General features: G+C 34.7%; 3 protein-coding genes and 2 long non-coding RNA genes across 5 annotated transcripts; 1 reads left to right on the top strand and 4 right to left on the bottom strand.

Annotated features, from left to right (window-relative positions):
* Positions 1 to 5,609: 5,609 nt before the first annotated feature.
* LOC127100890 (V-type proton ATPase subunit D) lies at positions 5,610 to 7,140 on the bottom strand. Its single transcript, XM_051038197.1, has 2 exons — positions 6,981 to 7,140; positions 5,610 to 6,700 (listed from the first exon to the last, which is right to left on the bottom strand). The coding sequence occupies exon 2, from the start codon at positions 6,656 to 6,658 to the stop codon at positions 5,870 to 5,872; it is 789 nt and encodes a 262-aa protein (XP_050894154.1). The 5' UTR covers positions 6,659 to 6,700; positions 6,981 to 7,140; the 3' UTR covers positions 5,610 to 5,869.
* A 6,764-nt stretch (positions 7,141 to 13,904) lies between these two features.
* LOC127100889 (uncharacterized) lies at positions 13,905 to 14,487 on the bottom strand. The gene is made up of 3 exons (XR_007794527.1): positions 14,359 to 14,487; positions 14,194 to 14,267; positions 13,905 to 14,086 (listed from the first exon to the last, which is right to left on the bottom strand). It is a non-coding gene; the product is annotated as an uncharacterized LOC127100889 (long non-coding RNA).
* Positions 14,488 to 35,105: 20,618 nt separating this feature from the next.
* On the bottom strand, positions 35,106 to 37,111 carry LOC127100888 (uncharacterized). The gene is made up of 2 exons (XR_007794526.1): positions 36,002 to 37,111; positions 35,106 to 35,413 (listed from the first exon to the last, which is right to left on the bottom strand). It is a non-coding gene; the product is annotated as an uncharacterized LOC127100888 (long non-coding RNA).
* A 3,739-nt stretch (positions 37,112 to 40,850) lies between these two features.
* LOC127100887 (probable WRKY transcription factor 40) lies at positions 40,851 to 43,086 on the top strand. The gene is made up of 5 exons (XM_051038196.1): positions 40,851 to 41,072; positions 41,162 to 41,224; positions 41,734 to 42,072; positions 42,275 to 42,391; positions 42,549 to 43,086. Exons 1-5 carry the CDS (start codon positions 40,998 to 41,000, stop codon positions 42,894 to 42,896), a joined length of 942 nt encoding a protein of 313 aa, XP_050894153.1. The 5' UTR covers positions 40,851 to 40,997; the 3' UTR covers positions 42,897 to 43,086.
* A 387-nt stretch (positions 43,087 to 43,473) lies between these two features.
* Positions 43,474 to 49,957, bottom strand: LOC127100886 (uncharacterized). The gene is made up of 5 exons (XM_051038195.1): positions 48,936 to 49,957; positions 45,102 to 45,159; positions 44,922 to 45,005; positions 44,586 to 44,727; positions 43,474 to 44,288 (listed from the first exon to the last, which is right to left on the bottom strand). The coding sequence occupies exons 1-5, from the start codon at positions 49,390 to 49,392 to the stop codon at positions 43,914 to 43,916; spliced, it is 1,116 nt and encodes a 371-aa protein (XP_050894152.1). The 5' UTR covers positions 49,393 to 49,957; the 3' UTR covers positions 43,474 to 43,913.
* Positions 49,958 to 72,089: the final 22,132 nt, after the last annotated feature.

Raw genomic sequence — 72,089 nt, 5'->3', positions numbered from 1 at the left:
AAGCCGCTTAGGGAATTGGTAGGTAAAAACCAGTGATTAGGTTAATAATAATTCAAGTATCCTTGCGATACGATACTCGAGTTGTCGCTTATGCTAAACTACAGTTTTCTAATTACTTGTTTTGACCCGTGCGCGACAGCGGATCAAATTGGTGTCGTTGTTGATGACTCTTTGATAATATTAACTAATTTTAGAATCCTAGATTAGAGTCTTGTTAGAATTTTGTTTTGTTTTATTTGTTTGTTGATTTCCAGGGTTGCAGTATAACGATGTAACTATCCCAGCAGCCTATCAGGTGACTCTGTAAGCTACTGTTCTGAATTGCTCCAAAATTTTCTAGAAAATCAGAAGAAAAAAAATCAAGAAATAGTACTCCCTTTGAAGAGATTTCTAAGGGATTTTGACCCTCAAATCACAAATTCCTTATTTTTCTATTTTATTTGATTTATTTTCCGTTTTTATATTCTCAAAAAAATTCAAAAAATGAAGATTCGTTATTTTATTTTATTTTATTTTTAGTCAAATTTCATAATTTTTATATTTTATTTTAATTGTTTTTTCAATTAGATTTTATTAGTGTGATTTGATACTTATTTGATTATATGTTGATTTTGAGGTTATTATTGATTTTATGTTATATTTGATAGTGATTTTATTTGAAGACATATTGATTTGATTCTGATTTTGAATTTAATAATCATATAATGACTGATCAAAATAGAATCTTAAGAGAACTTGCTGCAGCTGATTCACTTTTTGTTGATTTCTCTTCTTTGTCTGATTTTGATGACACTTATACTTGTAATGTTTGTACTGATACTCACTTATGTTCAGTTTGAGTTGAAATTGAAGTTGCTTTACAGGTTGATATTTCTTATGAGATTTCTACTGACAAAGTTGATGTTGCAGATGTAAATGTAGTTCCTGCTTCTAAAATTTTACCAGCCATTGAGCAACCATTTACTTTAGAGTTAAAGTCACTCCCTGCATTTTTAGAATTTAATGAAAATTTTCCTGTAATAATTTCTAATAAATTTGAATCTGAACAGGAACAAAAGTTGTTACAAGTGTTGAGGGAACATAAGAATGCAATTTGATGGACCTTGGCTGGCATTCTTGGTATTAGCTCATCAATGTGTATAAATTAGGTCTTACTTGAAGATGGAGCCAAAGTAGTGAGGCAGCCCCAAAGGCGGTTTAACCCATTGATCTTGGATGTTATGTAAAATGAGATATATATTGTACTAGAGCACAAAAAGAATACCACTTTCATTTGTCCATTCAATACTTTCACATATAGAAGAATGTTTTATGACTCAGGAATAAAATGTGAAGGCACTGATAAAAATTTCAAAATCAATGGACACGCTTTAAGCTACTCCATGAGAGACTCACTTTGGAATAAGAGATTGTAGAAGAGCTATATTTGGAAAAGACTGTTTATGCAATCGCCTATCTACCTTGACTCCTCTGGTGTGTTCTTTCCTCTCTCTCCTCTCTCTTATTTTATATATATATATATATATATATATATATATATATATATATATATATATATATATATATATATATATATATATATATATATATATATATATATATATATATATATATATATATATATATATATATATATATTCTTTTATTGAGGACAATGTGTGTTTTAAGTGTGTGGAGGGAACCGTTTATTGTATTTTATTTCATTGAGTTTCTTTGTTATACATATTTTTTCGTATGGTTTTTGAGTTATAATTGTGAGTATTTTCTTTGTTCTCTTGATTAAAGAATTGTGGTATGATGTGATTGATTCTTTTTGTGCATTCTTAGTATGCTATGTAGGACTAAACTCTAAATTGTATAACATTTATGGTAGATCAATTAACCTTGTGAGATTTTGAGTCTTTTAATGGATAATATTCAAAAATTCATATATTTCTTTCTTGTGTGATTTCACTCATGTTTGTTATTCTCTAGAACTTGAATTGACTTTTGTTGAAACTTTTTGTTTACTTATGCACATTTATATGATAAAAACAACTTGTTTTTGTTTTGTTTGTTTTTTTAGCCATTAGCCAAAAAGTCAACCCTGAATAATATCATTCCTTATTTGAAAATCCCCTTGAGCCTATTATCTCATTCTTTGTTTAAACTCATTATAAATATGAAAGTGAAAAACAATGTTATCACTCATTCATAGGGTTGAAAGAGTCTTGTTTGGAGTTGTGTTGGGTTGAATAACTATAGTTGTGATATTTCATTCAAAAGTTGACACAAAAAGAAAAAATATATATGTATAAAAAGAAGAAGAAAAATATTTAAAAAAGTGGAAAAAGCAAAGAAGGATGTCATTACATTTTCCTTCTGGAAAAAAAAGAATAAAAAGGTAAAAGAGAATAAAAATAGCAGAAAAATTGTTGTTTGAAAGTAGATGAATGTAGTTCAACTCCCGCAAGTTCTTTCATGTCTCTTTTATTCCTTTGAATCTTAGCCTAATACCCCTTAGGATTTATCTTACTCATACCTTGACCAAGTTACAACCGAATAAAAGTATTTTTGATCTTTGTGTGCATGTAATTCAATTGTGGATGTTAGAGTCTTTTCAAGCTTATGATAGTACTTTCTTTCATGATGTGTTTTAGTGTAAACAGTCTACCTAAACACTTGAGAGTTGGGTGAATTTTATCTTGTGAGGATTTGATGCTGTTGAAGTACTCTTTGGTAATCTGTTTTTCATATTTGCTTTGAATGTCACAAAAGAGTTACTTACTAATGTCATTTTCTTAAAACTTAGACTTAGAATTTTGCTTACATCTTGTATCTTGATAACTTTTGGAATTGCATGTTTTTTTTCTTATTTCTTCTGTTTTGAGTTTTGAAATTGTAATTTTGCTCAGAGTACAAAAGTTCAAGTGTGGGGGAATTTAATAAGTGTATTTTGATGCACATTTTTATATAATTGTACTTAGGAATTTCTCTGGTTTATTTTTCTTATTTTACTATTTTATTATGTTTTTAGATTCAAGTTCATGTTTTCCTTTAATCTATTTTTGTTTGTTGTTTTCAGTTTTAGCGGTTATTTGATACATGTTCACTGTTCGAATCATAATTGGAGTTATAGAGTTCTGTTTTGCGCGTTCTGATATGCATTGAAAAGATAAAAGAAAGAGCTACAACTTTTGTGTTAAATCCAAAAGCTTATTCAGAGTGTAGGAGTCTCACATAATTCGTTGAAGTTTCGTACTTTATGAAATAATTTCTTTTGGGTCATTTTTGGGCCGAATTTATGTTTTCCTACCCATTTTGAATTATAAGTGTGATCCTTACTTCGTTAAAAGGGGTCGGTTGCGATACTATAGACACACACATTATTGAAGATAAACTTTTTGCTTTGTACGATCATGAAGAGGAACTGATCTTCCTGAGTTGATTTACTGTAACCAAGTTTCCAATGCTTTGAGGTTTTTATTCTATCAATTAAATTTTGTTTCTTTTTCAATTATATTCTATAAAAGTTCATTTGCTTAATATGTATTTTGTGGAATGGTTTTGATTAAATTCGTGTGATTGTATTCCTAACTGTTAATCGTCGTTACGTCGCTTTGTCGTTAAATCGCATTTGTAAATCGTGTTTTCTTAATTCACGGTTCTATTGATCTGTTTGATTAATTCAGAATATAGGAATAACAATTTGTCTTATATCTTTTACGCTTGTCAATCGATATTGAATCGAATAGAGAGAAAAGTCGCTTAGGGAATTGGTAGGTAAAAATCAGTGATTAACCGGAAACCAAAAACAGTAAATTGATTTATTTTATAATCGCTTATTTTTAATCACTTATTTACTTTGTTTTCTTAATCGATCCCTAAACCATAAAATCCTCCCCAATCGATTTCAGTAGGTTAATAATAATTCAAGAATCTTTGCGATACGATACTCGAGTTATCGCTTCCGCTAAACTACAAATTTCTAATTACTCATTTTGACCCGTGCGCGACAGCGGATCAGTTTCGAAGATACATTTTCAGACACAACGCTCATTTTTTCAGACAAAATGCATGATTAATGTGGCAATGCAGTGTGAAATAAAGAATTTTTACCTAAAATTCTATCTTATTTTGCTCCCTTCGATGTGATGAACCACGAGATTAGAGATTCTGAGTGAAAAACTGGACTGAAGATGAGGAGATTTTTACGAGGATTTGTGTTGGAAAACAACAATGGCAACAATGATTGTGTGATCATGGAGTTGTTTCTTTTATTAGATAATTCCGAAGATACATCTCCGGAAATATCTTACTTGCAAATGTGACAAAATATTTCAAAATCCCGTCCAAATTTCTAAAGATATGGCTCCGGAATTTCTACTAAAATAATCAACTATCAATATGTTTTTAAAATGTTCCAATAAAAATAATACAACTTATAGTACGCCACTCAGAATGATTTGTGTTGAATGTGTGTTGGGGTGTGTCTGGAGATGTATCTCCAAAAATCGAGAACATTTTTAGATTTTCGCATAGTACGTAACATATAGGGTGCTATAAGAAATCTTTTAAGAAAAATGGTGTATGTTTAATATGGGCGTAAAAACGGTGTCACTTTTAGCCCATTTAGGTTTAAGAAAAAATTACTTTTTACATTTGTAACTTTATTAAAGACCATTTAAGAGAAATAAGATTGGTGAGTAAGCTAGATCTCGTTTTTTATTTGTTTTTTGCTTGAATTGAAACTCTAATTGATCATTACCAATGACTTCTTTGTCATTGTAATGTGAATCTTCATTTGTTTCCTGATCTTCTAGGTTGTGACGTCTTTTTCGCACGCCCAAGGTGCTCGAGGTCAGAATAGGAGGTAGCATCTCAGCTTGATCAAACCGGTCATAATAAGAGAAAACAACTTCGCAGTCAAAAACCAAAGGCACAATGGAGGATCATTCTTAACTTGTGTTTTTGTCTTGAGCTCCTATGAATTGAAGCAAATACTTATTTATACTTTAAATTTTTGGTTTGATGTTCATATGTATATGGATATGATTCACTTGTAAGCTTAATAAAGGTTCGATTTTCAGAAAACCTGCCCATGTTCATCCCCGGTTTTGGGTGCTTATTTGTCAAAAAGATGAATCGCTGCCTTATCATCAAAGATTGTTGAGCTAAAAAAACAGCACTTGAAAATCATATGCAAAATCATCTCAGACAGTTTTTAGCCACCAAAATCGAACAATTCTCCTTGAAAAAAAAACATCTTTTGAAGATGTATCACTAAAACCAGTAAAGATAAAGCAACAAATGTAATGTAACGAATAAGACTGTCAAGAACCGCGAAAACGAAACCCCAGCATTCATATACTGAAAGTACCATACCCGTAAATCCTATTCGTCATCCCACGCCAATAAATAAAGAATCTGCAGTCACCGATGTACGCATATATGTGAATAAAATGAAAATTGCATGCTTAAGAATACAATGCAATTTTGATACAGAAGAGAGGTAACTTTAGAATCAAGGCAGCCAGAATCATAGGGATAGAGCCCTACATTTAAATTTCTTATTCAACATGTTGGAAATCTATATATGTTCTATAGAGATTTATAACACATTTTGAAAATAAACTAAAGCTAATCACAACAACTTAATTTCAAATGATGAATATCTCAAATCTCAAAGCCTCTGAACATGATAAAAATTTATGTCCTTAAAATAACAAAGAAATAAATAAACACATATTAAGCACCTTTATTCATGATACAGAACAATGTCTCTCACCTAAACAAATTGTGCAGAAGAACCAGCATCGACACCGAGACATATCCAGCCACACCCTCGAAGAAGGGGCGAGAACACATATATCTCTATAAATATTTATATTTAGAAAATGATATCCTCGTCTTTATCACCTGTACCAGACAACAAATTTTGAGAGGAATCATAAGAAACCCAAGTCCCTCCTTTCTGCAATTGCAACTTTTCAACAGCTTGTTGCTCCCTAGCAAGCACCATCTTCCTTTCGATTTCCCTTCTCTTATAACCCTGAATCTTCTTCAACCTAAAGAAATCCTCTCTCTCAAGCTCATCCAACTCACCCTTAATGTAACTAATAGTATTCTCCAATCGCGGCTTCACGACATTCTCGAGAGCATTAACCCTACGGTTGGTAGTCTTGATAGCATCATCAAGGGTGAGGAAAGATGTCTGAAGCGACGCAAGCTCAACAAGAACCTCAATTGCCTTAATATAAGCGACACGACACTGCTGCACCTGCTGACCACCTCTAGCCAATCCAGTAAGGTCATTCTTCGAGGCCTCACCGTCAGCGGTATAATCGAACTTCGGAAGCTTCACTCCAGCAACGTTCTCGGTACGAGAACGCACCCTGAGTGAAGCTTCTTTAACATTCTCAAGCACGACGTGCTTGATGTTGTCGCCAGCTACATACTTAGCCTCAGTTAATGCAAAGGATGAGGTTTTCATTATGTCACCCATTGATTCCTTTGTTGAAACAATCTTTTTCAGGATCTGACGAAACTGAACAGTTAAAGCATCACTTTTCTTCTTCAGAAGAGCATGGCCTCTTGTTGCTCCAACCAAACGTGCTTTCACCACTCCAAGCATTGTCACTGTGGGGACCACATTCAAACGCTGTGATTGCCCCGACATCTCTTCTTTTTTCCTTTTCTCTCTTCTACTAAAAAATAATACCTAAAAATCGAATCGCAAAATGCACAAATACACAAAATCAAAAACCTATGATCAGTTAACAAGATTCAATTTTGAATTTGAAATTGAAAACCCAATTTGCTATACAATAATGGGTACCTACTACGTCAACGTAATTAATCGAATTTCAAAAAAAATAAAATTTAATTAACATGTAACTTGATGAACGGAATGATTGAAATTGAAATCGAAATAATGATTATGAAATTGGTGAAAGACGAATGATGAATTGAAATCGAGGAAGATGGAAGTGAGGACTAACCTGAAGTTGCTGATCGGAGATCGAGAACAGAGAATGATCAAGAGAGAGAAGTGAAAGTGCAAAGGAAATTGTTGGATCAGATTGTTGTTGTTTTTTTGAGGGTTTTTTTTAAAAAACATTTTTTAAGGTTGTGGATGGACTTTCAATTATGGGCTTTGAATATTTGTTGGGCTTTGAATATTTGTTGAGCTTTTCATTATATTTTAAGAGAAATTCTTTGGAGCATTCAACTTGCCAACCCATCACTACTCGGATCTTCTACCCATTTAAAACACTTTTACCATTATACCCTTTTATATAAATTGAATTTTTATAAAATTTATTTGTTTTTATGGAAAATCTGCAGTATGCACCAATTTTTTTTTAATTTTTATTTTTTTTATTGGAAATTCTAAAATTTTCAATAAAAAATAAATATTTTCGAAAAAAAAAATGAAGAATATCGAAATTTCAAAAAAAGAAATTTACACTAGCGAAATTTTAAAATTTCAGGTACACTACCGAAAATTTTGAAATCTCCGATAATGTTAAAAAAAGAAAATTTAGTTGAATATGAACTACCGGAAATTTCATTTTAGTTAAAATTTCCAGAATAAAATGGAATATTTAAAATTTTCGATAATATTTTTAAGTTCACAAAAATTACACAAATTTCAGTATATCAAAAATTATAAATACACTATCGGAAATTTAGTGTGTATCAGAAATTTCGTACGAAAATTTATTTCAGGGTCAGTTTTGGAATTATGAAACTATGGGGTCGGCAAGTTAAATGCTCAATTCTTTGGGAATTGTTCGAGACACCCTTACCATTACTCACCCACACTGGTGAAAATTCAAAATATCCTTTTGCACCGTTTGGAGTTTGAAATTCGGATGCATAACAATTACAAACCCAATCTCAAAACCATGCCAAGTGCAAGTAAAATATACGTGTGAATTATAAAATTCAGATTCACTATATAAGGTATCACATATATACATAATACACCTACAATACAATCTTGGAGGTTTGTCTTAATATTGAAATCTACTCATTTGTTATTACAGATACACATAATTCACCCTTTATTATCTTGTATATGTGTTCGGATATTGAAATTCATATTCACCTATGTATATACACACATAACACACAATCAATATTTCCTTAGGGGTTTGTTCGGATATTAAATTTTGAATTCACCCGATTGTTATCACATGCACATAATTCATAACACAACTTTAACATAGATATTTGTTAGGACATACTCAGAATACTTAACATAACTTAACATAGATCTAAAATAACATTAATATAACTTAGATGTAACATAACATTAAATTAACATTTCATGACTAATAGATCGTTCAGGACGTTTCATCATTTTAGAATATCATTAATTGATCACACAAGTGTTGCATCCATCTCGATTTGACCATTAATTGTGTAACAATGAAATGTACTCCACATAACATTTACATATAGATATGTCCTCACCTTAAACATATTTAACTTAATTTTCCTTCATTATCAATCGTGGGTGAATGATACTCGATCATAATCACTCTTTGATGGATGGTGTAGCGTAAGACAGTGTTCATTTTCAATTTAAGATCTACAAGAGAGGTGTCATATGTGACTTTAAATTCAAAATGAGATCTCTTGTTGTTAAAGTAAACAAATGCGATATACCAATATTGATTTATTTTGAAGTTTTTTTTATTAATAACATATGATACATATTTATATAAATTTTAGACCATTATGGGTCATACAAACACAATTTTGTCTAAGGGTTAAGTTAGGAGATTAAAGTTTAAATTCATCCCCCTTTTACAATGTACAAAGCAAACCTTTCTCAAGAGTTTCTTCAGATATTGAAATTCGGATTCACCTCTCTTTTTTATTATGTACCGAGCAGACACAAGCAAACTTGTCCAAAGAGTTTCTTCGGATATTGAAATCCAAATGCACATTGATTCCAACCAAACTAATGGACAGTTCTTGTTTTATGAGATAGAAATACATAAAAACCTTAATTTCAATGTTTATACAATTATTGTTAAATGTACATTAAAACACATTAAAATGTATCATAATTACATCCATGAAAATACAAGAATCATACCTCCTGATAACAATGTCAAACCCTAATTTCACAAGCTTCGTGTGGATCCATTAAAGCATATGTTCACATAAAGTAAACTCAATTTATTGGTAAATTATTTTCCAACATCAACGTGGACGACAACTTATTGGGGTAATTTCGAATCACCATCCTTGGATGCATTAGCTTTAATCACAACATCAGGGTGCACCATAACTACAATCAGTAAAAAAAAGACAATTTCAATCAACATTCAATTAATCCGGATTTTAATTTCCTGTCCAGTCCTTCAAGAATGCATATTTTAATATCTAAAATGTATGTTCATAATACAAAAGGAAAAACCTAATTATCTAAATGATGACCACTTATATACATATACATTACCTTTAAATCCATACGATTTTGCACCTTTTTGTGTCGGAATACAACAGGATTGTGTTTGCAAGTGAAAATCTTGTATAAAAATGCAAGAAAATTTTAGAAAGGGTTAAAGTTATTTGGGTTATGATTTTGAAGAGTAATACGCATGCAAGGTTATGCAAAATTCATATCTCTGTTTGAATTGTTTCGGATTTCAATTGTCGATGTATCTGAATTTTTTAATTTCGACTTTTTTTACTTGGATGGAGGTGTACCTTTTATGAAGTGATTCGTTATATTTTGGTGCATTCATATTTCAACATTTGGACGCTACAAATGAGTATTTTTGGGTTTCTATAGGGCCTAAGAGAAGTGGATGAGACGCAATGAACATTTCTCAATTCTATTTCACTCTAAACTTTTCTCAAACCCCTTAAAACTCTAAAAATATTCTAATATTCCTAGCATGTTTTTTAAGTAACAGATTCTTTAATATTAATTAGAACTAAAAATTGTGAAAGAAAAAAAGAATTAATAGTTATATCAAAATCAATAATAATGTAATTAACCGTATTAAAATATCATATATAATATCTCAAAACACTAGATATAAAAGGTGTTTAGTTTCATAATTAATTTTTAAAAAAAATGTTATTAATAAAAAATGGTATAAAAAGTTTAAATAGTTTTTTATTAAAAAAATAAAATAAATAAGTTCTTTTATAATAATCCATTACAGTTTGGAATTCCGAATCGATATACTAAATCAATAATTTGATTGAATTCAGATATGGAAAAAATGAAACAAATCGGTTTAGGTAACCTTTTGTTATGGTATGATTCGGTTTGGTTTAGATCGAACAGTATGATCTCCAAAATCAAATTCACATGATCAAAATCTCAGCTTAGTTTTGTAGAGGAAACACCTTCAAAATCAAATTAACAAAATTAAGTTTACAATTAGGGTTCGGAATAAATAATATAAATAATATAATATAAAATAAAATAAGAAATTCACAAGCTTCACCAGAAGAGAATCTGAGCACAAAACAGAGAAATCATTTTGTAGCTATAAAGAAGTTGGTGAAATTATCAGTTGAATCACATTTTAAAAAAATCATAAAAAATATAGAGCTAAAATCGAAGAAGTTATTAGACTATAGTATATGATTTTGTCACATTTGGTTATGAGATTGAGTCCATGGCCTTGAAATGTGAGTTTGAGTTCTCGACCTTCAACTATAAATTTTTGGATATGGGAATGAACTTCAATGACGAGAATAAACTTTGATTATAAATTTAGTTAAGATAAGAGACGTGATTTAGGATTAGCGATCTCCACAAATTTAAATATTTAAAAAATTTCATTTATCATGAATTCACCTCTTGTTCTTCAACATCATCTTTTAGGTTTGTTTTCACTTTTCAATTTGTTACTATTAATATTTTAGAAATTTAGAATTTAAAATCACGATTTTTTTTTATTTGTTATTTGGTTTGATTATAAAAATATTGATAAAACATAAGTTTGGCTCATTAATTAATAATAACTAGTTTATTTTAACTTTATTTTGGTTTGGTTATGTAAAAAAAAAGTTGGGACATCCTAAATGCACATGGATTCCAAGATTCCTGGTCAATAGTAAAAGTATTTTTAAATTATTATAGTTTTATGGTTTGGTATAAAAATTATTAGATGTACCGCTTGTAAAATGAGAGGTGTCACTTTATATAAATTTTTAGAGATTCTATGTCTAACTAATACACTATTTCACACTCAACATTTTTTTGGGTTTGGTACTTAGATACAAACGGTGGACGATCCATCAACCGATCAATATGCTCTAATACCATATTAGAGTTTTGCATTACAAAACCGACTTATAAAGTGAGGGGTGTCACACTATATAAACTTTTACAAGGTTATATCTCCAATCAATGTAGGATTTGAGGTCTTTCTAATACACCCCCTCACGCCAAACACTCTTTTTGAACTTGGTCCATGGATTTAAGCGGAGGGGGGCTCAATGTCTGATCTGTTAATTTGTAATTTCTTGTGTTGAATTAGGTTGCTCGACAGAAGAAAGGAAGTGTCGAACTGTGTAAATGTCGAAATATCGAAGCATGTTACTCGATAGAGATTTTGACTTAGATTTTTTTTAAGTTAGTTTGTTAGAGATTGCTTAAGGTGCCAGAAATATCAGTATATTAATATGGAGGTCCCCCTATCTTTGTTTGTATCACAAGTCTGTGAATAAAACTTCAGTTTGAAATGCAGAAAGAAACTCTTCAAAATTTCTTCTTCTTTTTCTTCTTCTTCGAAAACCATAATCTTCATTTCTTCCTTAATTCATTTTTTTTATTTTTCAATATCAATTGTGCAGTGAAATCTTGCAGCCTAAGTGTAGTTGATTCACTCGAGTGAAGAGTGAAGAAAAAGAGGAGTAATCAATCTAAAAGATTGATTCTTATTCATCAAGATTCGGTTCAGAATTCATCAAGTTTTTGTGAAATTCTTGAGTGGGAATTGGCGAATTTCCAACATTTGGTTTCTAGAGACTATAGCATTGGCTGAGCGATTCTTGGAAGCATAACATGATGAATCATCCGAACGGGTGTTTTCCGGCGAGTCTCCCAATTCTGAAGAATCAAACGAGAATTGGTGTAAGCAGATAAAGATTGTTTTTTGCTATCAAGATATTTGGGATCTTGTGAAGAAGGTAGTGACTCCACTTGCAGAAAATGTGACGGATGAAGAAAAGGCTGCACACAAAGAATTGAAGAAGAAATATTGTAATGCTCTCTTTATAATTCATCAATGTGTTGATTCCAATCATTTTGAAAATCTGAGTGATATTGGTTTAGTGAAAGAAGCATGAGAAATTCTGAAAAAATCGTTTGGAGGTACTAAGAAGGTGAAAGAAATGAGATTACAATGTCACAAAAGAACGCATGAATTGCTTCAGATGGAAGACAACGCAAGCATAACTGACTTTTCCGCTAGGGCTACAAAACTGGTGAATCAAATCAAGGTATGTGGAGAGGTGTTGATATCAAGATCGATTGTTGCAAATATCTTGAGGTCATTAGCTCGAAAGTTCGACCACATGGTAGTAGCCATAGAAGAGTCGGAAGATTTGTCAATAGACAAAGGAAGAGCTTCAAGGGACACTTGAATCTCATGAGCAAAGAATGGTTGAAAAAGCTCCAAGCAGTTGAAGGGTGATGTTGCTTTGCAGGTGCAATCAGCAAGAGAAAGGAAAGGCAAAGGGAAGTGGTTCGACAACAAAGGTAGAGGAGGCTACATCAATTCGACTGGTCGAAATCAGAAAGAAAGAGGTTGGTCGAATCAGAGAAAGTCCTTATACCAAAGCAACCAAAGAGGTGGGGCTGCAGGTAAAGGAATAAGTGGTGGTCGAAAACCTAACAAAAGTCACATTCAGTGTTTCAATTGTCAGAAGTATAGTCACTACCCTAGTGATTGACCTGAAAAACAAAAGAATCAAGAAAATGATGCAAATTTTACAAAGCATGAAGAAGAAAAGATGTTGTTGACGGTCACAACAAGAGATGAAGAAAGATTTTAGGATGAATTGTACTTGGACTCAGGATGCTTATCACACAAGACTAGTAGGAAAGATTGGTTTGTCAACATAAAACCCTAAGATGAAGAACATGTTGAAATTTGAAAAATGACAATACCCTAATAGCTAAAGGTATTGGTGATATTCTAATTATAAGGAAAGATGGTAAGAGGCACTACGCCAAATAAGGGAAAAGAGGGCGCTTATTTTGGCCTATAACAGCGCTTTTAAGCGCCCTCTAATCTGGCGCTGGCATAGGTAAAGACAGCGCTTTGTTCTCCTGGAGAAAGCGCTGTCTAAAGTGGCCACATTATAGTGCGCTTTAAGAAAAAAGCGCCCTCTGGAGTGGTCCATAAAGGGACACCTTAGAGGGCGCTTTCTGGAAAAAGCGCCCTCTAAAGTTGTCAGTGTAAAGTGTTTAGAGGGCGCTTTCTGGAAGAAGCGCCCTCTAAAGTTGTCATTGTAAAGTGTTTAGAGGGCGCTTTCAGGAAAAAGCGCCCTCTAAAGTTGTCAATGTAAAGTGTTTAGAGGGCGCTTTCAGGAAAAAGCGCCCTCTAAAGTTGTCAATGTAAAGTGTTTAGAGGGCGCTTTCTGGACAAAGCGCCCTCTAAAGTGTTAGTTATTTTAAAAAAATTTGTTTGAAAAACAGTGGATATATATTTAATTGGTAACCTGTTCGCATGCTGCAAAAGTGTAAAATTCATATTGATTTCATCCTTTAATCCAATGTTATACACCATTAATCCATTGACATATACAACATGAATCCATTTATATACAACATTAATCCTCCATATATACAACATTAATATATGATTCTTTGATCAACAATATACAACAACATATTCTCAAAGTACTACAATTAAGAGAATAAAACATAGCAACCAACACCCAGTGACCACTGTATCCAAAAGCTGTCTAGTAGTTCTAACCAATACTAAACAAAAACGCCCATCCACCCATGGTGGCAAACATGTTCTGTATATCCAAAAGCTGTCTAGTAGTTCTATCGCACATCCATACAAAATAAGGCTCAACCAAAACAACAAATGGCAGCATAAGTAGTCCCCTGCAAAAAGAACACGTCCAAATGCAAATAACACAGAACTGTCAAAAGGCGATTGAGCAACAAATAGTAAACAATGGCATAAAGTTAAATGACATAGCTAATATTACCTGAATTCCTGCATGGCTGTTAAGGTAAAAATCAAATTCCCTAGGGTGACAAACGCTGGTGTCTACCACGGTTCCTTTGACAATTTAGAACAACAAAATCAGCAAAACATGATAAATTCAAATGATAATATATACCAGCTGCGTTGAGAAATATATTGAAAAAACCTGGCATAATATTTCCACTTCTATCGGTCTCTTTGGGGTTGACAGGAAAGAGACGGGTGTGATGTCTCTTTTGGACCACTACAAAAGTAACTTTAGGTAGATACCCATCCTCTATTGAGACACAAGCCTGATGAAAAAAAATTAAAAATTAAACGCAGAGAATTTAGTGGTGTATTTTATGAACGACAAAGTAACAAGAAATCAACTTTGAGAAGTCCTAAATTCTGCCTACAATACAGGGCTGCAAAGTTGATGCAACAAAAAACATATAACGATATATGGTAAGTACCTGTATCTCCGACCATATTTTTTATTTGCCAACCTTCAAGTCCGGACTTCTCCAATTATCACATGTAATCGGAATATGTTGTCGAACAAGGAAACCAATGTAACTTGCCAACATTGAACCCTTATCTTTTGAAGATAGAATTGATATATGTTTAGATGGACATGTTCCATTGTCGTAGAGGGATACTTTCAAATATCCAGCATCATCATCTACGCGAATGAGGCTTGACGACAATAGAGCATCTCCATCTAAACAAATATCCAGCATCATCATTTTACCTGTAAAAAAGAAAACAATTAAAATCAGATGACAAATGTAAAAACAATTAAAATCATAAAAGTCATTTTACCTGTAATAAAGAAAACAATTAAAATCATTTGACCTGTACCTTTTTCACTAAGTTCTCTTTCTTTTCTTGGTTGGAATATGTTCTACATGTCTCTTAACAACACGGACGGTTGGATTGATCCAAATACCCTCATTATGATCATTTCTAATATATGAATCATTTGATATAATATTCTCATCTTGATCATTTCTGGTAAACGATTCAATCTCAACATCAATATCACCTTGATCTCCAGTGTTTTCATCAATTACTTTGTTGGAAAAAAGAACTATAGACCATTTCGTACTTTTCGGATCATTGACATAGAACACTTGTCTAGCTTGAGAGGCTAGAATAAAAGACTCATCTTTGTATCCCACCCTATTAAGATCCACTTGCAAAAATCCTGACTTATCCATTCGAATGCCGTTATTATTTTCAACCCACTTGCAACCAAATATAGGAATCTGAAACTTCTCATAATCAAACACCCAAATGCGCTCGATAACACCAAAATACGACAGATTTGCAAATTTGGGGTTTAAGTCCTTCACACTTGATATGTGCATTGCTTCAGCTACCACGGTGACACCACTATTCTGCATAGTACTTTTATCATCTTGTTCTTTGGTATAAAATGTGTATCCATTAATCGCGTATGCGCTATAAGAAAAAACATGGAAACTTGGACCATATGCTAAGCATCTCAACCTTTCTGTTATTGAAGCGGGATCTGAATAATACTTTGAACAAATATGATCCTTAAACCAAGGTATAAAACATCGATTGTGCTCTCGTACTATCCAATTTTCATTTCTATTGGGATTTAAACCTCGGAGAACATCCTTGTGAATTTCAACATACGGCTCAACCTCATTCTCATTGTGCAGAACATACAAATGCACTTGATCCCGTTCGACCCTTGATACTGCCACGATTTTATTTCCAATTAGATTTTTTCCTTCTTTCTTTTCGACAAGCTGAGACTTGGGGAGTCCGATTGACTGAACATTAGACAAATATTCAGTACAAAACTCAATCGCTTCTTCAACAATGTATCTTTCAACCATACAACCTTCTGGTCGACTTCGGTTCTTCACGTACCCTTTTAATATTTTCATATAACGTTCAACAGGGTACATCCATCTCATATAAGCTGGTCCACACAATTATGTCTCTTTCACAAGATGAACAACTAGATGTACCATTATGTCAAAAAATGATGGAGGAAAAAACATTTCAAGCTCACACAAAGTAATAACGATTTCTTTTTGCAACATTGGTAAGATCGCAGGATTGATCACCTTACTGCAAATTGACTTGAAGAAAGAACACAACTTAGTTATAGAGCTTCTTACTTTTTCTGGAAGAATAGAACGTATACCTATTGGGAGAAAATGTTCCATTATAACATGGCAATCATGGGTCTTTAAACTCTTTAACTTGAGGTCTTTCATAGACACAAGTCTTCTAATATCTGAAGAGTACCCTTCTGGAACTTTAACTTCACTTAGAAACTTACACAATGTTTTTTTCTCCTTTCTAGATAGAGTATAAGCAGCAGGCGGTAGATATGTTCGTTTTCCTTTCTTCAAGGGTCCTAATTCAGTTCTTATTCCCATCGCTATCAAGTCCTTTCTTGCCTTAAGGCCATCCTTAGACTTTCCTTGTATATTGAGTAACGTGCCAATAACACTTTCAAATACATTTTTTTCAATATGCATAACATCAAGAAAATGTCTCACATACAAGGACTTCCAATACGGCAATTCAAAAAAAACTGACCTCTTCTTCCACCCACTTTTGACAAGTGTGTGGGCAAAAGGCTTGCCAAACTGAGTATCCAAATCTTTCACCTTTTCAAAAATTTGATCACCCGTCAATATAGGTGGAGCTCTGCCTTGTTCTGTCTCTCCATTGAACGCCTTTCTCCATCCACGGTAGTGATGATTTGAATTTAAGAATCTCCGATGACCGAGAAAGACATTCTTCTGACCAAACTCCAAGCGCTTCCAATTTGTTTTATCTTCACAAACAGGACACGCACATTGACCTTTTATGCTATACCCTGATAGATTTCCGTATGCTGGAAAATCATTAATTGTGCCAAACAACATCGCCCTCAAGTTGAAACTTTCTTTCCTATATCCATCATAAACCTCCACACCGGTCTCCCACAAAATCTTTAAATCTTCGATTAAGGGCTTCAAGTACACGTCTATGTCATTCCCTGGTTGTTTAGGTCCAGAAATCAACATAGACAACATCATGTACTTACGCTTCATACATAGCCATGGAGGTAGGTTATAAATCATAATAATCACAGGCCATGTACTGTGTGAGATACTCTGGATACCGTGTGGGTTCATTCCATCAGTAGATAATGCCAAGCGAAGGTTTCTTGATTCTTCTCCAAATTCAGGATAATCATTATCAATTTTCAACCACTGTGGTGAATCTGCCGGATGTCGATACTTTCCATCTATAATTCTTTCATCTGCATGCCAGGTCAAGTGTCTTGAATCGGTTTCACTACGAAACATGCGTCTAAATCTCGGAATAACAGGAAAATACCACAAGACCTTTGCTGGAGACAACTTGTTCTTATATCGCGAGACACCGCATTTAGGACACTCATTTAACGATGCATACTCATTTCGAAACAAAACGCAATCGTTTGGACATGCATGTATCTTATCATAGCTCATGCCAATAGAGCACAACATCTTTTTGGTCTCATATGTTCGATTGGGAAGAACATTATCCTCAGGAAGCATATCTTTCAAAAGGGCTAATAACTCTGTGAAACTTTTATCCGACCACCCATTGCCCGCCTTTAAGTTGTACAACTTTAATACCGCAGACAATCTTGTGAATTTAGTGCAACCATCATACAAAGGTTTCTCTGCATCACTTACCAACCTCTCAAACATTTCGGGACAATCCTTAAGATCTCCTTCAAGTGCTTCTGCAATCTCTTCAACTCGATCACAATCGTATGTATCTGCGCCACTGTAGTTTGAGGCATAGGTCGTACTATCCCCCGGTTCAACATTCTCGTTACTTTTCTCACCATGCAAATTCCAACATGTATAACTTCGATCAATTCCATGCCTCATTAGATGCGATGTCAACTGAACTGCGTCAACCCGTTTCCCATAACAACAACCCAAGCAAGGACATATCATTCTACTGGGGTCTTCGGCGTGCGCAACGGCAAACTTAACGAATTCTGATACCCCATTCTCGTACTCTCTCGACAATCGATTGGAAGACATCCATGTATTATCCATTACTAATTAGAATAAATAAAAAACAATTTCAGAAGAGTTCAAACACATTCGGACCTAGGTTTCTAATGATACTGGTGTTGACACAAAATCAGATGTTCATAGGTCGTATAACCCATTGCATCCGCAATCATGGTCACTAAAAACCAACCGTCAATTTCCTAGTGCATCCGCTATCATGGTCGAAACAAACGTAGAAGGAGGAAACGCGCAGTAATAAGGTAAAATAGAAATTGGGCAAAGCTAAAACAAAGCAATAACATAAAACAGTAATTGGGAAAAGCGTGTACCTTTGATTGGTAGAAGGAGGAAACGCGCATGTAGATCTAACAGAGGTGGAAGGAAAACGCCTCAGAACCCTAACATGAAAAAGAACGCTAATAACAGATAGTGAAATAACAAAACGCGCAGTATGTTATAATTTTAATGTTTACTAAAGGGGACATTAGAGGGCGCTTGTGGAAAAAAAGTGCCCTCTAAAGGGGGCCTAAGAGGGCGCTTATGAAAGCGCTCTCTAAGGCTTTCCAGAAGCGCTTTATAAACTGGAAATGTACATGGACTTAGAGAGCGCTTTTTCAAAAGCGCCCTCTAAGGGTAACCTTAGAGGGCGCTTTCACAAAAGCGCCCTCTATTGTTGTCCCTCCATTTTTTTTTTGGCTTCACTTTAGAGGGCGCTTTGTTACAAAAGCGCCCTCTAAAGGGGGCCTAAGAGGGCGCTTCTAAAAGCGCTCTCTAAGGCTTTCCAAAAGCGCTTTATAAACTGGAAATGCACATGGACTTATAGAGCGCTTTTTTAAAGGCGCCCTCTAAGGGTAACCTTAGAGGGCGCTTTCTAAAAAGCGCCCTGTATTGTTGTCCCTCTATCTCCTCCTTATTTTTTCGCTTCACCTTAGAGGGCGCTTTATTACAAAAGCGCCCTCTAAAGTGCGCTGTCTATTCCAGTTGTTCGCTCCTTATTTTTTCTCTTCACTTTAGAGTGCGCTTTTGTAATAAAGCGCCCTCTAAGGGGCGCTGTCTATTCCAGTTTTTGGTGTAGTGAGGTCATTAATTTCCAATGTATTGTGCATACCAGGCATGAAAAGTAATTTGTTCAGCATAAGGCAGTTGGTCGAAAAGAATTCAAAGTGTTTATCAAAGACAAGATGATGAGATTTCTCGACTCAACTGGAAGGTTAATCTTGAAGGCTCCTATGTCACATAATATAACCTTCAATTTTGAAATTAATGTGATGGAGCACAAGTGTCTTGCAACTGCATCTAGCAAGGATGAACGAATATGGTATTATAGACTTGTTCATCTCAATTTCAAAGACATCAGAGATCTAAAAAGAAGAAATATGGTTTCAGGGTTACCAGAAATCGACATTCCAAATAAAGTATGTGAGGAATTTGTGCAGGAGAAACAACACAAGAATAACTTCAGCTAGGATGCAGGAAGCAAGTCGAAAGCAATCCTCGAAATCGTGTACTTTGATGTATTTGGACCTATCCAGGTGGATTCAATTGGAGGTAACAAATACTTTGTCACATTCATAGATGATTTCAGTCAAAAACTATGGACATACATGATCAAGAAGAAAAGTGAAGTGATTGAGGTATTTTTCAAGTTTAAATCTATGGTCGAAAGAAACAGTAGTCGAAATCTCAAGATTCTGAGGACTGGTGGTGGTGGAGAATATGTGTCGAAAGACTTCAACATGTTATGTGATAAAGAAAGGATTGTGCATGAGGTGGCGCCACCCTATATTCCACAGCAGAATGGAATGGCAGAAAGGAAGAAAAAAACCATTATGAATATGGTGAGAAGTATGTTGAAAGGCAAACATCTATCCAAAAAATTATGGGGAGAATCTGTGTCGACTGCAACATACATCCAAAACAGATGTTCGGCAAAAAGGCTAGAAGAAATCACGCCAGAAAAATGATGGTCTGGTGTCAAGCCTAACTTTAGTCATCTAAAAATATTTGGATATATAGCACATAGACATGTGCATGATCAGTTGAGAAGAAAACTTAATGATAACTCGAGTCAAATGATTCTAATAGGATGTCATTTGATTGGAGGATACAAGTTGTTCGACCTAGTGAACAAGCAAGTAGTGATCAACAGGGATGTGATCAGAGATGAGCTTAAGGAATGGGATTGGACTTAAAATGTAAAGAAGAATGCTGTGAGAATCTTATGTGAAGAACCAGTAAGTAAAGTCGAAAGAGAAGTTAGACAATAAGAAGACAGAGGTCAAGCAAGCACAAGAAGACCTCAAAGAACCAGACACATGCCTGCAAGGTTGCAAGAATGTGTGATTACATTAGATGATGTGGTCAATGATGAAGGTGACCTGGTACATTATGCTTTCTATGCAGATGTTGAACCAGTCAATGCAGCTGAGGCATTGAAGGATTTGAAGTGTGTGAAGCAAAGATTGCAACCAAAGAAGATATGCAGGCAAAATACTCAAGAGATTTGAGATGCAAGATTGCAACCCAACTCCGACTCCAGCTGAGCCCAGATTGCAACTGTCGAAAGAAACAAATGAAGATGATGTCGACCCAACATAGTACAGAAGACTCATTGGATCACTTTGATATCTTTGTCACACAAGGCCTGATCTAGCTTACAATGTAAGAATGGTGAGCAGATTTATGCAGAAGTCAAAGGTATCACACCTAGCAGCGACGAAGATGATACTAAGATATCTCAAAGGAACTCTCAACTATGATATTCTTTTCCCTGTAATTGAGGAAGTAAAATAATGCAAGTTAATAGGATACACCGACTCAAGTTGGCGTAGTGATGTTGAGGATAGAAAATTCACAACTAGCTATGTATTTATGCTAGGTGGTTCACAAATTGCTTAGAGTTCAAGAAAGGAACCAGTAGTGGCATTGACGTCTTGTGAAGTAGAATACATAATTGCTTCCCTCTGTGCATGTCAAGCAACGTGGATGGTGAATTTGGTCTAAGAGATTACAAGGAAGAATCATGGAGCAATTACCATGAAGATCGACAACATGTCTGCTATCAATCTGGCGAAGAATCCGATAGCGCATGGATGAAGCAAGCACATCGAAATGAAGTTTCATTATCTTCGAGAGCAAGTAGCAGAAGCGGAGCTGAACTTGGAACACTGCAAAACTGAGAACCAGATTGCACTCATCATGACAAAAGGAGTGCAAGTCAAAGTGTTCAAGAAGTTAAGGTCTATGATGAATATATATAGCTTAGACACAATGAATTAGATAGTGGATTGATTTTTAATTCTTTGTGTCGAAGCAGGTTGCTCGTCAGAAGCAAGGAAGCGTCGAACTATGTAAATGTCGAAATGTCGAAGCATGTTGCTCGATATAGATTTCGACATAGGCTTGTTTGTTTTAAAAGTTAGTTTATTAGAGATTGCTTGAGGTACAAGAAATCTCAATCTATAAATAAGGAGGTCCCCTATCATTATTTGTAACACAAGTGTGTAAATAAAACTTCTTCTGTTTGAAGTGCAGAGAGAAACTCTGCAGAATTTCTACTTCTTCTTCTTCGAAAACTCTAATCTTCCTTTCTTCCCCAATTCATTTCTATTTCCTTTTCATTATCAATTGTGCAACGAAAACTTGCAACCTAAGTGTGATTGTTTCAATCGAATGAAGAGTGAAGAACAAGAGGAGTAATCAATCAGATAGATTGATTCTTATTTATTAAGATTTAGTTCATAATTCATCAATTTTTTATGAAATTCTTGAGTGGGAATTGACAAATTTCCAACACGTACAATAGACTTTGATACCATGTTAGAATTTAACATAAATCATTCATATAAAATCGACTTATAAAATAAAAGATATTATTCTATATAAACTTTTTAAAGAGGTTGAAATCTTTTCGATAAAAATAAACAAAGTTTCTTGATAATTTCTCTTAATAACAAAGTCTGTTAATAATTATTCTAATTAGAATTTAGATTCGAAAATTTTGAACATGTGTTCTTAACATAATATCATTAACTAAATGGTTTAAGTATATATTTAATATAACAATAATTAAAGATGTATAATTTAAACGGATAAGAAAAGAGACCGGAGTGTAGTTTTCTAGAAATAATTAGTTTATATGAAATAGCGACGTGCCCCAAAATGTTGAATAACATGATACTAGTTGTGGAGCCAAACAACAATGTAGAAAAATTCATAATTAGAATGCGCAAGCATGTGCTTAGAATAAGACCCATGGAATTTAATTTTTCTAAGAAATTTTCTTAGATCTGGATCTTTGGTCAACCTAGACTACAAAACAGTAACTAGATATAATGTAAATGTCATGGACTATATTTACAGGTTAAATACTATATTGACTATTAGCTCACTTTTACACTATTTACTCCTAACTCCCAAGACCTTCAATGACTATTTGTTGAATTAAATAAATATAAGATACAATAGTAAGAAAATAAATATTTATCTTATGATTTGTTACTTTACATATAATAGAAAAGAAGATATAATTACTTTATTATACTATGTAATTTTAATGTTATGGTGTGTGATTGTTAAAAAAATATGCGGTCACCCTATTAAAGAAGATTTGTCATGTTTTCGGTTGTTTTCGGTTGATGGTGATTTTTTTTCCATCTTTGTGAAACCCTTTTAGATTGGTCGCCAACATCTCCATCTCGTTTATGGTAAGAAAATTTTACTTCATACTTATTTTCATATCTCTATCATTTTACTCTGACATGTTTTAAATCAATTTACAATTTCACATTTTATTATTGATTTGAGATTTCTAAAAATTATATTCTTTCATATTTGCACCGAAAGACTTTGAAAATGATTTTCGATATATATCTTTTTTATTATCGGATGATTTTACGAAAGATATCTAATTTATACATAAATTAATTTCGGAAGACTTACTAAAAGAGTTCTGATTTTTGTATGAAAAAATATATTGTATTAGAACACTTTTTATATATGTTCCGATTTATATGTTTGTGTAGATCGGAACACTTGTAAACAAGATATCCGATTCATATTTTTTATGTACCGGAACACTTTTATCAAGATGTCCGGTTTGCTTTGTAAAATTTATTTTTTTTACAAAAAAATTTATGTTGCGGATATGGAAATTCTCAAATATGCGTAGATACTTCTGATATTTTTTCAACAACTCAAAGATTTGGTATACGAGAAGAGATGATAAGGTGGATTAAAGAGGTTGAAATCTGAAATAAAGTAACTGTTATTATCACATGTTCAGATATGAAACATGTATTTGCAATACAAAATGTGGGAAATACAAGGATACTGACAGTGGAACACAAAGTGCAACAAAAAAAATATGGATGTCCATTTAAAATCAGGTCGACTCCGACGAAAGATGAGTCTGGATAAAAGGTTGATGTAAAATGTGGAGTTCATAAACATTGTTTACCTGATATATTAGAAAGTCATTCCTTTGTTATTAGGTTGGCCACAGATGAGAAACAACGTGTTGTTGATTTGACAAAGAGACATGTTCCACCGAGACACATATTGTTTTTCTTGCAAGAGCGAGATCTGGAGAATGTCACTCGAATCACCCAAATATATAAGCATAAGAGTATGATAGAAAAAGAGATAAGAGGTCTTAGAATTGAGATACAACATGTGTTTAAGCTTATAGAGGACGCATGCTATGTTTATTATAGTAGAAAAAGAGATGACTCGAGATATATTGTTGGCTCATCTAGATTCAATTAAGTTCTTGAATATATTTTATATCCAAACTGACGTATACATCTGTCAGGCAAGTATGGAACAACTGTGTCACCCCACTTCAGACACTCCTTGTACAAACATAACTCATCAAATTGCGCCATACTCCATGATTCTCGAATGGGCACCATATGACGTAGGTAGGTATTAGCTCGTCCAAAATAGTTCGCAAGTCATCCATCTTCACGACTCCTTGCTTATAGGATCATCTCATCGCTCGAGGAAGACCACAATTATCAATTGGTTTTCAATTCTCTCCTCTTTTTTCAAGTGTTGGAAAATACTCATGAATCCAGCACTGTTACAAAATTAATACTATTAATAAACGAAATAAAATTAATTAAAATATAATAAACCAAATCAAAATAAATATTTGTAGGAGAGTAGGATATCCATCGAGTTGCTTGCAACTGAACATGGAAGCATCTCTGAGATATTTGTAGATGGTAACTAACGCAGTTACTCCCCGACTGTATCCCAAACATCTCTCCAAATCTATAAATAGTAAGAGATATCGTGTCTCGACAAGCATAAAGGTCTTGTCACAAAAATTGTGGAACCTATAAACATCCGCATATACGCTCTAGTCGCACAAGACATCTAGAAACAACTTTATGATCTTTGAATAAATTCTATAACCACTCCAACTTATAGTAAGAACTCCTGCAACTACGGACATGTCCTAGTGCCTCATTATGTAAAAATTATTATAACACATAATATATCTTCAACTAACACAGGCTCCCAGTACACACACACACTTCAAAATAAATATTTAACTACATCTCACAACGCCCTAATACAAGAGTATATGAGAACAAAGAAAGTCAAATACAAGTTTAAAGTGTTTTTGACTGGTGCATCTTGGAATGAAGAACTTGAATCCTATATATAGTCTTGGACTCCCTCTTCCTTCACAAAATTAAACGATGTGGGATTTCAAAGAACTTGTATCCTATATATAGCCTTGAACTCCCTCTTATTCACAAAACTAAGCGATGCATGACTTCATCAACATGTATATTTTCAACCAACTCCAAAAATCTCCACCTTGATTGAAAATAATACATAAATTTTCATTGTCTTCACCGACAATCATACTCCACCATAATGAGTATAGTCACTTGAAGCTACACCACTCCAAGAACTTTCACATTATCTTCACCGACAAACATAGTCTTAAAAATCATCATACTCTCTCATGAAAAATATATTTCACTTGAAGATAAACCATTTTAAAAACTTTACATTGTCATCACCGACAATCATATACTTTATCATGAAGAATAAATTTTACTTGAAGCTAAGTCCCTCCAAGAATTTCACATTGCCTTCATCGACAATCATAGTTTTAAAAAACTACCACACTCCATCTAAAGAAGAGTATACTTCACTTGAAGCTAAATCACTTCAAGAATTTTCACATGTCGAAAACCAGGTTGAAACTTTATAGTGTAACTTCCTTGTTGGCAAGAAGTTCTTCAACCACCGACATAATCTTGCACCTTGTGTAATCTTAATTGTATCAACACATCTTTGACTTGAACATTCCATAAGTCAAAATTAATTCTTCCATCAATTTTCTCTAGTCCAAACTGCATAGCGGAATTTTTTACTGCAGCTCAACAACTCTTTCATAATATTACCCTTCTTTTCTGATGTGGAAGATAAAAAAAACTTCAACCATAAAGGATATTAAGAACACTTATCCCCGGATCGAACTAAAAGCTTTGATACTAGTTGTTGGGAATAAACAAACAAAGCATAGAGAAAAAAGAAGAACACAATCACAACACAAGAACATAGCGCAGAAACTCCAAAATTGGAGAAAAAATCACGGTTGTTATCATTAGACAACCAAAGAATAACATTATGTGAAAATTATTATAACACATAATATACCCTCAACTAACTCAGGCTCCCAGTACCCCACACCCTCCAAAAAAATATTTAGTGCATCTTGGAATGAAGAACTTGAATCATATATATAACATTGGACTTCTTCTTCCTTCACAAAACTAAGCAATGTGGAACTTCAAAGAACTTGTATCCTATATATAGTCTTGAACTCTCTCTTCATTCACAAAATTAAGTGATGTGAGACTTCTCCAACATGTATATTTTCAACCAACTCCAACAATAATAATATAAAGTTTTAAAATTTATAATTATATGGACCTAACGGACTATTCGCGACCCATACGAGATAGCACCAATGGGTAGCGGGTTTTTAGGGTCGGGTGAAAAATGTCCTAAAAATCCAAACTTTAATTTTAAGGCTTAAACCCTATGATTTTTCGGGTTTGACGGGGCAGCCCATATGAACTAGTCAATTTTGACGGCTCTAGTATATGGTTCACACGAGCTTAAATACATTTTTAATATGAAATTTATAGTTGGGTTTTTAGACGATTTTACTTCGTTCGTCATGTTCGCGTTCGAGTAGGTTGTATTTATTTAAATCAATCTCTTTCTAGTATGTTGTGTTTCTGCCGCCATGTTAAAAGAGTTGTGTTGGATCTAATTTTGTCATTTTCTTTGATGTCTTTTAATTTTTTGAATTGGTTCAAAATCTATTGAAATATGTAGATTTCAAAGATTTGATTGTGCTCTTCGCGCTAGAGTATTTTGAGATGTTTTTAAATTCTCTTCAAGTTTTTGTGATTAAATTTTGATTGATTAGGTGGTTTTGATTTCATTGTTATTGTCATAGTGAAAATTTATAAGTGAAAGAATTCACTCACTCATCTATCCCCTTAAGGTTTGGGGGGAATATGTAGTATGTCTTTCACAAAGGTGTTGCTCTAAAAACAGAAGTCTCACAATGTTTGATGTTTTCTAGTGAAAAAATTCTTCCAACACATGGTATCATTAGCCTTTGGTTCGAGAAAGGGATTGACTTACTTGTATAGAAAGTCAACGACGTCAAAAGGGTGGTGAGTAAGAAACGTTTCGTTGAAGAATGTCAACGACGTCACTAGAATGTCAAACATATTAACATGACACCTCTGATAACTCTTTACCGCATATTCGCATAACAAAATCTATAGTTAGATTAAAAGTAATTATCATATAGATCATGTCTATAAAATTCAGTATCAATAAGAAATCATTTAACATATCAACAAGATACATAAAAACTAATGTATTTCAAATAATGAAAATCGTTAATTTTTATTATTTTCTTTAACATATTTGATTGATGTGAAATTTTATAGACATGATCTATATGATAATATCTTTCAATCCAATGGTGGATTTTGTTATACGAACATAGGATGAAGTAGGACTGTTCAAAAAAACCATTAACCGAACTGAACCGTTTAAACCGAACTGGAGTGAGGTTAAAATAACTGAACCGTTATGTTTGGTTAGTGAACCGAACCATATTGCATAAACAATTCTAGAACCGAATTATATGCTAAGTAAACCGAACTGAAATTGGAATCGAACCGAACCGAAATTAAAAATAAAAAATAAAAACAAGTTTTATTTTATTTTAAATCGAAAACAAATTTAACGGTTCCGTTCTTTACCGAATGTTTCGATTTAACAAAAATTATCTTCTAACAATTCGGTATGGTTCGGCATTTTAAAACGGTATATCAAACCAATAATTTTGATTCAGTTTGGTTCTTAATAAATTAAAACGGTTTGGTTTTTGTTTGAGTGAATTTTAAATATAATTTGATTTGGTTTGGTTTGATTTTTTGATTAAATTGAACCATGAACAATCCTAGAGTAAAGAGTTGTCGAATATATCATGTAACTAAATTTAACATGTTTGTATCATTTGATCGTGATTCATATATATATATATATATATATATATATATATATATATATATATATATATATATATATATATATATATATATATATATATATATATATATTACAAAATGGAGATGATTATGAAGTAGTAGTCGACCCATCCACTGTTTTTCCATCTATGTCAACAGTAAGCTTAGCATAATTTTGGCATATTAGGCTCATATCCAAGGAAATTTTGGACAAGAGAATACCGAAAGTTATTTAAGATATTCCAACCAAAGAAAGAAAACTTAAAAGAGAAATTAAGTCACAAAAAGAAAGCTACAAAGTTATTAGCTTGAAGTCAAATAATCTTATGTGCTCCCCCACTTTTTAAGATTAAAGTAAATTTGATTGAATAAAATCAGTTGAGAATTTAATTCAAAAATAATAAATTAATTGGAATAAAAAATCATATTTACCCAAAAAAAATTCAAAGAGACAGCCACCAATTTTTGTCAGATTTTATAGTCAAGAAAGCAATGGAACACTAGTTGATTCTCACCCATTAACAAATAAAGACAAAATAAAAAAAAACACCTTGTGGTTGAAATTGAACCAATCCACTTGTTTCATCATCTCAAGCATGTGTTGAGAATTATGACCACAGAGATTTGAATTCAATGGATTAATTGTCTATATATGGGTGCTGTAATTAATTGGACATAGACATTCGTGTGAACATGCCATTGAGAAAATTAAATTAATTCAGTGACTGTCAAATAATTACTATAGTTTGTTGAATGTGCAACGAATTTTGTTTAGCTTCATTAATTTGGTCATGGTCCATCATTGAGTCTCAAAAATAATGATGCACTTTCTTCCAATTTTCTGACTTTTTTTTATTTTCTTTATTCTAGACAATTAATTGTGTAAAATTTAACAATTTATTTTTATTTCTCAAAATATTTGTCTTTTTTAAAACTTAATATATAGCCTTGAGTCTGGATTTGAATTCGAAAATTGGAGAAGAGTATAGAACGCAAATCTTCACCAACCAATAGGCCAATTCTTGAGGGTTTTTCTCACAATATTAATTGACTTAAACTTGTTAACAACAGAATGTAATACTTTTAAAATGAACCATTGTGATTGAAAAAAGATCATAACAATGCTAATTCAAATTGATGTATTTTTAAAAATAACAAATATAAATTTAATTTAGAGTACTATATCATTTTAAAGAAATTCAAACATGTAATTATTTGCTTTAAGTATGAGTATTTATTAGTTTGGACAAATCTAAATCTAATTGTAATTATGATGATTGAGTTGTGATTTTTTTAATTCTGATAAAAATCAAACTATATCAAAGGAATCTGCATCGAATTTTTAAAATTTTATCAGCGAGTTCGTCTAACCGAACAAACTATAATTAGTTTGTAGAATTAACTCATCGTGAAAACTAATATAAGTTATTCAATTTCAAAAAGAAGAAAATAATATTTGTTACATTCACGAAAATAAATAAAACTTTATATTATTATGAAAATTTATTTGATGGAAATTAAATATTTTTAAAAACATTTTTGCATTTTTGTTTATTGTGTGTCCGATCAATTCAACTTGGATATTATTGCAAAAATGTGCAAATTCAACCAAAATCAACCCATATATTTTTGATCAATTTGGACACCGAATTCTCTCAAAATCAAACCAAACCAGTTCATGAACACCCATAATTTTAAGATTTAAGATGTCTATTATCCGGGCCGATCCAATCAACCCCTTATTACACAATCTCAATTTTTTTAAATATCATTGAAATAATTTTTAATATATATATATATATATATATATATATATATATATATATATATATATATATATATATATATATATATATATATATATATATATATATATATATATATATATATATATATATCAATGTTTGACTTAGTGGTGGAGGATTGGGTCTTGAGAGTGTGTTCCTCTCAATGTCTCAAGTTTGAATTCTATCTGATATAATCGATCTTTGTTGGATCAGTTCATATGAAGATTTGCTCTGCCTTTAAACGGGACCTCTAATGGACGGTGATATTATCTTGAATCAGACTGTCGCAAAGTCTTTAAACAAATAAAATTTAATTTAGAATTGAAATGTTTTAAAATGTAACAATATGATTATGTTTAAAATAAAATTTTATATTAATAATAAGAGAATATTGAGAAATATAAAATTAAAAAGATGTATTTATTTAGTTTTAAAATATGAGAATAAGGATTAATGAATTTATCAATAAAGTTTATATGTTAGTATGTTGTTGCTTGTTTAGCTGCCTCTCAAAAAACCTATTTTGATATTAATCTTTTAAACTAATAAACGTGATCGTATAAGATGTGTTCTTAGTCTTTTTACACTTGGGAAAGACAAAAGTTGCAAATGTTTGGTTTAATGTGTATTAAGTTGATATATTTAAAAATATAATGATGGAAAATAACTAAAAGTAACTTTAAAATAGCGTTGGTCAAATAAATAATATAATAAAGAGTTAAGAACTTTTAACCTTTCTTTGTGTTCGGATTAATTGACAATTTCCTGGTTGAAGAAATTATACACCACTAACACTGAGTCAAAGACTATATAAATGATTCAAATTCTTCGTTATAAAATACAATAGTAAAAAACACTTTAAATTTATATTTTACTTTTTTTATTCTTTTATATTTTTGTATTAGAATGTTGTGAGATATAGTTAAATATTTATTTTGAGGTGTATGTGTATTAGGGGTCTGAATGGTTAAGGGTAAATTATGTGTTGCAGTAATTCTCACACTGTGTTATTCGTTGGTTGTCATTTGACAACATTCGTGGTTTTTCCCTATGATTTTGGAATTTCCACGTTATATTCTCGTGTTGTAATTGTGTTTATCTTTTTTTCTATGCATTTGTTTTTCCCAATGAATGATATTAGAGTTTTTGGTTTGATACGGGGACCGGGGATATGATTTTTTAGTATGCTATGTGGTTGTAGCTTTGTCTGATCTTATCAGGAAAAAAATAGTGTTGTGAAAGAGTTATTGAGTTGCAGTCAAAAGTTTCGATGTGTAGTTTGGGCTACAGAAAATTGATTGAGGAATTGTTTTTGACCTGTGGATAGTTCAAGTCAAAGATGTGTTGATACAATCAAAATTACACAAGTTGTGAGATTATGTCAACTGTTGAAGAGCTTCATACCAACATGGAAGTTGCACCATAGGTTTTCAATCTGATTTCCGACATGAGGAAATTCTTGAAGAAGTTTACCTTCAAGTGAAGTATACTCTTCTTTAAATGGAGTATGATGGTTTTAAACTAGGGATATCAATGAAGACAATGTGAAAGTTCCTAAAGTGGTGTAGCTTCAAGTAACTATACTCTTTATGGTGGAGTATGATTGTCGGGGAAGACAATGAAAGCTAATGTATTATTTTCAATCAAGGTGGAAATTGTTGTGGTTGGTTAAAAATATACATGTTGAAGAAGTCTCACATCGCTTAGTTTTATAAAGAAAAAGGGAGTCGAAAGCTATATAAAAGATTCAAGTTTTTCGTTACAAGATGAACCACTCAAAAGCACTTTAAGCTTGTATTTAACTTTCTTTGTTCTCATATACTATTCTAATAGACTGCTGTGAGATGTAGCTAAATATTTGCTATGGAGGGTGTGGGTGTAATGGGGTTTGGGGTGGTTGAGGATTAATTACATGTTATTATTTGACAACGGTCGTGATTTTTTCTCCGATTTTGGAGTTTTTCACGTTATATCTTTGTGTTTTGATAGTGTTCCTCTTTTTCTCTATGCATTTGTTTTTTTCAACATTTTGGCTTAATGGAATCATATGGAGAAGAGCGGTATGAAGGATGGAATTTAGTGGTATTATATTATTTGAATAGTTTAAAATGATATGAGCATAGTATAATGGAGTGGTGTAGATTTCATTATACTCCATCACTTATCATCATATTTATTTTCCTTCGATTTGCGCAGAATGAAGAATATGTCTTGTTTCTCCTCAAAATTTCCAAACGATGGAATAGAAACTTCATTCCGCTTCGCTCCATTTCTCTACATCCAACCCCATTCCATTTTATTTCCCTATGTTTATTTTATGATATTCAAACATAACCATAAAGTCCAAATAATTGTACAACATGTTACACTATCTAAGCACATAAACGCAATTATATAATCAAGTTATATCTTTAATTATTCTTAATTATTGGAATTTTAGATCAACTTTCTCTCATTTAAATTTGTATTATTGAGTCTAAAATTTTATCTTTCATGTTTTTTTTTAAAATATTATCTTTTTATCTTTACACAAATAAATTATTTACTTAGAAAAATATTCAATTAAAGAATATAATTAATCTTAGTGGAAACAATAAGTTTTAAGTATTATTTTAAGAGATTACTTACTCATACAATAAGTTTTTAAGTCTTTAGTGGAGATAGAATAACTTTGAAATTTTAAGTATTTTTTTAAAGAGATTAATTGTTATTTTTTTCTACTATATTTTTTTATAAGAGAAAGAAAATATTGAGTGGTGAAGAGAAATAAAATATGTTTCGAATTTGTAACAAATTAGAACGTTACAAAGTAGTAGAAAAGTCGACAAAAGATGCAGAGCCATGAGGGAGATCTAGCGGAAGCAATGAAAGACGTAGGGCGCGGAATCTCTGGTCCAGTTGGAGGTGGTCGGAAGATCCTATGCTCTGGTGGTGGCTCTCCAAAAGAGTCTGGTCAGGCATAGGTGGTGCGTGCCCATCAGTGGTGGCCAGGTCTGACTACAGTTCGGGTCCACCTGGGTCGAGGTTGACTCGATCACCCCACATGTATTAATAACAAGCATTTTCTTCATGTTTATTAACTTAATTTTAGAGTGTGTAGTGTCATTTTACATCCCTTTTATTGCAATAAGATGGCCATTTATACTGTGTTACAGTCATTAAGCGATTGGTATCGATTTCGAAGAGAAACTAACAAAAGGCAAGGAAAAAGAAAGAATCATCATCCATGACGGGTGGGTCATCATCATCCATGACGCTCGTCGTGGAATCAAATTTCGCATTTGAAAATTATGACTGGAAAGTCATCATCTTCTATGACGCGAATCATACATTTTCCTGGTTTTTCTCTGGCGGTTGCAACATTTTTTCTGGACAGTTTTCATCAGTTCCTGCATATTTTTTAGTAATTCCAATAGCTACTTAGTTCATCTAGACTTATAAAAGCGCGTGGGGGAATCAATTTCAAGGGATCCAAGCTTTTATTTTCACTAAGTTTATGTTAAAAAAATCTGCATTTTACCACTTTTATGCAAGTTTCTTAGTTTAATTCTTGTTGCATTTTCCATTTAAATTGTTGTTGTACCTCTCGGATTAAAGCCTCTATTTGGGGAACGATTTATTTTAGTATTATTTACTTCATTTCCAGGTTCCATTCTACTATTTTTATAATGAAATCATTATATGATTGTGTTGTTTTTCCGTTTACAATGTCTGAGTAATTTACTTAGAGTCTGAAATATGAGGATTGTCATATCGACAGATCTCGTATAAATCGTGTAATATCTATTATAACGAGAATGATTTATTTTGTTTTGTAATGTATGTTTTAAAAGAAAATGTGTTTGCTACAAATGTAGAAACACCTAGATACCGTTTATGCGCTGAAAGGGTGAAAATGGTATCTGACGCAAGAGTTCAAATGATTGGTTCTAATATTTGCGAAAGCAATTCATAATTGATCAAGAGATTAAATAACTTTTTGTTTTGCAATTCCTATTTTTAAAAAGAAGAAAAGAAGATTTGCTTCATCATTTCATCTTCCGCTTAGTGAGATGTCTTTCACACTCGATAATATGTTGTATTTGCTACATCTTCCGATCGGGGGAAACTTCTAGATCATGGGAGGATTGGAAAAGAAGAGGCATTCGAGATGATGGTAGACTATCTGAGAGTTGACCCAGCAGATGTGATGGCGGAGATGGATAGAACCAGAGGGGCTCATGCTAGGTTTGAATTCCTGAAAAAGGTATATACATATGAGCTCTAGATAGCAGACCAGGCTAGAGGTGATGACGAGCAGGTGGGACTCCATAAAGAGTATGATATTGCAATTTTTTCGTTCAAAAATTGAAGTTTGGATGGTTTGCAACTTTCTCCTTAAAAATTACAATTGTAAGGAAGGGTTTGTAATTTTGTCCTTATAAAAAATCACAAAGCTAAATTATGATTTGTTTTTTAGTTTTTGTTAGAATTTTTTTGCTTATTTTTCTTTTTTGTGGGTATGCTTCCGCGTGCGTAGAATTTTTTCCCCAACAACTGGTATCAAAGCTAAGGTTCTGATTAAGGGAGGACGGAAGAATAAAAAAAATTATAACCAAGCGAAAAAGGAAGAGTAACAAAAAAATTTGATCAAGGGAGGAAGAAGACAAAAAAAAATGATGAGTAATAATTTTACAAATGTGGCTAATTGTTATAACTATAATGATCATTTTGAAGATGAAGTTAAAGACATAGTGAAGATATGAAAGACTTTGGATGAAGGGAGGATTTGTTTGATTAAATAGTATATTCATTCAAATCCCACATCGGATAGTAGGGAGAAAATATAACTTAAGTATTAATATAAATAGAGATAGTTAGTTTTAATTTTCAAAATAACAACAAAATATAGTCTTTTGGGTGTATTGGAGATTTGAGTAATTGTGTGTCTAGATAATGTTTTCTATTTTTCCGTTCAAAAATAGTTTGTTGAGATGATTTTCTATTTTTCTGCTCAAAAATAGTTTCTTGAGAGGGTTTGCAATTTTCCCGTCCAAAAATTGTAGTTGAGAGAGGGTTTACAATTTTTATGTCCAAAAATGATAATTGAGAAAGGGTTTATATTTCGTTCAAAAATTGTAATTGAGAGAGAGTTTGCAATTTTTCTATTCAAAAATTGCAGTTTGGAGGGTTTGTAATTTTCTCCTTAAAAATTGTAATTGTAAGGGAGGGTTTGTTATTGTGTTCTTGTAAAAAATTACAAGTTGAATTATGATTTTATGAGTTTTTGTTGAAAATTTTTGTTTCTTTTTCTTTTTTATGGGTATGCTTTCGCGCGCTTAGATATTTTTTTTTCCAACAAAGACACCCCCACAAGCTGGACTATGGAGGTTGAGGAGATCAGACTTGGAAATGTGTGTGTCAAAAGCTGGTTTCTATAGCGGTTTTGTGCGAAAATCAGCAATCTGGATTCTGGTGTGTATTGGGAATAGTTTGATGATTCCTACTTCAATCTTTTCACGAGTAACGTGATAATTAATTTCTATTTGCTTCGATCATTCATGAAAGGAAGGATTATGCGCCAGGTAAATTACAGAATTTTTGTCATAGTAAACAGGGGTTGGTTGATATAATGAGTGATTCAAGTCTTTAAATAAATTCTGTAGCCATTGTATTTCGTAAGTCAAGCTTGCCAACGCCCGATATTCCACTTCAGAGCTACTCCTAGAAATTGTGTGTTGCTTCTTTGATTTCCATGAGATGAGAGGAGGAGCCAAGGAAAACTACATATCATGTGATTGATTTTCTAGAAATGGTGCAAGTTGCCCAATCAGAATCTGCAAAACCAGATAAAAGTAAATTAATGATGATGGAATAAAAAAGACCTGTTGTTGGGGCAGTTTTTAAATATTGTAAAACATACAAAACAACCTTTAGGTTAGAAACATATTGGCTAAGTTGCTGAACAAAAAAGGATATGTCAGGTCGAGTAGTTGTTAAATATAAAAGTCGACCAATAAGTCTTCTGTATTGAGTTTCATCCCCATAAGGAGGAGAATTTGTACCAGCAAGCTTAAGAGAAAGGCCATATAGGGTTTTGGAGGGCTTGGTAGAAAGTTGTCTGGAATCTTCCAAAAGATCTAATGTGTATTTTCTTTGATTAATTAGAATGCCTTCGGAAGATCGAGCAACTTCAATGCCAAGAAAATACTAAAAGGTTCCCTAAATCTTTGATTTTAAAACAATCATGAAGGAAAGATTTGACAAAAGAAATTTCAGCAAAGTCATTTCCAACCAAGACTATATCATCGACATAAATAACCAAGGCAGTAAAAGAATAATTGTGATTGTTAGTGAATAAAAAATAATCAGCAAGAGAGTGTTTATAACATATGGAAAGCAAAGAATCAGACGGCTTAGCATACCATTGTCTTCTAGCTTGTTTGAGTCCATAAATGAACTTTTGTAGCTTATAGACTTAGTTTCTAGTGGAGACAAAATCAGATAAAATAAGACCTTTAGGTAAGATCATGTACACTTCTTCGTGTAAATCTCCATGCAGAAAAGCGTTAGTTACATATAAGTGTTCTAAAAACCAACCTTTAATAGAAGTTAAAGCAAAGAGAGATCTTATCGTTGTTAGCTTTACAATCGGAGAAAAAGTGTCGAAATAATCTATACCTTCAACCTGAGTAGCCTTTTGAGACGAGGCATACTTTATAACGTTCTATAGAGTCATTTGCAATCTATTTGCTTTTTGTTAGGTGGTAAATCAACGATGGACCAATTGTTGGTGGAACTTAAGGCAACTAATTCAACTTTCATGGTATTGTTCTAGCAAGCAATTGGATTAAGAAGCTTGTTTGTAGGATTTTGGTTTAGTAGTAGAGGATACAGAGAGGCAAAAAAAATTATAGGTAGGAGAGCAATTATGATAGCTTAGGACAGAGGAGATAGGATAGGGGGTGACGAGAATGAGCGTAGGGTTTTCATTTGGGTGTATGTAGTAAGGATTTGATGGGTTGGTGGAGAAATAAAGGTAGTTTTGTTCGGCCATTTTGTATGTGAAGGCAAATGATGTCAGAAGATGAAGATTTGGAGAAGTTTTTGGGTTATGGAATAAGGGTTTCAGGTAAATTTTGAAGAATTGGGGTGAAAAGGATGAAGATTTTGAAGATATGTTTACAAGGAGATGAACTTATGGAGATAATTGGAAAAAAAAGGAAAATTGGATGATTTTTGAATAAATCTTAATGGAGTTTTTTTGTATGATTCTTTGATGAATCTAGAACAAAATAGTGTTAGGAAGAGAGAGTTTAGTTAGGAGAGAGACAGGAATTAGGGAAATGAACTTATTTTGTTGTTTCTAAGTAGATGATGGAAAAAGAAGATAAGGTGAAATCTATATGAACGAATTGAATGGAGACCGTTAAAAATGTGATATAAAGGAACACATGCAAAAGGACCCATTCTGAGAGAAGCAAAGAAAGGGAGCAACGTGTAAAAGGAGACCTTAGAAAATAAGAAGATTATAAAATTGCTATTACTACGATATTGATAATGTTATTAAGAATATATATGATATATTTATAGGATTTAATTGAAATACACAGATAATGTAAAAGGGTTTTACACCGTCAGTTAATCTTAAAAGTTGGATATTGAAATAAGTTTGACTTTTATTTAAAAAATCTATAAAGTAATACAAACGGATGATGTTGATGAATCGTCAGTGTAAAAAGATTTACACTGACAGTGTATAAGAGTTAATCTCATATTTATATATACGACTAAATAACAAATTTTCTTAATTAGTAGGAAAGCTGATAAAAACTAATTATCATAAAATAAACTAAGTTAGAAAAATAAAAATAATAATTAAAATATATTAATCTGTAACAAAAAAGTGTGTATTGCGCGTAAGATATAGTATGCATTTTCTTTTTATATCAAAAGATACATGCAACGTTGAAAACGTTTATAATAGTATACGTGAAAACAAATAAAGAGGAGACCCACATGTAGGACACTCCACCCACTACCCATTTCTTCATTTCTTTTATTTAATGACTATATTTATTTATTTTATTTTATTTATAAGACTAAGTTAAAGAAAAATAATTGAAAGAAAAAAAAGACGGCAAATGGCGTCGGTATAGTCAATAATAATATACAAATTCTAATATTGACCTAAAAAGAAAAAAAAACTTTTTCTTATTATACAATTAAAATAGAGACTTTTTTTTATATTTGTAATTTATATTATTTTATTTTTAATTAATTGTTCCTATTAAAACAGTATTTGAAAGTAAAAAAAAATGATTATTCACCTACATATATGTGGAAATTTCCCAATCTTGTCTGGTGACGAGTGGGTCCAAATTAAGTCAAAAAGTTACTATTATTTTTGTTTTCTAATATTCATTTTTAGTAATAATTTAATTAATTAGTTTAAAGGTGTGATTTGACTTTAAAATTTGGTTTTCATCACCGTCGTTGTTGTGGTCCTTTTATATATTTTATCATTTATAAACAAATAGTACCTCACGTTCTTCTTATCTACTTATATACTCCTTCCGTCATGAAAATATTAAAATAAGAACAAAACCAACTTCTTTTTTTTTAGGTCCATTTTTTATTTTTTATTTTCTTGTATATTTTTTTTTTGTCAAATTATATTCATTTTTTTTATATATCTTATAGTACTATTTTTTTCCTCCAATATTCTTATTTATATTTTTTATTTATCACTGTTTATTTTTTCTGTTATTTAATTTATTGTATAACTTCTATTTTTATAACATTCTTTACTTTTATTTGTTTTTTTTTCATTTTTTTTATTTTTTATATTTAATTTGTTCATAATTATTATAAACATTTTTAGGTTTTTTTTATTTATTTTAACTCTACAAATATTTCTTTGCCTTCTCCGTACTTTCTTTTAATTATTTGATTTTTCACTCATATACGGGATAGTTGAATAGTGTATGTCGTGTATACTTTTGTTTTAGTTTATTTTAAACCATTTTTGTTGTATTTAAATTATATATGTATCAAAAAAGGGGATTGGACCAAAACATCTTAGAAATTAACAAAATGATAATGAAAATGTCTCAATTTGTTATGAACAACTAACAAAATCAGGACATCTGGAGGCGTATCCGAAGGCAGAGGTGAAGTAGAATTGATAGTCAAAGATGCTAACAAATATGTACATTTGTTCCCTCTGTATATATGAGATAAATGAAATCTAAAATTTCTAATTTTAGTTAAACAATTAAGTCAAATGATCCTAATAATCCAATGGACAAACTTAAGCTCATGAGCAGCCAAAAGCACAAAAGAAGAGTCAGTTTCAATCCAAAGTCTATTCCAGCTAAATGACATGCATAATCAACGACTTTAATAACCCCAAAAAGTTAGGCATGAAAAGAGGAAGAACAATCAAGATTTTCCGCAAAATCGAAAACAAAATCACCCAAAGAGTTTCTTAACAAACCGCCACACGAAGCGATGTCAGTGGAGAATGATCCATAAGTGTTAGATTTTAACCAACCATCCACAAGGTGCTTCCAAATAACTTCAAATTTCTGAGCCTTAGGTGGATGGAACTTGACATTTAAGACCTTAACGATAGTGAACTCATGAATGAAGGAGCTAGCCATCTTGAAAGTAATACTTCCTATGAAGGCAACTTCAACAAGAATTTGATTGAGGGTCTTCTTCCAATGCTTAAAGTCATTTCTGATTCTGACATGATTATGGACCATCCAAATCCATTGATAATGTGAATAATGAAAGCTTGAATAATGACTCTGCATCGAGGTCTCCAATTACTGTCACAAATATCCAGAATACTTAAAATGTTAGACACAAAAGGAATCTTTATCGCATTGAAAAATCGATGTCAGAGATGCAAAGCAAAAAGACAGGAAAAAGAAGAGATGCTTTGATGATTCCTGTTGAGAGTTACGAAGACTGCACATCGAAGGTATGTGACAACCGCGTAACAAAAGATTATCATTTGTAGGCAATCGAGCACGAAAGAGACTTCGGACAATGAATGCCTTGAAAGGTGGAATATCAGTATTTCAAATATTCTTGGACCATATAAGATGAGAAGTGATATATGCCTTGAAGATTTAGAGTCAAATCACTAGAGCCAAAATGAATCCAAACTTTGCTATATGTGATGATATCCAAAGGAATAATAACCTAATCAACCATCAAAAATAAATTAGGAATCAAGTTGGTTATATGAATAGGGGAATTCCAAGAACCGTTATATAAGAAATCATAAACCATAGTGTTAGTATTAATAGCATCATGGTCTTGAATGACGTTCACAAGGGGAGCAACACAATTTCAATTTAAAAGCTTCATTGAGTGTGGAAAGGGACCTAAGACCTAAACTTCCTTGCTCTAGAGGTTTGCACACCTTAGCCCAAGTCATAGTAACCATCTTAGTCTTACTGATATCACCAGACCAAATGAAATTCTTAATGTTTCTCTCCAAATCTTTAATCGAAGACTTAGACCATGATAAATAGTGAAGTTGTGAACAAGCATAGAGGCGATAGAGGATTTAATCATTTTAGATACTATAGACCTAACGGTAAAATCATCTTCCTCTTCTCTGATTCATCCATGGAAGCACACATTATCTTTCCATAAATAACACCTTCTCTTGTTCAACAACAAAAAACCCATCGTCGGTCATCAATCCACAACCATCTGTTCAAAAACACAAACATAAATAGTTTGCTCAAATCCACCGTAAATCATGGTTTGACTAATTTGATTCATATTCTCCAATATTTTCTATTTTCTTTATTTTCTTAAAACTTTATTTCACTCTTACACTTTAATATGTCCGCCTCGTTCCGTCTCATTTTTTTGTTTTACGAACTTTTACAGATACAAATATTTATATAAAATTTTATATTTTTAAATTTAAAACATTAACTTTTTGTAAACTCGTCAGATCCTTATTTATTTTAGACTCACCCTTAACTATAATCTCTCATTTCCGCCTATTAAACATGACGGATTAGCCCCCTCTACAAGTGGTGAATGTAACAAAAAGAAAAGTAATAAGATATATTAGTATTGAATTGATCCAAATAAAACAGAAAAGTAATAAAAGATATTATTATTGAATTGATCCAAAGACACACACCTCTTGTTAGAAGACCAAATTTGTTTGTTAAGTTGGTGTATGACAGCTCTTGAATTAATAAATAAGCAAGTGGTAGTAATCACTATTTCCACTCACTTTCCTTCCTCAACTTGAGTTTCTCAACTCCTACCTATCTATCTTTTCTTTTTTTCAAATATCTTATTATATAAATACCTTAACCCAATTCTCTTTTCTCTAACTTTCATATCTCATTTCTCTCTTGGATTTCATATTTGCCAAACATGGATTTTTCATCATATATCAACACTTCCTTGGATCTCAACATCATCCCTTATAGACCTCATCAACAAATTCCAGTGAGTATATCAATCATTCTTCAATGCATTTTTAGAAGCTCTTGTTTGAAATGCTTTTGCCTTACAATATTTTCATTCTTCATTTTTAGAAGAAGGAGGTGGAAACAAACTTTTTCTCCTTGGGGATGGCCAACTTTTCTGTCAAAGATGAGGTTAGTTTGGTTTCTTTATTTTTAACTATTTCTTCAATTAGGCCATGTTTGGATAGGTTAATTAATAGCTTATAGAGCTATAAGCACTTGTGTATAACTATTTTAAAGTGTTTATAGCATAAGTACTTATTTTAAGGAGGTTATAGTAATTAAGTGTTTATAGCATAAGTACTTATTTTAAAGAGGTTAGGTTAGGTTAGTTTAGTTTAGTTTAGCCAATTGTTGAATTAGGCACTATTTATATGGTATAACTATTTCTATTGTAAAGATAGAATAAAGTTAAACTGTTTTCATAAGCTCTCTTAGAGAGCTTGTGGACATTTTATAAATAGTTTTCATAAGCTCTTCGAATCGGTTTCGCAAGTGATTATGCTGATGAGTAATTTCAAATAAGTCAGTCGAAACATGCCTTTCATCAATTGATCTTAAATTGTACATAGAATTTTAAATGATGTTTGTTAAAACTGTTGAAAATTATTCTAATAAGTGCTTTTGAATTCAAATTTCAGTCCGTTGATGAATTGGAAGAGGAACTGAAAAGGGTGACAGCAGAAAACAAGAAATTGGTGGAAATGCTGTCGGTGGTTTGTGAAAACTACAACTCTTTGAGAAGCCATTTGATGGAATATATGAGTAGAAATCCTGAGAAGGAACTTAGTACATCGTCGAAGAAAAGAAAATCCGAAAGCAGCAATAATAATAACAGTAATTTGATTGGAGTTAACAATGGAAACTCTGAAAGTAGTTCTACCGATGAAGAATCGTGTAAGAAACCGAGGGAACAAGAAATTGTTAAAGCCAAAATTTCAAGAGCTTATGTTAGGACTGAAGCATCAGATACCGGACTTGTAAGATACTTTAACATTCATTTGATCTTCAATTTAGATTCTTTGGTTATTTGTGGCAATATAACCAAACCGAAAAAGAGTGCTGGTTTATGGCCCAACTGGTTGAACTGCTCGGTTTGGTTCGGCTTTTAGAGCATTGATCACAAGTACAAAATTGTGTATAATTGTTGGATTTTGACATGTTTTTTTTCTGTGTGTTCAGATTATGAAGGATGGATACCATTGGAGGAAATATGGACAAAAGGTGACTAGAGATAACCCTTGTCCAAGAGCTTATTTCAAATGCTCTTTTGCTCCAAGTTGCCCTGTCAAAAAGAAGGTAAAACTGAGTTGTAACTTAGATTTAAGTGTGTTTGCTTTTACGTCGTATCAGAATTGATACGATGTTGCTAGAAATGATAAATAGTATCGGCGTTGCTCCAAGTGTGTTTGCTTTTGCTTTCACGTCACTCATGTTCGGTTATTTATTTATTCAGGTGCAAAGAAGTGTGGATGATCAATCTATGCTTGTTGCTACTTATGAAGGGGAGCACAATCATCCTCAACCAGCTCCATTGGAGTCAAACTCCGGTTCCACCCGTAGCGCGAGCCTTAGTTCGATACCTTGTTTAGCGTCTCCAATCTCATCAGCACCAAAAGTTGTTACACTTGACTTAACAAATTCTAAGACTAGTAAAGATTCCAAGAGTAATGAACCAAGGAAAGATTCACCAAAAGTACCAAAGAATTTGGTGGAACAAATGGCTACTTCTTTGACAACTGATCCAAATTTTAGAGCAGCACTTGTTGCAGCCATATCAGGAAGATTGATGCACAATAATTAAGTATATTCCATAAAATGGATCATTTTTTTTAGAGGAATAGGATCTCTATGTAAATACAACATAGAAGATTGAGATATATTATAGCAATTTGATCCTTTTTTGGGTTAAAATATCTAGGATACCTCAAATCAGTTTCCAAATTGTTCTTACAGAAATTCTATAGAGGGAAAAAGAAATTCTCATTTCTCAATGTTAGTAGCTTGATATTTTCAATTTTAGAAATTATATTAGACATCAATTGTGTATTATTAATAAATGAAATATAATTCATTAAAGCATGGAAGGTTAAAAAAGAGATATATGCATGATGATTCTTCAGATTAAATATTGATATATTTTGATATTTTAGTCCTTCTAGAGGGAAAAAAAAGAATTTATTAAGACACTGTTTGGTTTCACACATCAGGTGTAGAAGTGTAAGTTCGAACCCACGACATCACATTTCCGCTAAACTACTTAACAAAAAAAAGAAAAAAAGTAATACTACAAATGAATTCTTTTAACAGCAACTGCTTTTGTTGTGGTCCAACTTCATTTTCAACAAACCAAATTGGCATTAAATGGCTAGAAGCTAGAATTTAGCACAGTAATATTATATAACATTGGTTTCATGAAAATGTTTAGTAATTCTTCATGTTCTTTTGATACACAATAACATAAAGAAATACCAAAAGTTAATTTGCATTTCAAATACAAATACAATTCTAGACGTTTCACTCATTCATATCTGTTATGGAATTTGTACACAACACAATCTACCCAATTTCCCTAACAACTACCAGATTAACAACAATATAACCACTTTGCTACTAATTGGAGGGACCCTGATTGCCTGCAGTCGAAATTTTCTTCCATCACTGAAGTCAATAGATCTAAACCGTTGGACAGAGATGAGGCAGTTGATTGACATCATGACTTTGACAGATACGAAACTTGGAATCTCAACTCTACAATCTTGATCACCGACTGACTGTGATCACTGACTATAGTCAACATTGACTGCAGGGAATCCATTTCCTAAGAGGAGAAACTCAACTTGTTCACAGCTAGCATCAGACCGACATTGGTGGGATCCTCATTTGCCTTCTCTTTGACCTTAGAGTTGAGGGAGCTGATCTCTTTGTCTTCTGCCTCTGCTTTGGAGAAGATACACTCCTTGAATCTGAAGCAACTGATAAGGTGGTCATTTGTTAGACCAGCCACTTGCATGAAAGTGTAGATGACTGTCGGTCCCACGCTCCTAAACCCTCTCTTTACGAGGTCTTTACTTACGAATTCTGCTTTCGGAGATTTGGCAGGTACCTGGCGAGGGTACCGGAATTGATTGACTATAGACTTATTGTTCACAAAGTTCCAAATGTAGTTGTCAAAGGACCCAAACTCCTCTGTTACCTGCATTGGAATGAGAAAAAAATGTAGATAAAGACAATAACAAAACCCTGATGTTTATGTATTTTCAACCTAGTCTTCATTTCATCACACATCTCTGTGGATCAGGAAGCAGTTCATTTCATTCTTACAATTTTCCATGGTCGGTAGCCTAAAAGTTTGAAAATTAACATTCCAGTCTCATTCACTTCAACAAGAACCTTTTGATTCAGAAGAAAAAATAAGAAAGAGGAATATTGTGACTTCTACACATGCTATGTTATATATAAGATTAGACAATTATGATGTCGGAGCCTTTACCTTACACATCTGACGTGCATTTTCAATTATGGATCGTAGCCTGAGCTCTGACAGCAATGAGCTGGCAGGACTTCCGGGTACAACTGTCTTTTTCTCATTCATTCTTGAAACAGCACATGGATCAAAGTCCAAAAATACTTCCCTGTCGTTGATGCATCACAGCCATTATAATTCAAAGCTAAATTTTTGGTGCATTTTCTACATACAATACAATTTCATCTGAATTCATTAAAAACAACATAAAAGCACATTAAAGGGAATATAATGAGCAATATGTTTAGATTTGTGAGAGAAAAATGACGACATATAATTATTTATCACGGAAAATATCAGTACCGAAATAGCTGCCTTTTTCCAAGAATGGTGGGCCATGAGAGTTCCGCCAAGGCTCCAGAGAAGCTGAGCAACTCAAACAGTTTCCTGCACAAAAACCAAATTCCCACATTGAGACACAATTGCAACGTGGAAGCTGAGCGAAAATAGAAGATTGTGCCAACACCACACAAGCCGACATACTTGTCATCGTGAACAGGAACTCCCCACTCTTCGTCATGAAAAGCAATATAACATGGTTCTGAAACATGAGAACAAATTAGGAAAAAAATGAACATGAAAATTGCAATTATAATGTAACAAATATTTCTGTTTTTTTCTATTAAAAAATACCACACTCGAGGATTTATCCTCCTACTCTAGGCTTACAGATATTAATCATGAAAGTCAAGGCATATGTGATTTGTGAAATTATGAAGCATGTGACTATAATGTCTAGCCATTTCAATTAAAAATAATGGTTGATATATGAGATGGCCGAGGCCGTTGAAGATTGAAAGAAAATGAATGATGCCAAGAGGAACTGTAGCGACTTCACTAAACTTCTATTTAACAGATTGACAAGAAAAAATAGCAAATGATAACTAACAACTCTACTAAAACTAAATAAATTAAAGTGAGAGCGATTAAAGCAAGGAGAACCCTTGCATGCTATGAAGCACAGACATGGCATTGAAAATTTCAGCAACAAGACATGGAATACACCATACGCTAAATAATGTAATTGTAGGACATGGATCTAGCAAGCATCGCATACACATATATTGAGATGCAAGGAAAAATATTCATGATAATATACATACATATAAAAGGGCAGTTTGGTGCATGAGGCTCCCACAAAGTGCAATTAGGGGAAGGTAGATGCACATACTTTACCCCTACAAGCGGAAAAATTGTTTCCAAGATTTGAATTTGTAACCTCCAAGGCACAAGGCAGCTAACCGTTGTGCCAAAACTCTCCCTTGTCCCACCAAGCGGGGTATGGAAAGGTAGGTGTACCGTGTACACATAAACAGCCTTATCCTCACAAGTGAAAAGGATATTTACAGGATTTGAACTTGTAAACTCCAAGTCACAAGGCATCCTACCATTGTTCCAAGGCTCGCCCTCTTACTACCACATGGGATCTGATGGGGTAGATGGGCATGGCCTTATCTTATCCCCGGAAAGGCTATTTCCAGGATTTGAACCTATAAACTTCAAGTACCAAGGACACAACTTACTGTTGCTCCAAGGTTCACACACACACACACACAAGGCTCGTGATTGACATTGTCATATGAAAGTGCAAATATACCATTATCTTTTTCAAAATTTTATGTCAGTCTTGTATCCTATGGTTTCTAAGCCGAATATATGATTTTTAAATTGGATGTTAACATGTTGATGACACTCAGTCATAACAGTAATTTACTACTAATTTCAAGTTGATTTAGTGTAGTTTTTATGCTTTTATTTAAGTTTTTAGATTATTTTGTAAGAGATTTGGACTATTGTAATTGTACTGAATACTAGGGAAATTACTTTAAATTGTAATAACCAGAGAACTCTATAGTGGATTTCTTACAAAAGAAACAAAAGAAGTTGTTACAAATTAAAATAAGGTCCAAAGAGGAGAAAAGAAGAATTTATAAGTTATTTCGGTACTGCCAAACCCACGAGGTGGGTAATTGTCACACCAGAAGGCTATTTCAGCACTGCCTAATCCACGAGGCGGGAAATTACATGTTCAGAAGCCAATTTGGCGCTGCCAAGCCCGCGAGGCGGGTCCCAGTTAAGACTGAAATGTGCGAGGCACGTCTCACACCCATGAGGCAGGTTCTTTGATTTTTTTCTCCACGTGCGAGGCATGTTTTTGCATCTGAAAGGTGGGTTTCTCTGATGTCACGATGCACATGTTACTATCCGCAAGGCGCGTTTGACGCCAGCTACGTGGAGCTAACTTGTTTCCCATCTTTAAATGTGGGTCGTCAAATCATTGCAAGGGTTTGAAATTTTATGGTTCGAAGTGCGGTTGCAAGGTTTAAAGAGGCGAGGGTTGATGTTTCTACACGATTGAAGCTTATACTTTTTTCTTTGATTTATATATAACTATATAAGTTATTAAACTCTTTGGCTTTGATGATGTTAATTATGAATAGCTAATTTCCTACTTATTAGGTCTTTGGATGAATTTATTTTAAGCTAGTTCAGCCATGTAATTGTTGAGTATTATTCTATGCAATTGCAAATCTAGTATTATTCAGTTAAATTTATGTGTAATACTTTTTATATATTGATGAGTTTATTGAATTGATCTCAGGTATCGAATGATTACTAATCTTAACCTTTGAAATTCCATCTAAATTAAATGTTCAACCGATAATAACTTTAGATACATTGTATTATCTAATTGTGATATTAGGAATTAACGTTTTTCAAAACCTTTGATCACCTAAGTCATTAGGGTGTTGTGATTGAAAGAGAGGGTTTTGAGCCAAGACATTTTGACCTTAACTAATTTATTAATTCATCATAATACTAGGCCAACAATTGTAGTAACTAGACACAATTACCAATAAGCGGGAAATAAAGGGCCCAAAAAAGACTTGATCCTCTTTAATTTTGGAACTTTATCAAAGTTATTTTAGTTTTCCCTAAATCCAACTATATTCTCAGCATACCCCCGATTACACAACTTTAGTAATTTAATAATTGTTGCGTTAGAAATTAGAACAATCCATGTGGATAAAAACTTTTGAATTATTACTTGACCACAATTGAGTACACTTGCCGAATCATCATCACATGTCATGTGTTGGACATATGTTGTCACAGTGACATACAATTATCTGTCAACATACATACATACATACAGGCACAGTACCATAATGGTGTGTTCTTGATTTAGAGCTTACATGTCATGTGTAAAACATTTAAGGCATATTCATGGGTGACAGGAAGGAATTAAGGGAGACCGTGTGTAAAAAAATAAAAAATAAGACTAGTAAACTAGACTAAGTAATAGCTGCCAAATGTTGACTTTCCAATATAGGTAGAAAGCATGAATGCGATACATGATGTGATACAGATATGAGATAACATGAACACCAATGTATCAAATGTTTTAATTATTTACGCTTTCTTTACCAAATGTATGAATCTTTCAAGCTAGCCGTAGAAAAGGGTGAGCAATGAAGATCACTAGCCAAAGTTATACAAGGAGGAAAATCACTACAACCCTGGTTAAGCCTTTCAGTATTCAGTAGTAACCCCAGACTATCATAAGTTGAAACCTTTAACTCTTAATCACAACTATGGGCAACCATGTCATGCAGAAAAGCATTGTACGAGACAAATTATAGACGCACGTGGAACTATTCATGTAGCACTAACTATAATTTAGTCTTAAAGATATGAAGTGCATTGCTGTAGAAAGATTCTGATTGTGCAAACATTAATTGCAATATACAGAGACATATAACAAATCTTATATTTTGTAATGCTTCCAACCTATGAATTCAAAACCAAGAATATATGAAATGAGCAAGCCATCATCCTCCACTCAAACATGAAATGCTATCTACATATGGTATGCTGCGGCCAAAATTCCATAAGATTTTCATGTCAAGTTACTACTTAACTCACTAAATTGCTGAAAGACAAGGTGGCTCACTAAACCTAAGTACATTACATAGTGTTCTAAACAACCTTGTCAAATAACAGCCATGGCAACATTATAATACTATTGCGTAGCAGAATTTGAACAGACCGATGGTGTTATACGATATGTGGTTTAGTACAAAGCATTGTCAAATAGAAGGTATCATAGTGTGGCAACATTAGAACAAACTGCTGTTTTATGCAAACTCTCATTTTCTACTGTGCAGTTACTACAAGTTAAAACCTTAAATATATTAAAAGCTCAAACCAATAGTACCAACATCACAAATCAAGCGATATTTTAAGCTAATCAGGATTATGAGGCTTCCGTAAAAATAATAATAAAAAGGATTATGACTGACAGCCTAAAGATACCTGTATTTGGTGTAACCCAGGCACACCTTTTCTTGCCCTCCAAGCCAACACTCGAATCTACCTCAACAGGAACAGCCACAGCGTCAATGCTCACCTTCTCAACCTTCAAACCAACCTGCTTCTTCCTTCCCCGTCTCGCCATTTTCCCGCTCGACGACGCACCACTACTGTAAGTTGAAGAACCCGTCGATGAAGCATCCGACGAGCACGAAGCATTCATTGACATGCTTCTCATCCCTACTAATAGATGATTCTCCCTCCGCTTCGAAACAACCGGAGTAACCAACTCACATTGCGAGTTCATAACTTTCTCTGAGGACTTCTTCTCCGTTTCCGGCGCCGGTTTCTTCACTGTCTTGACCGGGCGAACCTTGTTCCCGGCAGGGACAAGTACAGGCCGGGAATCAGAATCTCCAACAGTCACATTCATGGATCGAACTCTCGGTGGACCCGACATTGCAAACCCTAGATTCTAGAATCTTGTTCTCGGACTCTTTTTAGAGATCAATGGCGAATACCCAATTCAAAATTTCAGATTTTCAGAGACGGACTTGAAATAAAAGATGATAAAGAAACTTTTTTTGTTCCCAAAATAGAAAGTCGAGTTGGTTTGAAAATTTGAAGTTGAACGCAAAACCCTAGAAAGATAAAGGGTTAGTTTCTTTTAGTAGAAGCATTTAGGTGAAAACTGGTTCTTTTTGGTTTTATTGTTGTGTGTGTGGTAAAGGTAGAAGAAGGTTTGAATTGGTTAGAGTGTGTGCGTGATTGTGGAGTGTAGAGTGATGAGAAAGTTGCAGAGAAAGAGTGAGAAAGTGAAAGGTAAAGATATTTTAATGGTAAGTTGGTGAAGAAAGCAAAGAATCAAAAGGAGATGATGAGTCAGCTGAAGAGAGAGAGAGAGAGAGAGAGGGGAAAGGAAAGTGTATGGTTGACGAATGAAGAAGAGAAACGTAGGAAAGAGAAATTATCGACAAACAATATGTGACAGTTTTGTCGGGGATGAATAGGAAGGGAATGGATGAATAGGTTGCTTCCATTTTGGTGGGATTTTTTTCTATAAAATTTGGGAATGACTAACCTCATACTACTAATCTTATATTTAGTGGTGGAAAAATATCTTTAAAAAATTTTAAAATATTTATTCGATTTTGAAAATGAATTTTTGGAGGCATTCATAATTTCACTTTATTATTTTTTTAAAATTTATTTAGTAGATGTGTTCTCGGATATCTTAACGATTGAGTCACTTTTTTGAAAATGTATTTTCGGATTTGTGAAATGAAAATTTAAAAATTTGTCATCTTTGGATGTAGTCAATCCTAGAAGTGCATTTTTGAAACTGTCAAACACGATTTTTAATTAAAACAAAATCATGTATGATTAAACACTATTATCATATTTTTCCAAAATCCTTACAAAAAATATTTTCATTCTCAATTAAAATTTTCACTTTAAAATTTCAATCATGTGTTTCATCACATCAAAATGAGTAAAAGAAGTTGGAATTCAGTATAAAGATCATTTATTTCATTTCCCATTGCTCACATTGATCTTATTTTTGAGTTGTAAAAGTTACGTTGCATTCGACAATCCATTTTCGAAATCTGTATGAATTACTACGAAAATGCATTTCCAAAATCATGCAGTGTTCATTTTAATATGTTTTTAAATATTTTATATTATTATTTGCATTAGATATGTTGCACCCTGATGTTTTTCCCAAATCTATTGGTCTACGGATGTCAAACGTGTTGATGTGAAGGAGGTAGATGTTGGCAACCAATTTACAAATGGACAAGAGTTTGAGTTTCGTGATCATATGTTTCAATGGATTCGCACAGAGGCGTCCAAATTGGGGTTTGTTGTTGTAATCGGAAGGTCCGATAATGGTTCAGATGAAAGGGTTGCATTTGTGATAATGAGATGTGAAAGAAGTGGGAAGTATATAACTCCTCTCCGAAAATTCAAACGAGAATACACTGGTTCGAGAAAATGTGACTGTCTCTTTAAGTTACGTGGTTATCTTTTGTCAAATAACAAATGGAGATTTAATGTAATTTGTGTGTCATACGGTGAACTGACTTGGGGTGTTTTGCTTTTTATCGCAATGTCGCGGATAGCAAGAGTCGCCACCGACTTTTCTTTTATCCAATAAGGAAAGGTGGAAAAGAACAGGAAAGACCTCAATAGATTTTGGGTTCGGGAGGTACATTATACAAAGGGAAGGGGTTAGCACCCTTTGTATCCATGGTTATCCATGGGCTCTTAATTGCTGGATCACTTATATTTTTGTCTGAAAAGTGTTGGTGAATTGTTTAAAAATGTTTCGAAAAGAGAGTTTAACTTTGTAATGATTCTCGTATGAATGTATACAAAGTATTTATCTCGTTTGATTTTGAAAAACAGTTTAGAAAAATATAACTTGGTAATGATTCTAGTATGAATGTATACCAAGTGGTGATTTTCTAGGACTTGCAAAGTGTGAGGGGTGGAAAATGTTTTAGGTTATGATCCAGCAATTGAGAGTTATACCTTCCGAAGGTCGTTATGAACGTTTCATATCCTTATGAGGGTAAAACTGTCCTTACTATTGAGAAGTAAGTAATTTTACCCTTTGGATGTTTAAGGGTCATCGTAGGGTCATCGATAGGTCATTGAAGGCAACAGTTGTAAGGATACCTTAGCATTTGAAGGGACGATCATCATTTAACCGTAGGCTACACCGAAGGGTCATCGAGGGACGAAATCATATATTCGAAGAAACATCCGAGGGACCATGGTTTATTTTATGATGATTTGATCGAAGGGTCTTTGCTAAGTGTATCCCCACATTCGCGGGACATGACCGTAATACCGTAATATCATAAGGCAAAAGAGAGGTCCAAGATCACTTATTTAAAGGTCATATTTTAAAGTCAATTAAGTAATTAAGTCCATACTAAAATCAATACATTAAAATTAATACATTAAAATTAATACATTAAAATTAACACATTAAAATTAATTAAGCAATTTAGGGTGAGTCTCCCCAAGGGTATCCCACATATAAAGTGGAAGACCTAAACGGCGATCTTTTTTCTGGGACATATGAACCTTTGCAAAATTCAACAAACGGGTTAGCATACCAAATCCGGGTGCAATCGAGGGTTGCACCGTAAAAGAAAAACAGCAGCAAGAAAGCAGTGTATAATTAACATAGAATCGACCAGATACGCATAAGACATAACAAACAAAATATTGGCGGCTGCCCTTGTTCGCCTCTGCTTCGCCTAGCGAAGGTCTAGCGAACACTCGTTGCGTGCTCGCTTAGCGATGTGCTAGCGAGCGGCTGCGGGTTTTGAATTTCAGAACAGTATGACTTCAACCTGCGGCATGGCTTATGGCATCCAACACATAATTATATGGTTCAGCATTCACAATATCCAGGCACACTTAAATTCACATGCAAAACCTCAAATATGTTTATGAATTCAATTATATTATCACATGCAAGTTAAGAACATAAAGCGGTATCACATGCAAATTAAGAAAATAACACGATAATAGTAATGCAAACATGTTTGCAATCGAATTGCAACCTTGAATTGGCGAGCCGGATTGAGTTGGGCGGCGGTAGCTTCGGGGCGGGGAAGCGGCCTTCAGGGTTTCTTCACTCGGAACTCTCTAAAGTAGCCTCCAGGGTTTCCGTGCCAGGGTTTCCGTCCGTCTTCCTCTGTTTTTCGTCCCCCTTTTCATTACTGAAGTGCTGGTATTTATAATGCCCTTTTTCATGACCTAATGGGCTCAGAACGAAGCCCGAAATTTTTTGTTGTCTGTCAGCCTCGCTAGGCGAGCTGGTAGCGAACGTTTGCTTCGCTAGGCGAGCGTGTAGCGAACGTTCGCTAGGCGAGCGTGTAGCGAACGTAACGTTCGCTAGGCGAGCGTGTAGCGAACAGGCCAGTTTGGGCCATTTTCTGGATTGGGCCATTCGTGAGCTAGGCCTTTGTCCCTTTAAGATCAGTGCCATAAAATGAGTCGGAATGCCCCTGAAAAATGTCTTAAACTATTGATGGGCAAATTTTGGGGTATGACATTGTGGTTTACATAACCATGACATGTGTGACAAGTTAGTCGGACATCCAATTGCATGTCTCCTTATGCCGGAAGAGAAGGGAATTGTTTCAAACATGACATTGAATACGGTGCAGCCCAAAAACATACTTGCAACTTTGAAACATAAAAGACTCGGTAATATCTCAAATCTCAAGCAAGTATACAATATATGTGTCCTTAACAATAAGGCATTAAGGGGGAATAGAACTGAAATGAAACAACTGTTGGAACTTCTAGATGATAACAATTATGTATCTATGTACCGAACATGCGAGGATGGAGTAACCGTTCGAGATACATTTTGGACTCATCTTGATTCCATAAAGTTATTAACATGTTTCCTAATGTACTCATCATTGATTCAACGTATAAGACCAACAATTATAGGTTTTCACAATTGGAAATTATTAATGCTACCTCTATCGATAAGACTTCTTTTGTCGGGTGTTGTATTTCTAGAGAGCAAAAAAAAGGATAATGTAACTTGGGCTTTAGAAATGTGTTGAACAATGTTGAAGGATGGACAAGTTGACAGTGTTAATTCTAAAGTAAATGATGTGGTGAATAATATGAGTGATAATATTGATGATGTTGTGAATGATTTTGTCAGTACTAATGAGGGTTTTATCCCTAAGAATAATGAAGTTCATGATGGATCTACTCATGTCAATTACTGTGTAACTAAAGATATTGGTCTTAGTAAAAAATCTGACAAGAAGTCAAAGAAAAAGGTGGAAAATAAAAAAGGTTATGCTAAAGGCTAAAAGAGCTCCTTCCAAGAAGATCTCTACTCCTACCAAGGCAATGAAGACACCCAAGAAGAAGAATAAATATGTGTTTGTTAGTAAGAAATCAGCTATGAAGAAAAGGAATGTTACTCATCTAGAAGAATGGCTCTTGAAAAAGAATATTATGTTGATGCTCTAATCATTTTTTGAAAATAAAGGTGAATGTTTGGTCATGTTATCCTAAGTTGGTGAAGGAATTTATGGTTAAACTTATTATTAGTTTCACCTCTTTAGGTTGTGGGGTAAAGAATGATGGTATTACTTCTTAATTACTGAATTTCAGTTGTGAGATGTTTGTTGGGAAAGATGTCATAGACATTAGTACTCTTAATGGTTTTGTTATTAATGAATCTAGTTTTGTTAATATGTTAAGTCTACAATCAGAAGCAATATATTGTTGCATCATTGGTTTTCTGTACCAGGTAGGAACTCGTTCTACTTTGGAATGTGGAGAATGTTACCTTTGTTAATTAGTCGAAGATGTTGATTCTCATGGCACTCAACCACTTATTGGTGTTTCCTCTCTAATCTGTGATATTTTGAATGTTCAAAAGAAATTCATTACTATGTACGATGATGAGATTAGCGCTGCTCCAAGTGTTTTGACTTTGAGTTACATACTGAATGGTGTAAAATATGTGGCTTACATTGTTATACACATTCGTGCACCCGTTCTTGATTGATAAATGTTGGAGCTTTTTCACCTCAACTTGTTATTGTTGTGACATAAGTATATTTCCATACACATTATGTAGACACCGTGTTTGACATATATCTATTTGAAGAAAAAAATTATTGCTACTTTAATTTTGTGGTATATGTTCTTGGGTTCTTGTTATTTAGTACATGTGCCCATTTTGGGTTGGATTTATTGTTACCCTTTGTCCATTTTGAGAAAATTAGGGAGAGATGATGATATGATGATATTTAAGAAAAGATGTTGCTTTTATATGATGTTCATAAGAAGTTTTTGGTTGTTGTTGAGTATAACAGACTTTGTTTGGTGTCTTAATTAAGTTCCTTTTGGCCCTGGTTCTGCATTGGCTCTGTAACTTCAACATGGGTTCTACAATATGGCATTGATTCTATTTCTTTTCTGTTTTGATTAGGGCTTGGAATTATTGCTCTGGTTTTTCTATCTATGTTTTTGCCAAATTATGGCAAAAAGGGGGAGTGATTATGATGTGTGTAGATAAGATTGTCTGAGCTTGATTGATCTAATTTCTATGTAGCAATCATCTTGCATGATCTCTAATATGTGTGATACTTCTGTTGTTGTATATGTTCCAATGTGGTGTGCTACTTGTGTGCTCATTAGTGTGTTTTCTAAAGATTTACTCCTACACATCTTGTAAGGATTATAAGAGTTCTTTTAGTCAAAATTTTCCAAATGGGGGATTGTTTTTTTTTATTAGTTGCATTAGGTAAAACAACATGGGTAGTACAATATGTATTTTGGGGAAGATGCAACATGTGGGACAAGATGTTCCAACATGTGTGTGACATCTGTCCTTAGTCTAAAAGACAGATTCAATAAGTAAATCTTAGTGTGGCATGTGTTTTTCTCTAATAAGATTGCTTTTGGAAGAAACTCGTTAATCCAAATTTTTTGGAAAAAAATTTATTAAATCATAATTCATAAAGAAGAAGATTTAACTGGATATGGTTTAAAGTAAAAGGGTTTGCATTGAAAAAAATATGAAGACTTTATTGGATTTGCTTTGAAGAAAATATTTATTTGAATATGCTTTGAAGAAAGATTTGTTTCATATTTAGTTTATTCAAGAATCTAGGTGATGTTGCACCGAACTGGGTTAACAAATCTTTGCGTTCTTTATTGTTTTATGATTTATTATTTTGTTTTGTATTATCTATAAATTCTTGTATAAGACGTTGAACACATTGGCATAGGCTTCTGGTCCAACATTTGTCCCTGCATAGAACAAAATTGAATTCATAATTTATATTTTTCTGGTATATGTTATCCCAGACATTGTGTCTAACATCTGTCTTGTGAAGAATTTGTGATCTAGAAACCAAATGTACATGTTGTCTCAAGCATCATGTTCAACATTTGTCCTCCTGAAAACATAATTTCAGATGGTAATTGTGATTTTCGAGTTATTTATGATTTACTTGGTAAAGGAGAAGAGGATCATATACATATCCTCCAACAACTTATCAAAGAGTTAAAGGGCCATAAAGAATCATACACACAGGTATACGGAAAAATTTAAAATTTTGATGCAATTTATGAATCTCTTATTCTTTGCCTTAGTGGACAAGCATCGAATGAAAAATGAATGCGCTTTCCTGAAATGGATCATTTTATAGCAATTGTGTATGAAAGCGTTTGTATTGATCTGACAAGATATAGTTTCTCAGAAATACTTTTCCATTGCACACTGCCCCTTCTCAAAATCCAAATGATCTTATTATATATATTAGGTGGTTTCATAAACACGATGCTTTGTTTAAGTTTATTCGAAACCAGGAAGCCCTTATTACCATTGACATAATCAGAGTGGACAGCTCATTCAACAAGGAAATATGAGATTTGGTCGGATCATTTTCTGAAAGGATGCAAGAGTTCACCAAGTTAAGGGAGATTGAAAGAGAATCAAATAAACAAAAGTCAAAGGTGATACCACTCATAAATATAGATTTAGACGGTGATACATGTGTTCAATTCATTTTAGTTTTTATTCAACGATGCTTTCATGTGGTTAGACATGTTTTGCATATAATCTTGTATTAATATTAATGGTGTTATATATATATATATATATATATATATATATATATATATATATATATATATATATATATATATATATATATATATATATATATATATATATATATATATATATATATATATATATATATATATATATATATATTCAAAGTTTTCAATACATGTTTAAGTTTCCAAAATATTTATCCATTTTTCATTCTAAAATAGAAATTTGTTTCTCACTGTTTCTTAAATTGATTATGTGTTCGGTGTTCCAGAAAATGTATCTCTGAAATATTAGGATAGAGTGGTACCGAAAATGCATCTCTGTAACATCCTCATGTATGAGATAGAATTTATAAGGTCCATATTATCCTAAAACTTGTACAAGTATATGCCTCTCATCTCATATTTTTTACCAAATTAAATTACACCAGAATGGACATCAAATGACATGTCGCATATGTCTACTTCAACGACGTGAAACCCTCAATTGAATTTAAGTTCAATGAGTACACCTCTATTGTAAATTTGAAATTCATATTGGAGAATCTCCTACAATACTCCGACAATCAAAAAATTGTGAAACTCGAGTACTGTTTACCCTCGATTGACAATGAATGGAAGATTCAGTTCAATAATTTTGAGATGAAGACGGGTGAAGATTTAACGGTTATGTGAAATACATTTTTTCGCTATGAAACAAAATGTCTGATTGAGTTAGATACGATGATTGCGAGATCGATCAAAGATATTATGAAAACGTTGAAACGTCCATTTGAATGTTGAAATGTAATGTTCGATTTATGTTAACAATTACCTATATAATGTTTCATTTTTCATGTTATCAATGTTAATTTATCTTCATTTTGCATATTTTTATTTTTGTGTTTGTTTCTAGTTCAGTATGTTCCATAAATACACCTCCGTAAGGTTTATGGAGATGGATTTCCGGATTAAATGCAGTCAAATATTTGGGACGTGACTAAAACACGAATGAGTTATATGTGTTTGGGATGCGTCTGAAGATGCATTTCCGAATTTTAGGGGTATTTTTGGTTTTTTACGAGGGTGGGGATGCAATTATCTAAAATTTCTCTATTTTTTAGGGTTATATATCAATCCATTTCTTTTATGTATTTTTAGTGTTTCTTTATAATAGTGTTTTAATGACAAATCTTATTACGTTGTTATGAAAGTAAAATTTGAACACATCTTATATTATGTATGTTCGAATAATATTATACGGATAAATCTTACATAGTTTTTGAAAATTATGTCGGATAAAACATTTAATTTATGTTGTTCAGATAATACTATTTGAACAAACTCTTTAAAAATTGTGTAGATTGAAATCGAAAAGAACAATATAGAAATTTATAGGGTTTAAGATAAAGATACATGGTATAATGAGGAGGAGAGGAAATTCATACACGGAATGTCAATTAGGGTTGTTTACTGTGTGATTTGAGTTGGTTTTGATGAAAAACTCATGAGTTAAAGATAAAACTATGTGCTATTCGGTTCAATTTTGGATGACTAGTTAAAAAAATTCAATCTAATTTCATATGGGTTAATTGAATCGATTTTTAGATATCTAAATTTTAAATTTTAAATTTTTATTAATATTAATATTATAAAAATACTACAAAATAAAATGTTTTAAATAATATACATCATATAAATACTATAAAATAAAATGTTTTAAATAATATACATCATATAATATATTAAAATTTGAAATTATAAAATAAGAACAATCGATTATGTTTGAAACAAATGAAATATTAAAAATAAAAAGATAAACTAAATTAATAAATAGTACTAAAACAAATTAAATATAAATAAAATAATAAATGAATGTAATATATAAGACTAATAAAAATAAATAAATATTCAAATACATGAATTTGGATCGGTTCGATTTGGATCTCTTTTAAAAAATAAATCTGAAATTTGATTAGGTATAAGTCGTTTTCATAAAAGAGAATTGGAATACATCAAAAACTTTTTGATTTTTTTTGCAGTTTTTAATTTTTTAGATCGGTTTACATCACCCATCAATTAAAGCTCTCAAGACCATTCGTAATAAGTTTTGGACGAAGAAAAATTTATGGAAATACAAATATTCTCTCTCCCTCACTCATATTTTTATAATGTTTATACACTTGGCCGATCCATGGAGAAAACAACCTAACTAGGATTTCCATAGGAAGATGTCCATCACAAACTCGTTTAACATACGCCGGGGTCCATCAGAGTCACTAAGGGACTGCCTCACCCTCTTTAACGAGACCACCATCAGGCTCACCCCACCTAACCAAGAAATGTTTATAGGGGGAATTCCTAAATGGACTCAAGGCGGGACACTTTAACAAGTCCCTCGCCCAGAAATCGATGCTTTTGTTGCCAAAATTGATCACCAAAATATAGTGCTACATAAAGGGCGAGGAGAGCAACGCTGAAAAAGAAGACGCACAATGTCAGGGAGCATGTTCCCAACGCCGAAGGCTCACATCACTAGAGGAAGAACAGTTATACCTCACCCATAAAGGACAAGACTGCACTCAAAAGGGTATGTAAGGCGGAAAATAAATTCACGTCCCTGAATACTTTCCTCGAGCAGATATGGCATGAGGTTCTCCACCTATACAACATCCATACTCCATCTGCTTCTAAGGCGGACATGATGGGTTATGAGCAGGGAAGATGGTTCAAGTTCCATAGAGTCAAAGGACACCACACTACAGATTGCTACCAGATCAAAAAGGAAATCGAGAGATTAATACATGATGGACATCTATAGAAATATGTGAAGGGCAACTCCTCCCATTAGAAATACAAGTCTAACTCACGAGAGTGAGAAGAAACTGGAAGACCTAGCCCCAACAAAGCTAATGAGGAACCTCAGGGCGAAGGTAGTCAAGTTGTGCGCCTCATGCTTAACACTATAACAGAAGGATTTGCCGGGGGAGAGGAAACCAGCTTCGCCCGAAGAAGGAACACTCTCCAGATCCTGAGTGTATAAAACCTCCCTGAAGTCAATACATAAGGCAAGCTCCAAACTCCAGAAGCCACAATCACCTTCTCGGAGAAATATGCAACTGACGTCCACCCTCATAATGATGACCCCATGGTCATTACCTTCAAGTGTAAAGACTGGGAAATCAAAAGAGTTCTTGTTGACCAGGAGAGCTTCACAAACATACTAGATTGGGAGGCATTTAAAAGACTTTGCCTTGACCTAGAAGATTTGAAGCCTTTTAGTGGATCATTGATTGGATTATCTAGAAAATAGGTACAAGTAAAGGATATATCACCATGACGATCACTTTTGGAGAGCAGGATCATGCCAAAGAGATAAAGGTTAGGTATTTGGTTATTGATGCCCCATTTTCTTACAATATGATTATAGGGCAACCAATTTTTAATCGGATGGGCACCACCTTGTTAACTCTGTATTTATGCATGAAGTACCTGCTCCTCATTGGGCGAGTGAGCGTTATATAAGGTGATCATGAGATCTCCAAGAAGTGTTATGTAGAAAGCGTTAAGTTGAAGAGGGTCCGCACTCCGGATGGGAAAGCCAGGGGGATAGGCTCATGAATAATGTTGCCAGGAGAAATCTGCAAAGGCGGAGAAACTTCCTCCCAACTTATGAGGAGATTGAAGGTTGAAAGTCTAAAATAGACGCCCTTTGGAGACATCGACATGATTGTCGCTTATTTTCTTTATTAGTGTTTGATTAGTTTATTGATAATTTCTATAGGCGGGTATTGCATCTCTGCCGATTGTAAAGACAAGTTATTTCGTAGGTGCACTCTTTTCCCACTGCGCTTTTGTTGGTGTAAGCCCTAGAGGCCAATACTTTTGGTACTTGTATCGAATTATTTATTAATAATAAAAAGGATTTTCTTTATTATGTTTGTTTAATAAAGTTCCTAGAATAGCTAGTCTGTTTAATGTATCAAGTATGACTTAATCATGAGATCACATTAAACATAAGGACATTATTCTTAAAGTATCTGTAGTCGAGCTTTATTGTGAAGTGGGATAACATTAAAGCATTAAGACTATTATGTATATAGACTGATGATCACATCTCATGGATCATGGATAAGGAGTTATCAAGTCTTAAACATAGGTATGAATATTAAGAGTAATATTTATACTGGATTGACCCGCTATGATAATACTATATAGAATGTTATGCAAAGTGTCATAAGTTATTCTCATGGTGATAATGTTATGCAAAGTGTCATAAGTTATTCTCAGAACTTAACGAAGTTCGTCGGGGTGAGTCGGGTAATATTATAGTTAATTTTGATGAGTAATTTTGTTGGGTTTATGTTATGAAATATCGATACAAGTATGACTGAGTTGTTAAGTTATTCCGTGTACGGAAAGTTGTTAAAGATACTGAGTTGTAAGCTTGGTGAGCCAAAGTTAATTATAAGTTGATTATGTTGAAAACATTGTTGTGTTGCTATTATTATTATGTTGTCGGAATTTTAAAGTCGTGTATGTCATGTAAATTCATATGCATTAAGTCGGAGCTTTGCTCACACCACGTTGGCCTGGATTGGCAAAAGTTGAAAGTTGAAGGCTTAAGCCTTGATGCCTCGTTAAATCGGCAAATTTTAAGTTGGGAGTTTTACTCCGAATGGTACCACATGCATGGAGTCTCATTGCATAATGTATGTATGGCGTATAATATGAATGGATGTATTCCAATATTATACGTGTGTTTGTGTTGACATTGAGCATGTGTATGAATTGTGTTGGTATTGAGTATGATATTTGAGTTGATGTGCCGCTACTGAATGTGTGATATGATTAGGGTGATTAATGTGTTAAATTACTTAGCATTACATGATATTTTATAATGCTTATTATATCGATTGAGGAACTCACCCTTACAACTATTTTTCAGGTAACGAGCAGTGATTGAGTAGAAGCTAGTGCTTGGAGTCTAGTGTAGTTTCTTTAGTGGGTCATGCTCTGATAGATGTAACATCGGGACGGGATGTTTTACCTTGTTGAATAATTTTACATGTAATGTGTTACATGTTTTGAATGATCGATTTGATCTCTATCCGCTGTGTATTATGCAAATGTTTTATTTGATAAATAAATGAGCATGACAAGCTACTTTGATGAATGGTGTGAAGTTGTTTGTGTGACACCCTTAACTGCATAATTACTCTGATTTATATATGTTGTTTTAATTAAATATTTGGGGTATTTAGAAGGGTGTTACATTAGTGGTATCAGAGCATAGTCGGTCGAGTCGAGTCATAATTATTCTGTTTCCCTGTACGGGATAGGTGTTGTGTAACCCTATCAGTACTTATTGTTTTAACTTGTTGGGTTCTCAGAATAGAGATGGCTGGAAGAGGTAGAGACGATGCTGCGATTTCTGAGGCTCTGGGTATGCTAGCTGGAGTACTTGGAGGGAATCCAAATGTTGTGGGAATGGGAGCTGCTCGTCAACTGAGTGAGTTCCAGAAGAACAATCCTCCAATGTTCAAGGGAGCATACGAACCAGATGGCGCTCAGAAGTGGTTGAAGGAGATCGAGAGGATCTTCCGAGTGACTGAGTGTGTCGATAACCAGAAGGTCAGGTTCGGTACGCATATGCTGTCAGAGGAAGCAGATGATTGGTGGGTTGCTACCCGCACTGAGTTGGAAGCTGCTGGGGGTGCTGAGATCACTTGGGCTGTGTTCAGAGAGAGATTCCTGAGGAAGTACTTTCCAGAGGATGTCAGAGGAAAGAAAGAGATAGAGTTCTTAGAATTGAAGCAGGGCAACCGGTCTGTTACTGAGTATGCTGCTAAGTTCACAGAGCTGTCGAAGTATTACACTCCCTATGATGAGGCAGTAGCAGATGGGGCAGAGTTGTTTATGCTGTTAGCGACTTTGGAGGCTAAAGATAAACTGGTGATTTGCGATCTAGCCGTGGTGTGTGATTTTCCTGATGTGTTTCCTGAAGAAGTGAATGAATTACCGCCAGAGCGTGAAGTTGAGTTCTCGATTGAATTGGTACCTGGTACTAGGCCGATATCGATGGCTCCGTACCGTATGTCTGCTGTTGAGTTAGCTGAATTGAAGAGTCAGCTGGAAGATCTGTTGGATAAGAAATTTATTCGTCCGAGTGTGTCACCGTGGGGTGCACCAGTGTTATTGGTTAAGAAGAAAGAAGGTACTATGAGGTTGTGTGTGGACTACAGGCAACTGAATAAAGTGACGATCAAGAATCGGTATCCGTTACCGAGGATTGATGATTTGATGGATCAGTTGGTGGGTGCGAGTGCGTTCAGCAAAATAGATTTGAGATCTGGGTATCATCAGATACGTGTGAAAACTGAGGATGTTCAGAAGACTGCTTTCAGGACAAGGTATGGACATTATGAGTATTCTGTAATGCCTTTTGGTGTGACTAATGCGCCTGGAGTATTTATGGAGTATATGAATAGGATTTTCCATCCGTACCTAGACAAGTTTGTTGTGGTGTTTATTGACGATATTTTGGTGTATTCGAGATCTGAAGAAGAGCATGCTGAACATTTGAGAGTGGTTCTAGGAGTTCTGCGAGAAAAGAAGTTATTTGCTAAACTGTCCCTGTCATACGGTGAACTGGACTTTATTGGATTTGTAATCGCAATGTCGCGGTTAGCAAGAGTCGCCACCGACTTTTCTTTTATCCCATAAGGAAAGGTGGAAAAGAACAGGAAAGACCTTAATTTTAAATTCTTAGGTTCGGGAGGTACTTTATACAAAGGGAAGGGGTAAGCACCCTTTGTATCCATGGTTATCCATGGGCTCTTAATTGCTCAATCATTTATGTTTTTCTAGTTTGAAAAAGGTGGTTGAGAAATGTGTGAAAAATGTTTTGAAAATGAGAATTTAACTTTGTAATGATTCTTGCATGAATGTATACAAAGTGATTATCTCGTTTGGGTGTTTGAAAGTAGTTTAGAAAAATATAACTCGGCAATGATCCTAGTGCGGATGTATGCTAAGTGGTGATTTTCCAAAAAAGAGGTTTGAAGGTGTGAGGTGAAGAGTATATTTTTTTGTTATGAATGAGCAATTAAGGTTATACCTGTCCGAGGTCTTTCCGGGCATTTCCTATTCTTATGAGGGTAAAACTGTCCTTACTATTGAGAAGTAAGTAGTTTTATCCTTTGGATATTGAAGGGTCATCGTAGGGTCATCGATAGGTCATTGAAGGCAACAGTTGTGAGGATACCTTAGCATTCAAAGGGACTATCATCATTTAACCGTAGGCTACACCGAAGGGTCATCGAGGGACAAAGTCGTATTTCCGAAGGCAACATCCGAGGGACTATGATGATTTAACCGAAGGGTCTTTGCTAAGGATATCCCCATATCCGCGGGACATGACCGTAATATTGTAATCGTGGGGTAATAAAGAGAGGTCCGATATCATTTATTTAAAGTCCAGGTTTTAAGTTCATTAGGTAATTATGGTGATACCGCATTAAATCGATACATTAAAATCAACACATTAAGGATCACTACATTAAAATTAATTAGGCAATCAATATGAATCTTCACATTAAAGTGAAGCAATTTAGAATCCATCTCCATGACGGCTTCCCATGCAAAAGGCGGAGTACCTAGTCGGTTATTTCTTCGGCAGTATGCTAGTCTTTACATCATGAACACACGGATTAAAGCATCGAGGTAAAATACAATTGGAAATTGCACCATAAAATAAACAGCACAGCCAGGAATTGAAACCAAATAATGCAGAATCATCATTAAGTAAACATGAAATGGGCAGCAAAAAGGCAAAGCAGCCCCTGGCCCGGTCGCCTCTGCTTCGCCTAGCGAAGGCTCAGCGAAGGCTCGCTGCGGGCTCGCCTAGCGATGAGCTAGCGAGTGGCTACGGGTTTGAAATTATGACCTCAATCTGCAGCAAGGCTTATGGCCTCTAACACATAGTTATATGGTTCAGTTTCACTATATTTAAGCACATTTAAATTCTCATGCAAAACTTCAAAATGTTTATGAATTCAATTATAATATCCTTCACAAATTAAGAACATGAAGTGGTACCATAGGCCAAATGAGAGTACAAAACGGTATCACATGCAAATTAAGACACTAAAGCGGTACCACATGCAAAATAAGAACACAAAGTGATAGTCATATGCCGATTAAGAATCCTAAAGCAATATCATATGCCAATTAAGAACTAAAGCGATAATAGTGATACAAACCTGTTTGCAAATCGAGTTGCAACCTTGAATTGGCGAGCCGGATTGAGTTGGGCGGCGGTAGCTTCGGAACGGGTAAGCGGCCTTCAGGGTTTCCGCCTTCTGAATTCTTTGGATCAGCAGGGTTTCGGTGCTAGGGTTTCCTCCGGGTCTCTGTGTGAGTGTCTCCGTGTAGGTGAGTCCGTCTCTGTGTGTTCTTTTTCGTGGCAGAGGAGCATGTATTTATAGTAGTGGCAATGGTGACCTAATGGGCTTAAAATGAAGTCCAAAAATTCAAATTCTCGCAAGCTTCGCTAGGCGAAGGAATTGCTCGCCTAGCGAGCAAATTAGGTCTGGGCTTTTTCCTTGGATCCAACGCTTCGCTGGGCGAGTGGCATGATGCAATGTTCGCTAGGCGAAGGAGCTGCTCGCCTAGCGAGCCAGCTGTTTTGGGCCGCCTGTGGATTGGGCCTGTTGTGAGTGGGCTTTTGTCCATTTGATATCAGTGCCTTGCAGAACAAGTCAGAAGGTCTCGAAAAATGCTTTGTAGTGTCGATGGGCAAATTTTGGGGTATGACAGCTGCCCCTGTTCAATATTCTCGAACCGAGAGAGTAGAATGGTATGTGCCGTTCGCGGTCTGGAGGTGAAAGATTATTGAACACTAGAATGCCCCGAAAATTTGCGCTTGTCCATGAGTCTTAATGGAGGTGGGCTTAGAGATGCCATCCAAGAAACTTGCTGAGGAGATTTCCAGATGGTGTCGTACGTTAGACGATATCTAGAGACATGGGTGTCACACCGGGTCATACATCAGACCGTATAGTGAGTCATCCATTATGCCGTCGACTTCGTTGGGGAGTCAGAGTATGCTATATACTGCTGGGGATATGGGATCAGCATGGATCGTATGTTAGACCGTGTCTGAATACCATAGTGAGTTGTTCATTAGGCGGATGACTTTGCCGGAGATGAAAGATCAGAATGGATCGTACGCTAGATCGCATCTGGGTTGCAGAATGGGCCGTCCGTTAGGCTGAATCTGCTGAAAAGGGAGTAGTCGTATACTAGACCACCATTCAGAAATGTACCTGTCCGAAGGTAGCATCTGAGTAAGGGAGTAGCCATATACTAAACTACCATTCAGGAATGTACCTGTCCGAAGGTAGCACCTGAGCAAGGGAGTAGCCGTATACTAGGCTACCATTCAGGAATGTACCTGTCCGAAGGTAGCACCTGAGCAAGGGAGTAGCCGTATACTAGACTACCATTCAGGAATGTACCTGTCCGAAGGTAGCACCTGAGAAGATGAAGGTTTAACTTGGTCGTACATTAAACCATACTTGAGTTGTTGAAGATCAGACTGGATCGCACGTTAGATCGTATCTGAGCTGGAGGTCCAAATGGGTCGTACGTTAGACCGTATTGGAGTTGTTGAGAGTCAGAATGGATCGTACGTTAGACCGTATCTGAGTTGAAAGAGTCATATGTTGGGCTGAATCAGAATGAACCGTACGTTAGGCTGTATCTGATAATATTTGCAGAGACTATCTGGGGTGGGCTTAGAGATGCCACCATTAAGAGGATGTCAGAATGAATGTTGACACGGAGTATATCTGAGAGCTGTAGTTGAATCCTGAATGTAATTGATACAGATGTCCGTCTGAATGGACCTTTGTGTTGATTGTATCAAGAGGATAATTAACCTGAAAAATGAAGTTAGTTTCATGCAATGTCATGATGCATGAGATGTTTTATGCCTGCGAACCTGGTATGCAGGTGTATGCCTGTATATATTATGAAATGATGTAAAGTGTATGATGCGGAATGAAGTAAATGTGAGCGTTGGATGCAGGTATGTAGTATGAAATGATGTAATGAATGCATTAGGCGTCTGAAACATTCTTCCAGGGGACACTACTGGGGAGATAGATCTCAGTCTGCTGGTCGGGGACATTGGTATTGATGGCCCTTCCTTAGCTGGGGATTTGTGTTCTGTCTGACGATGGAACCACTCAACAGAGCCTGGCTGGGGATAGAAGAGATGACTTGTCTGTCTGGTGATGCCAATTTCTTCTGGGGAATAACTGGCTTAGCCGGGGAATAGAATTGGCAACGGACTCCTGGGGAAGCGTGATTAGACCTTCTCCTCGACCCTGAAGTCGTGTAGTAATTGCTATTGCTATTTTAGGCATGCATTTTTGGTAAACATTGGTCATATTCAAGTGCATAAGTCAATTCAAACTAAATCAATGGACGTTTACGCAAATCAAAACAGAAAAGGTAAAACTAAAAGCATTTTTTTTTGGAAATGAAATTGTATTGATTTTGAAAGAGGGCCTATAAACAGGCAATTCGTGTACAAGGAGACAGAAATCCTAGTAAGAGGAAATTGTCAAGACAACAAAAAGAAAGCTATGCAGAATAAGTCCTATTGATTTTGATTCCACTACTGTCATTATGTCTTCAAGCATCTCATCTCCTGCTGTCGGATAGAAGTGATTGGCTTGTTCAGTCCCTGGAACTTGGTTGAAGGGGCAAAGAACGGGACATAGTCATACGCTTTAATCCCTAATTTTTGCCTGGACCTCCTTTTCAGGTTTTCAGTCCACCGGGATACCCTTTTTTGCCCAAGCCGCCTTTTCAGGTTTTCGACTTGCCGGGTGTACATTTGTATATGTTTATCCCTAATTTTTGCCCGAACCCTTTTGGTTCGCCGGGATGCCCTTACTTTTGCCTAGGTACGTCGACCTAGCGGGTCTCTTTTATGCGTAGTATTTTTTAACTATGTCCGCGTTCACAGGATGCGGGAAGTCTTCGCCATCCATTGTAGCAAGTATCATGGCTCCACCAGAGAATACCTTCTTAACCACAAATGGCCCTTCGTATGTGGGAGTCCACTTGCCTCTGGGGTCACCTTGTGGTAGAATGATACGCTTGATCACCAAGTCGTCTACCTGATATACCTGTCTCTTGACTCTTTTGTTAAATGCCTGGGTCATGCGCTTCTGATATATCTGCCCGTGACAAACAGCCGCAAGTCTCTTCTCATCAATCAAGTTTATTTGGTCGAGTCGAGTCTGAATCCATTCATCTTCGTCTAAGCCCGCCTCTTTCATGATTCTTAGAGAAGGAATCTGGACTTCTACTGGTAAAACAGCTTCCGCTCCGTAGACTAAAGAGAAAGGAGTTGCCCCTGTCGAAGTGCGTACTGAAGTGCGATAACCATGGAGAGCAAATGGTAACATCTCATGCCAGTCTTTGTACGTTACTGTCATCTTTTGTATGATCTTCTTGATGTTCTTATTAGCAGCTTCTACGGCGCCATTCATCTTTGGCCGGTACGGAGAAGAATTATGATGCTTAATTTTGAACCGCGTGCAGAGTTCAGTAATCATCTTGTTGTTCAAATTAGTACCATTGTCAGTGATAATTCTTTCGGGGATGCCATACCGACAAATAAGACTATTCTTGATGAACCGTGCCACCACATTCTTGGTGACAGAAGCGAAGGAGGCTGCCTCTACCCACTTCGTGAAGTAATCAATAGCGACGAGAATGAAACGATGTCCATTAGAAGCCGTAGGTTTAATCTCTCCGATCATATCGATGCCCCACATTGCAAAGGGCCAAGGAGCTGTCAACACGTTCAATGGAGCAGGAGGCACATGTACTTTATCCGCATAGATCTGACACTTGTGGCAGGTTCTGGAGTGATGGTGGCAATCAGCTTCCATGGTAGACCAATAATACCCTGATCTCAGAATCTTCTTGGCCATTGTATGTCCATTAGAATGAGTCCCAAAAATGCCGTCATGCATGTCTCCCATAATCTTCTCTGCTTCCTTTTTATCCACACAGCGAAGCAGAGTCGAGTCATGATTACGTTTGTATAACACTCCATTACTCAGAAAGAATTTAGCGGAGAACTTCCTCAGGAATTTTCTGTCCTTGACGGATGCCCCTTCAGGGTATTCCTGAGCTTCTAAATATCTTCTTACGTCGTGGAACCAAGGTTTCTCCTGTACCTTCTCAGTGTTAAGTCCATAACAGTATGCTGGTTCATCTAATCGTCCAATGGTAATCATGGGAGCTTCGCTGCCCCATCTGACTCTGAACATAGATGACATGGTAGCTAATGCGTCTGCCAACTGGTTCTCCTCTCGTGGAATGTGCTCAAATGTTATCTCTTCAAAGTATGGAATTAATGTCATCACCTGCTCTCGATAAGGGATGAGATTTGGATGTTTAGTATCCCATTCCCCTTTGATCTGACTGATTACCAAGGCCGAATCTCCGTACACACTCAAAAACTTGATTCGTCAATCTATAGCAGCTTTGAGTCCAAAAATACATGCTTCATACTCAGCCATATTATTGGTACAATGAAAACATAGTCTAGCAGTGAGAGGCGTATGGTAACCTCCAGGAGAAATGAGTACAACCCCAACACCATGGCCCAATGCATTAGAAGATCCATCAAAGACCATAGTCCATCGGGATCCCCATTCGGGTCCTTCATCTGGTTTAGGTTTTTCATTATCAGTAACAAACATGACATCCTCATCTGGGAACTCAAAATTCATAGATTGGTAATCATCCACCGCTTGATGAGCCAAATGATCCGCTAGCACGCTCCCTTTGATTGCTTTCCGGGTAGTGTACTGGATATCGTACTCTGTTAAGATCATCTGCCATCTCGCTATTCTTCCGGAGAGGGCAGGCTTCTCGAACATGTATTTGATGGGATCCATCCTAGAAATCAACAAAGTGGTATGGTTCAACATATACTGTCTTAGTCGGCGAGCAGCCCAGGCCAAAGCACAGCAAGTTCTCTCGAGCAGTCAGTATCTTGTTTCACAGTCGGTGAACTTTTTGCTCAGGTAGTATATGGCATGCTCTTTTCGACCAGACTCGTCATGTTGCCCCAACACACACCCCATTGAATTTTCTAACACGGTCAAATACATGATCAGAGGTCTTCCTTCGACTGGTGGTATCAGAATTGGAGGCTCCTGGAGATATTTCTTGATTCTGTCAAAAGCTTCTTGGCATTCGTCGTTCCATATCATCTCTTGATCCTTCCTCAGTAATTTGAAGATGGGTTTACAGGTAGCGGTCAAGTGGGAGATAAATCGGGCAACGTAGTTCAAGCGTCCCAAGAAACCTCTGACCTCTTTCTCCGTACGGGGAACTGGCATTTCCTGAATAGCTCTCACTTTAGCCGGGTCAACCTCAATTCCTTTACCACTGACAATAAAGCCCAAGAGTTTACCGGATCTCACTCCAAAAGTGCACTTGTTTGGATTCAATCTCAACTTGTACTTCTTCAACCTCTCGAACAGTTTGTATAAATGATCGAGATGTTCTTCTTCAGTATGAGATCTAGCTATCATGTCATCCACATATACTTCTATCTCATGATGAATCATATCATGGAACAAAACCACCATAGCACGCTGGTATGTTGCCCCGGCGTTCTTTAGACCGAATGGCATTACTTTGTAACAGAAAGTGCCCCATTGCGTCACAAACGTAGTTTTCTCCATGTCCTCAGGTGCCATCTTAATCTGGTTATAACCCGAGAATCCATCCATGAATGAGAATACTTTGTGTTGAGCGGTGTTATCTACCAGAACATCAATGTGCGGGAGTGGAAAGTCGTCTTTGGGACTTGCTTTATTCAGGTCTCGGTAATCTACGCACATTCGCACCTTACCATCTTTCTTTGGTACTGGTACCACATTAGCAACCCATTGAGGATAAGAAGTAACGGCTAGGAAACCGGCATTGAATTGCTTCATAACCTCGGCTTTGATTTTCTCAGACATTTCGGGACGCATGCGGCGAACCTTTTGCTTGACAGGACGGCAGTCTTCCTTCGTAGGCAGCCGATGCACCACTATATCAGTATCCAACCCGGGCATGTCTTCATAAGACCAGGCGAAAACCTCTACATAGTCGTGCAACATCTGAATCAATCTTTCTTTTACACTGTCTCCCAAATCTGCTCCTATTTTGACTTCTTTTCGGTCTACCTCAGTACCCAGGTTTACAATTTCGAGGGACTCTTCATGCGGCTGTATAGTCCTTTCCTCTTGCAGTAACAATCTGGCAAGCTCTCCAGGGACTTCACAATCTTCCTCACTTCCATCTTCGGCTTGGTAGATTGGATTTTCAAAGTCATAATGAACAGTAGCGGAATTATTATCAATAGGATCCAGAGTGAGTACGGATCTGCAATTTGTTACGTGAGTGTGTGTAAGAAAGCATAGCTTGTTTGAAAGACGACAGGAAAAGTAAAGAGCGCAATATTTGAATGCGAAAACGTCCATAGATTTATTGAATATGAAAACATGCTTATGAAATGACAAAACCCTTAACAAATTTAGCTATTGTGCCCCGGGTATAGACACAATGCTTTAAGAAGTTCAAATGCTAAATAGACAATAACAATTACTCCTGACTAAAGGAGATCGGGATAGTGTCTTCAGCCTTCCAATTATTGAGTCCGTCGCCAATTGTTGGGTAGATCCAACTATCCAGGTCGCAATCACTGTCAGCATCTTCTACAGCATTGATTTGATCTTTGACCGTCTTCTCAGAGTTGAATCCCAGACCAGCTTTGTCAGACTTGTACGGTACGTTGATCAGTTGACCCCAGCCAGTACAGCCACCATCTTCGACCACAGCTTGAGCATCTTTCAGAGAGATCATAGCAGGAGGGGCACGAATAACCTTGGGCACACAGGGAGTTGGCTTAAGGACAGGATCGGGCGGAGAAACCACTTCAAATGACTGAGTTGGAGTCTCGAAGAATTCACCATCCATCTCAACGTATCTGAAGGTATGCACACTACTGACAATGTATTCTTCTTCCCCACACACGGTGACGATCTTACCCTCTATTGGATACCTCAGCTTTTGATGGAGAGATGAAGCTACAGCACCTGCCTCATGAATCCAAGGGCGACCCAGCAAGCAGGAGTAGGCAGGACGAATGTTCATTACATAAAAGGTAGCGTTGAAGACTTGAGGTCCTATCTTGATAGGGAGAACAACTTCACCGTGGACAACACTCTTTGCACCATCGTAAGCCCGCACCACAATGTCACTAGGCTTCAGTTCAACGCTCTTGCAGTCAAGTTTATCGAGTACGGCTTTCGGTAACACATTCAAAGAAGAGCCATTATCGATCAACACATGGGACAGGGTGATCCCTTTACACTCAATGGAGATATGCAGGGCTCTATTGTGGTTCTTTCCCGCTGGCGTCAGGTCATCATCAGAAAAACCTAGGCCATTGTCAACAGC

The sequence above is a fragment of the Lathyrus oleraceus genome, chromosome 7 (genome assembly GCF_024323335.1).
Source record: "Lathyrus oleraceus cultivar Zhongwan6 chromosome 7, CAAS_Psat_ZW6_1.0, whole genome shotgun sequence".
Taxonomy (NCBI): Eukaryota; Viridiplantae; Streptophyta; class Magnoliopsida; order Fabales; family Fabaceae; genus Lathyrus; species Lathyrus oleraceus.
Note: the sequence above shows the minus strand (reverse complement) of the source record. Positions and strands in the feature narration are given on the sequence as shown.

Bases quoted from the DNA above. Each gene is read 5' to 3' on its own strand.
- LOC127100886 (XM_051038195.1), bottom strand. From the start codon at position 49,392: ATGTCGGGTCCACCGAGAGTTCGATCCATGAATGTGACTGTTGGAGAT. The intron at 44,728-44,921 runs GTACTGATATTT...CATCAACGACAG, and splicing joins GGAAAAAGGCAGCTATTTCG to GGAAGTATTTTTGGACTTTG. The intron at 44,289-44,585 runs GTAAAGGCTCCG...ATTCCAATGCAG, and splicing joins ATGCACGTCAGATGTGTAAG to GTAACAGAGGAGTTTGGGTC.
- LOC127100890 (XM_051038197.1), bottom strand. From the start codon at position 6,658: ATGTCGGGGCAATCACAGCGTTTGAATGTGGTCCCCACAGTGACAATG.
- LOC127100887 (XM_051038196.1), top strand. From the start codon at position 40,998: ATGGATTTTTCATCATATATCAACACTTCCTTGGATCTCAACATCATC. The intron at 42,073-42,274 runs GTAAGATACTTT...CTGTGTGTTCAG, and splicing joins AAGCATCAGATACCGGACTT to ATTATGAAGGATGGATACCA. The intron at 42,392-42,548 runs GTAAAACTGAGT...TTATTTATTCAG, and splicing joins GTTGCCCTGTCAAAAAGAAG to GTGCAAAGAAGTGTGGATGA.